This window comes from Drosophila subpulchrella, chromosome 3L (genome assembly GCF_014743375.2).
Source record: "Drosophila subpulchrella strain 33 F10 #4 breed RU33 chromosome 3L, RU_Dsub_v1.1 Primary Assembly, whole genome shotgun sequence".
Classification (NCBI taxonomy): Eukaryota; Metazoa; Arthropoda; class Insecta; order Diptera; family Drosophilidae; genus Drosophila; species Drosophila subpulchrella.
In genome coordinates, this window is record NC_050612.1 from 6693252 (window position 1) to 6754199 (window position 60948).

Genomic DNA, 60948 nt, shown 5'->3' on the forward strand with positions numbered 1-60948 from the left:
AAAATTACAAAATAAATAAATAAATAAATAAATAAATATATTTTAAATATTTTGAAAAACGCTTTTGTTTTAAAGTAGCTTAAGGAACCACAAATTTTTTTTTTAATTTTGAAAATAGCTTTTGCTTTAAGCTTAGATAAAAAATATTGCATCTGTTTTATTTTAAAAAACATTGTAAATATAAAACGATTACATAAAATAGTTGGAAAACTTTTATCTATAAATCCTACTCTACGATCTATAATAAATTTTGAAATAAAATATATCATTTTCGAAGTTAGGGATCCGTTTGTTTCTTCTTTCGAAACACACATTTAAAGAATATTTACAGCTCCAAAGAAAGAATCATAAATGGAATCTTTTTACTAAGAAGACAAGCCCTTGCTCATTTATGACTTTGCAAAACGTTTGCCAACATTTTTTCGCATCCGACCTTTAGAATTGGCTCCGCTGACAAGTTACATGTGCCCAACTACTTATTTTTAAATGAATTGTTATAGGTGGGCCCCTCGTCGCGAAGTGCCACTTCCGCGTTCCGCCGGCTCCATTATCGATAAATGTTCATTACTTTCAATTAACGCTTCTTAATTGAACATGACGTATTTATGAGTTGGACATCGACCAATCGCAGTGGCGCAGGACGATTGGCCGGGCGACAATTGCAGTGCTCTTAATTGGCGGCCAAACAGATACATTGCGGCCCAAATGGGGGCGATACAGGCCCGAGAATTGGGCGATATCGGGGCAGAGATAACTCACTGCATCGCCGCATCGTTAATTGTTTATAGGCGACAAACTGGCAATCTGAAAAACTGCAGTGCCGGCAACAAAGCGACGAAAGTGCAAAACGCCATGAATCATATTTTGCCAATTAAGCATGATCCGATGTAACCCCGCAAGGGCCATATAGTAAGCATAAGCAAAAGCCGACTCCGACCAGAATCAGAATCAGACTCAGAATGAGAATACGAATCGGAATGAGGAGGGAAAGAAAATGCTGAAGAAAAAGCAAAATCAAAAGCCATTGAAGGCATTCTTACACCACGCCGGAAATCCAATGTAGACAGCATTGGCGACTGGGGCGTCGACAACGCCGTGGAAGCATCGGCTTGGCCGTCCGTCCGCCGTTCACCGTCCGCCGTCCGCCGTCCATCTGTCCGTCCGAATCGCTGTCCGTCCGTCATCCGTCCGACCGGATGGGCTATTGGGACCAGACCACCAAAGAACAACAAAATGTGCACACTTTCGACTGCAGAATGCGAAAATGCAAACGCTGCACTTACATTCGCGTTTGTAAATGCGATCGCCGATCATATTTCACTGCGCTCTCCCGCAATTTGCGGCCCCTGTTTTTTTTTCTTTTTGCCTTTCATGTGGGGTCCGACCCCCCAGAGTGTGTGTGCAAATCACAAAACTTTCGTTTAATTACAATTTGCATTTGATTTGCATAAAACAAACCGCTGTAATAGTACCGGGGAAATTAGCTCGCGCCTTTGAAGGTCGTGATCGCGGAATGACGTGGGCTAAAACAACAAAAGACAATGTACTTATAAAATAGTTAGTGAAACAACAGCTCATACTTAATTAGGGAATATGAATTGGTAGTGCTATTGAATACGCACTTCTGCAGTGGAAAAAATTCCATGTCAGTCTTAAAAAGTAACAGCATCTTTATACAGCTTGAAAGAAATATTTATGTTGTAATAAAAAAATATTTAGCTGATATAAGTAATTTATATTTTCTGTAAAGTCTTCAACACAAAATAACAATGTTCACAATGTGAAATAATGACCTAATCTGTGGGACCACATCTATTTTAGAAAAATTCAATAAAATGTGGTCAAAATGAGTCAAGGCAATATGTGGTGATATCTCTATTTTCGGCACATTTTCTTTCCATATATGTGTAGCATGTTCATGTTTTCGCCTATAATTGTTAGGTATTTTTCCGCAATATCTGAGTAATTGTAAAGTAAGTAATCAGGTGCGGATTTACGGGGGGATATATGGGAAACAAACCCCCTTTCGAGTTAAAAAGTAAAAACAAAAAAAATATCAATAGGGTATAACAATTAAAATATGTATTGTATTGCAAACGTTAGATTTGTGCTCAAACATTTTTTGTATATCCCCCCTTACAACCAAATCCTAGATTGCTGGTTTTATTTAGTTCTAAATATTTAATATATATTTAATATTAAGTTTGTTATAAATTTTAAATTGTAAATATTAAACCAAACAAAATAATTAAAGTTCATGTAAAATAAATGCCTGAAAAAGTATTTAGTAATAATTTGGTAGTGCAAAGGAAGTTTAAAATATAAGGAGGGTATTTACTGCTGGAAAATATTATTTCAGGCTGATTCGATTTTTCCGCTAATGAAAAAAGGTAAATATAAATTGGAAAAATGTTCTACCCTGTAAGAAAACGCTCTCGGAACAGCTGAAACGTTTCCATTACTTTTGGCACATCCACATGCCAACCCCCATTTCATCTGCGTCATCGGAATTAATTCACAGCCGCGCAGCCAACACACTCATTTAATAACCGAGAACTGCACTTCTTTCTGAATGAAACCTCAGCGCTGAACTTTCCGCAGTGTCGATGTCAGCAAAGTTAATTGATCAAGTCCCCGACGAGGAACACACATGCAAAAGTACATAAACACCGGGGCCCGAAAACGCTGAGATCGGGCTTTGGCAGTGAGGCCAGTAAAAAAGCCAAAAAATAATTCAAAGTGGCAATCTGAACGAGAAACGGAAATTGACTATGCGTTATGCGACCTACCGAAGAAGTATAAATATAGTTGGGGTAATCAAATTAATTCAATTAAGGCATGCATTTATCGAATTTGATAAGGGTTTATTGGGTATATTTTGGAGACAACTTGAAACATTCGCCGCGCTTTTCTGCAATTTTCAATTAATCAAGCTGATATAATCGGGCGGGTTAAGGAAATTAAATTTATCTGCTTATGCATTCATATTTGCCGCGTTATTATTATATTCAATTTGGTTAACAAGGGGCCGGGGACGGGGCGCCGGCTTATCGCTGTCAAAGAAAGCCGCTGTTCAGCGCCAGACGGCGTCCAAAGTGCAGAAAGTTACGGATTTGTGGTTCTAACTCTGCTCGAAAAGTGACAGAAACTCTCGCCAGCTGGAAATTAATTGCCGACCGTATGGACATGACACCGGAGATCACGAGACCGAATAAAATCGAACTATTAATCGGCGCACAAGAGTGACAAACATCTATTAGGCGTTTAATTAAAAGTTTCGCATGGACGGAGGCGGACGGCTTTTGTTCCATCGATAGCGACCACGGAGGCTCCACTCCTGTTGTCCGATGGCCGATGTCCGATACTCGGACAGAGTGTCAAATTCGAGCATTTCAAGTTACCGCTTCAGATAGCGGCGAAGAGCAAACACAAATATTTGCCTACAATTACTTACTGCCCGGATAGATATAGATAGATAGTCCGTGGTCAGTTGGCCGGATGAGACAATGGCAGTGGTCTCGGCCGTGGAGCTCTGTTCGGCTCTGTGTGTCCATGTGTAGGTACATAATTGGGCTATCAGCTCGATGGCCGCCGGCAGAGGCGCTCGGAATAAATACGGCAATTAAAATTCGATGGACAGATAGGCCCTCCGATCGAGCATGAAGTGGCTATGGCGACAGCCCGCCGATCAAACCTTCCATCCACCCACTGGCATATCCCCAGCCATCGCATTCTTGGGTTAGAATACACTCAAAAAGGCATTTGCTTCTATTTAGTAAATGTTCATTAATTGAAACAAATTTGTTTGGGATTAGATGATTTTTTCTAAATTATACAAAAATACTAACATTGCCTCCTATATTATAAAATTCATGACAAAAACTTTAAAATATTAGTAGTTTGATATGATCAATACATATATTTGGTATAAAGAAAGCTTATAAATTACTAAATACATTTAGTAGTTTATTTATGTCATTTGTAGAAGAACATCAAAATTTAGAAATTTTACCTGTTATAGACTAAGTCCTTTGATTTCTTTTTTGTATTTTCCTTACTTACTTGATTAGATTTTGTAGTGTATGTTACATGTAGTACTGAAGCGTTTCAAGCGATAAAATGTAGTTTTAAATACGTACTATACTACAATTAAAGTTTCATTTTATTCGGCATAAGTCTAAACTCTCAGAACTTTGGTAATTTATAAAACTAACTCATTTTCGTAACGTCTTTTTAATTATAATAATATTTCGTAACAACTTATAGTGTTTTTCCCCATATTTAAAGAACGTAGATTGTACCCAAAATTTCTCGACATCTTTTTTTAACATTATATATGCTTAAAATCTTAGGAACATTATCCCTTACCATCAAAGTAAAATTGATTATATAAAGGGGATATGGCCGACTCCTATTTTTTCAACAGAGAGGCCGTCCGGGCTTCCAGCCACCGAATCAACGCTAATTAGTGTTGAAGGATAGACGTTCCATCGCTCCTTCGCCCATGCCCAAAGCCTTCCCGAAATTGCAACACCTGTCCGATGGTCGAGCGGTCACCTGGCGGCGATGCGGAAAGTCAGTGACTATGTAATACACTGTGTTTTGGTCAGCCTAACCGCACGGACTACACTCATCCGATTAAACTTTTAAATAGATGTCAAACAAACTACATTCTGCTAACTACAAGGACTTTCGATGTCATCGTCCAGGTTCGCTCCACGTCGATGTCTTAGGCCTGCCAGCAGATACGTGTCCGTATGTCCGCATGTCCGTATATCTATATCCATATCCCCCGGACGTCGGCGGGTGTGTCCAGTGTCCTTGTGTGTTATCCTGAGTCCGAGCGAGTGTTTTCCATTCAACCACCGTTGCTGCCGGTCGCTCGGGGTCGTGACGGACAAATGTCCGAAATTTGAAACTTTAAATAGCAGTCCTTGAAGCATGTTTTTGGGGGGAGCTGCGGAGGTGAGGAGGTGTTGCAAGGTGGGAGGTCAGAGGTCAGAGGTGTCCATTCCGTTGGTCGTGCATCCCCGGCTGGGCGGAGATCTGATGAGCTGGGCTTCGAAATTAGTTCTGATTTACCACTGTTCCAACAGAATGTCAGGCGGTGTGACAAGGATTGGCTTTTCGGGCACATGTCGCAGTTTGTGTGCGTGTCGTGTAAACATTGCCGAGGACCACACCTGCTGTAACACGTGTACATAATTATACGTGCAGGAAAGTTCATACAGCCTATTAACTAAGTTTCAAAATTTGGGATTATAATTTCAATATGGTGATTAAGCCAAGGAAGCGTTAGAGAGCTAGGAATCCAGTCATGGCTTCGTTTGATTCATCAGATACACACATAAAGGTCACTTGAATAAAATAATTTGAAAGGTAGCCCCATAACCTAAAATAAATTGTTTAGTACTTAGTTTTTCTTAAATTATTTTCCTAAAAACTCGAGAATTTTTTAAACATAAGAAATATTCCTTAGTACAACATTTTTTTCTGAATCCAATTTTATTTTTCTTCGCTTTCCAATTGACAAAGCACATTATTCTAAAAGTAAAAAAAGTCCGCCGAGCAAGCTGTCGTTCACAATATTCACAACAAATTTATCTTCCCCTACTGGAATATCAATGCATTTGGATAAGACTGCCCTCTTTAAGTGACAGCTCCTCTTAATAAAAATGAATTATCCAACATCCAACGGCGCGACACAAACAATTTGTATCGCTTTAAAATGAAACAATTAGATTCTAATTTTAGAGTGTGCTTCGAACAAGTCAATTTTGTCTTCCGAAATATTTTGGGGCGTAAGAAATAAGATGTGTGTTGGCTGAAAAATAAATTGGTTGATTTAAAGCATGGATTCATCCCTTATTACGAGGTACGTTACTCAAAGTTCTAATATGAAAATCGATTTCAGCCCTACACTTATTCTCTTTAAATAATTTGGATCGGTTAATAATAAGGTTACTTAAATGTTTGATTCCTATTTTGTAAATTTCAAAAGATATAACATATCATTCAAATTATCAGTAGTATATTAAAATGTAAGATGGTTTTCTTATAAACTTGACGTTACCTTGCTAGCACTTTCGTTTTCCTAACTTTTGTTTTTACAATATTATTCTAGTGTTAAACAATTCTAAAGTCCCATTCAACCAATGTTTAAATTAAATTTTTTTCATATTAAAGTGATGACTAAGAAAATCACCACTATTATAATAATTTTTAAAATATAATTTGACAACAACTAAGTAAAAAAAAAAAGCAAAACAAGTTCAAAACACTTGTCGAACAATCGCAAAATAAAGTCAATAGCACACAGTTTCATTCCTACTATGTACAAATTAAAATTAGTTCATATTAAAGTGGTTACTAAGAAAACCATTTCCTTAATTATGTCGCAAAAGAGATGTTTAGCCTTAGACCAGCTTTTTCTTTTTTAGAAAATAAGGTATATAATACATGTGTATGTTTTTCAATAACAGCACTGGTTATTTATAAAGTTAATGGCTTTCTGTGAGTTTTATCATTACGCTATGAAAAGTGCAAAATCAGTCGAAAACACTTGGCGAACAGCGAGTCAAATAAAGTCAAACACATTTCATTTGACGGATTCGTTTCGCTTGACAATTCCAAATATCGCCGCTTTGGGCTCATAAATCTGCGACGTAAAGTGACACATATCGCAGATCAATATTATCGTTGGGCTTTGAGCACTTAACCCCCGGTTACGTGCACACACATTTACATGTGTTTCGAGCGATTTCGAGTGTATACAAATGTCTCTTTCTGTTACGACTCGGGTCTAATACACTCCCAGGATCCATTAGAAGTGCAAAACACCAATTAAAGTTTTGCACGGATTACCAGAGGAGTAAAAAAGGAAAAATAAACCAGTATCGAGGTATTACTGCTCTATAGTGTTTGTATTCGTTGAGGGGAACGGAAGAGCGGGTGCGAGCGGGATAGCTGCCATCCTATAGCCATCTCGCTCGCTCCCGTGCTGCGCAGGCCGCAGATAAATGCGCAGCCATTTTTTAACGGGCGGAGCCAAAATAACGGAAGCGCTTGGGACATTTACGGTGGGGGGAAATACTGGGAAATTTTCGGTTGTAAGGAAATTTTCTGCTTATTAGCCAGCTGTGCAAAGGCGTTGGGAGTTTTCCGTGAAAAGTCGAAGAGACTGCGCGCTTTTCGAGGCGGTTTTCCCGACCCAATGCAGTTGGAAAAGTCGAACTATCGGGACCGTGCTTACACAAAAGCTCCCGCCGTCCCCGAAAAAGCTCGGGAATGAACTTTCGATGCAACTGTAAGCTGCACCTACATGCTCATCCAAAATGGCGGCGCTGTCGGCGGAATGCCGATAAATCAAAGTTCCCCATTTGAAAATGCCAAGAGCCCACCGCGACATGGTACAGCAGCGGCCATGATAATAGTGGTAGAACATCAAATTAACTTTAAAGGTAATTTAAGGCAATTACATATATAACTTTTAAAGGAAAATAAATCTTGAACTGTTTGCCGCTTATAAGAAAATGTACAAAATTGAAATATTGATTTAACTTATTTAAATTACCCTGTAGTTTTAGCATTGGCTTATAAACTGGAAATATAATTTCCCTTAACCTAAAACATTTTGTAATATTCGCTTTTTTTAATAGAATGTGTAATACAGCGCCTGTTTAGATACACTTTAATACAGAAATGCCTCGTTTATGTTGTTTATTTTCTTAAATATAATTTAGAAAGTAATTTGGCATTTAATCTTAATCTGTTTTTAAAGTATCTCCAACTATTTCCATCTTGGCCGCAACTGTACGGCCTTCCGCGGCATCAAGTGGCTGGTGACTGGTGACTGGGGAGCGGCATTTCATCAGAGGGAATTAATCAGAGCAGATGAAGTGACAACCGAAAAATAACGACGCGGCATCTCCCAAAGAGCCCGCCGCGCCTTATCTCCTCAATCTGAATCGCCGCAGCCGGCTTTTTAGTGCGTGTCCACCGTTCGCGGGCCTGGGATCCCGAGTCCAGCATCCAGATGCATCCCATTTACAGAGTATCTGTATCTGTATCCGTATCCGAAGGTGTGTGTTGCGAGAGACTGGCGCTTGGAGGCGACAGCAGCGGAATGTCACCGCGGCAAGTATCCAGAGGGGGATCCAGAGACCCTCTTCTCACAGTTTCAGTTTTTTTTAGTGGCCGTTCCTATCCCAGGGCATCCATCAAACGCGCGCCCGTTCATGTCAAATTATAAAATCCGAAAAAATTTAAATCTAATTTCGCCACAGCGACCCAGCATCATATTCAAATACCTAATGGATTTTACTTTGTCCTGACAAGTACAAGCCCATTTAATCAATAATTAACGTAATCCATCAAGTACAAAGTGTCAAATGCACTCGCGAACGGAACGGCGGGCCCATCAGGCCTAAAAGGATTTCCCCGAAAAGCGCATCGCGTTGACAAAAAATCAAGTTGTCGCAAAGATACACGAAACAAATCCGCGCCCGTCACATCTGCATGTCGAAAAACCAGCAGACCCATTCAGATAGAACCCGAGTGGCAGGGAGTACGGAAAGCAACCCCTAACTTTAACCCCTGCTCGCCGTCTGTCATTGTCGAGATACCGGGGGGAAAGACACGGCATAAAGCAGCGACAGCAGGAGCAGGAGCAGCTTATCTAAGCCGAAAAGTCGACCCTGATCAACCACTTGCAGCGCCGGCCCAAAAGACCAGATAGCCCTTGTTCTACTCCAAATGGGTATCAAACTACAAATGTCCATTTTTCAATTTACCTGGCCCTTACGCACTCCACTCCGAACCACTCCCCCGCCGTAAATTGAATCTGAAATGGTATAATATATGGACAGGGGTCCGGGGACGGGAAGTGGACAAACAAACGGACAAACACCCACCGAATCGCCCTATAAATTAGCCAGCGACCGTTGACCAGTTGGTTTGGCTGGCGGGCAAAAGACCGTGAAATTTTCCCAATATGCTGCGTTTTATTTGCGTTTCCCTCCACTCATCCTCATTTCTCTCGTTTGACATTGCACTGGCACCGGCCATATAGCATACCCCATATCCCATATACCATACACCATACACCACATCCCATATGAACTGGGGACTGGGACTGGGAATAATGCTCGCATTTAAATGGACAGTCTGTTTGACGTATGAATAAATTATGTTCTGCCCCTCGAGCCCGCACGATCGATTCTTCGGCTAGTTAACATAATTCTAAAGACAAAGGCTACGCTCTACATTTTATCCACGGCCAGAAGACAGGGGACAGTTGACATCTCTCCGCTTCGGTGGGGGAAATTTATATGCCGCAATTTGTCAATTGTTGCAATTTCTCTTTGTGCGCTGCATCTATTTATTTCGTTTGTTTCACAAAGAATAGCCCCTCATAAATAATTGAAATGTGTGTTTTATCCGGTGTGGGTAAGCATCAGGTATATTGATAGAAATTAATATATGCATTCACAATATGTCATACTTAAAATTGCTTCCAAGAAGATTAATGAACTTACCTTGAAAAATATTTGTTATTATGTTGGTTAAATAAAAAATCTAAATAGATACCTTATAATACATTGTAACGTTATCATCAAAATATTTATAATTATTTTAAGTTTGGGAAAGGAAAGGACTTTCTCTGGCTATTTTAATGATTTAGTTAATTTGTTTTAAGATCGAATTTTTACCACATTTGGTTCTTATTATGGTTTCGGCTATTATAAAAATTCATATACACAAGTTTATATTAATCTAAGGTCTTCAAGGGCTTAAACATCCTTATGTATTTGTTATTAATAAATCTTTCTTTTACAGTAATAGGACGGCATATAACCCACTCAGTCATCAACAAGTGAATCCTAATTGAAAAATCCTTAATTCCCTGAAATGGTCTGCATTATAAGGACGCTACCCGATCCTCTCAACCATCGAAAAGTTATTGTAACCCGATCCCGAGTCGCTGGATGTACATAAGTAAATGAGCTTTAAAATAATTTAGCTATCTCTTAAGCACATGTGTTTGTTTTCCACTCCCAGATACCAGTTTCCGCCGATGCGGCCCATGTTTATACGAGTGTGGACTCGGAGATGTCCGGCCTGACGTTTATGAAAAGCCATCGCAGCATCAAAGCCAATTAAGATACCGGCCACATACAAGCTCTAAAGGAATACGCGGCTAATTTCTGCGACAAAGCCGACAAACGATCGAGTCCAGTGTCCAGTGTCCAGAGTCCAGTATCCGAAGGCAAGAAGCGGCACTTTTGTCGCAAACACAGGCCGTAAAATTAAGAACTCTGATTGGTAACAAATGTTTTTGTTCATTCGAGTGATAAAAACGTAGCGAACCGAAAAGATATAAAGTTCTCTTTAGTGTCTTGCCAGCGCGGCGATGATAAAATATTTAAATGAGCGCCGAAATGGGAAGGTTCTCGGCTTGGTTTTTGGATCGGATCGGTTAGGATCGAATCGAAATGGACATATGGGATATCAGAGGGGGGAGAGATGGGCCCAAAACCTTAATGGCCGCGCACACGAATCTCCGCAACAAGCCGAAACAGTGGGCTTAAACAAGAATCAGGCCAAAAGTGTGAAACACCGAGCGGCGTAACGCCAATAGCATTCGTCGATAACCACTGTGTCGCCGAGTAAGTCGGTCGGCTGTCATGATTAAACTAAAGTCCAATGCCAGCTAGGATATTAAATTACGGCCATAACAGGGACAGAGGTAAGGACCCATTCGAGGGCTTGCCTGGCCGGCTTGGAAGTCTCTTTGGGACTGGCCGACGACCAAGCCCAAAAGTCTTGGAACAGAAACGAAACGGCCACGACAAAATCATAAAAGGCATAAACAGTTGTAAAGACCCAAACCACAAAGGGCGTAGAATCAAAATTGAGCACTAAAACGTTATCGAGGTCGGCACAGATTAACTAGCCTTTTTGCTGTTGACTCGACGATGGACGAGGGACATTGGACACTGGACAACGGACAGCGGACAGCGGATACGACATCCAGATCCAGGCAGGTAGTTCATTCTGAAATATCGAATGCATCTTAAAGATACTTGTGCGACATTACGATCATTACTCTGTGTAACAGATACGCTGCGATGGAAGGAGATGGTCCTGGGCAGTGGCTGCAGACAGGTCGACCTGTCGTGTAATCCCGACCTGCCCGGCAATTATAACCATATATAGCCCCCGCTGGCGACGGTGCCGCGTTGACGACCCACAGCCGAGCTATTGTCGAAAAATTGTCATTCACAACTGTCTCGCCGATAAGAAGCAATTATCAGAGGCAAAAGGACTGCGAGGAGAAATCACATTGAATGGCGCCAGTTTCACAATGAATCTTCACGGAAAGGATAACTCTTACGTTAAGATTTCGTCATGGGTTTTAAAATGTAGGTTACATAAAAATATTTAGGGGCAATGGCTACCATCGAGAGATCTTACAACGTGGGAATGAGATAAGGGCATCAGTACATTTACTTTATAAGTATTATGGCGTTCCTGAATTAATTGTTTTTCCAATCATTTATTAAGTTGATTAATTCATTTACTTAAGTTGGTGTTAATGTAAAATGAGTACCCCAAAAGTATGCAAGTTTTCTTGATGAGCTCCTAACTATTATAATATTGTACTTAAGATGTAAGGTGTTAGTTAGTAAAGATCATTGTTTGAATACTGACTAACATACAAAGTGTAATAAAAGTAGGTAGGTAGTTTCCACCCCAATTTTATTTTATGGTGCATCACCATTGATTGTGGGGAGTGTCCAAGACGCACTCTTCCTAATGGCAGCCCTTCAAGGAACATAATTTACTCCACGTGTCGGGGATTACATATTAACTACGCCACTGTTCTCATTTGGGGGGCGTGTCGCTACAAACGTCTGCTGTTAATCTTTAGCTTCCTGGATTGACATTTATATAGCCATTTAAGGATGTGTGTACGCACGTTTGTATATATTACAATCTTTGTTGTAGCTGTTTTTGTTTGACCGAAATAAGTATTAAATTTCACATTGAGGGATGACTCTTAAAATAAATTTACATATGGGAAAGAGTTTAGAACTCTTTTAGCTAAATTACAAATTAAACCACTTCCATCATATTTTTTTTGATTAGTAATAATGAGGGTAATAATAAGCGAAATAAAACATTTATTGAGCTGATGGATTTCATATGTAAAATTAGAGATTAAGGTTTGATATAATTTGTATTCAGTTTACTGATTGGAAAATAAATGCTCATAGTCATACAATTGACCAAGTCTACAGCTCTATCAAAATTAGCACAAGCTGGTTAAGTCAACATTTAAGGAGCTGAATTAATATGTTCTTCTTTTTAAATTATAATGTATACTAGTCGTTACCAATTTGAATTTTTATAATAATTGTGTTATAAAGTTTGGATGATTTAAAAGTCTTCATAAATTATTTGAAATATACAGTCCTGATGACTGCTTGTCCAAAATATTTCGAAGGGAACAGTATTCAAACCTTCTGCTCTGGCTGGTCACAATACAAAATTGCAGTCCCTGGGTCCGACTCTCTTTTCATATTCAAATTCAATTCGGCGCCGGCGCCACCTGCCATCCCGTCGCTGTACTTTTGCACGATCCACTGCCGTCGTGTAGTTGTTACCCCTCATCTGGTTCGGATCCTCCCGGTACTCCCGATCCTCGCCAGATCTCCCCAGGAACTGCGAATAAAGGCGATCGCCAACGAAGCCACTGCGGTGTGGCCAAGGCTTGCAGGACTGCAAGAACATTGTTCTCGTTAAACAGAATCATGTACTTGGACCTTGGAGGTCGGTCGTGGGCAAAATGTACGATCCGATTGCGCATGCGGGCCACACAGGAATCCCCCGACCAGATAATAAAGACAAGCTGCACTGAGGCCAGTTCATTGAGGATCGTATCGGTTGGAAATGGGATCGGTGCCCGGTTTCTAATGACATCTATGCAGTCTAGTCTCCCCGTTATCTCGTCCTGCAGATTCGGGGAGACGGTCCCGTAACCGCAACGACCCCGATCGCCGCAGGAGGATTGTGCGATCGTCTAGCACTGAAGCACTGAAGAACCGAAGAGAACTCAGGGGAGGAGGGCCCAGATATGGAGGAGTGGCTAATGCGCCGACACCCCGCTGCGAGGTGAGCACACAGCCGCCTATAATTGAGTTATACTGGCCAACTGACCCCTCGAAATGGGTTCCCGAGTCCCTATCTTGCTGCCTTGCCAAAAGGTTCGCAGCAGCTAAGCGGACAATGTTTTGACATAAATAAATGCTTGAATGACTTTAAGTGATGGCAGTTTACTCTGACTTTCTATACCCGAACTCAGTTTGGCATGATTTATGGGGCACGATCCGGGGACTGCTCAAGACATTACTTTCGTATATACCCATACAGATATGCTGGCAGGGGTGGTCGGGATGGTTCCGATGCTAATTCGTATTCAGGTAGTAAGCGGAAAACAATAAATATATTCGCAGCCGTCCTTTATCGGCCAGAGCTTGGGTTGCGGTATTATGACTTATAACAATGCACAATAACTGGATCAAATTTATTGTGGATATTAAGGTGATTGAGCATTGTTCTTTTACAAATTAGTTGTCTTTTTAATATTCAAGCTTTATCTCTGTGCTTTTAAATTGATTTACTTTTAAAATTGAAGGGCTTGACATCCTTTCTTTAAATATAAAGATTAACTTTATTTTCGAACCTAAAACTGACAAATTTTATAATGAATTTTGTTTTTTTTTAGTTTAAATTGCAAGCTGTCATCTTTTATTTCAATTTATGTCTTCAGAAATAAATCTGAAATTAAACATTTTAAAAGATAGACTTTAAGTCATGATATTCAAAAATTATTCTAAAAGTGTTTTACAGCTTTTCAAATGGTAATATTTGTTATGGAAAATGATTCAGTTTTTTTTTTGGGCTATGTAAGCAATTTATTATTTAAGACACATATTAAAGGAGATTAAATTAATTTTGCTATGCACAAAGTACCAAAATGTACAAGAGCATTTGTCCCTTTTAATACGGATCAACCTGGAGTGCCCTTCTGAATAAAATTGTAATGTTTTTTTTTTTAAATAAGTTTTTATTACATTTAATTAAGTACAGAAACTGGTTCCCCACAAACATACATACATATGTTCAACAAAAACAGCTGCAAGGGAGAAATATGTACCGGCAATAATTAAAGTATTTGTAAGTATGCTTTAGAGAATTCATTAAACAAATCGTAGCATACTTTCGGGCTCAAACAAAATTTTATGTGTCGGCGGTTGCGTATGCGTGATCGGCTTTTTTTTAGTGGATCTTAACAAACCAATAGGGGAACAATTATATTTATGTATATTTTAAGCTCCAGGTGATCTTGTTATCTTTATATAAAGTACGTTTAACATTATTTTTGAAGATCACTAAAATCTTATAAGATATTTTAAATTTTTGAAACGTTTGCAGGTTCTTTTGAGAAATTAAATAAAATCTATTTCAAAAACCTTTTTCAAAACGTTTTTAAGATCGTTATAAAAACCTATTTAAGCCCCCACTCTAAAAAAAATTTTAATGACATTATTTTTTTTTTATTGCATTCTTTTTAATTTTTAGAATTATTAATAGCATTTCTAAGGCAAGAGGAAATCCTTTGTTAAATTATCCAATCGTTTTTAATGAATAAACATAATTTTCTCTTTTGTATTTGCTTAAATCATCACACTAAATATCTTTTATTCAAATTAAAATAGTTTTTGGCTCTTTAATAACATATCTTGTTTGTATTACTTATTTCATTGAATCTTTAAACTTATTCGTATCAGCTCACATGCGACTTTAGCCCACTGCGTACCTCTTACAGACCACAAAACAATTCAGACCAATAATTTACATTATTTTGAAATTAGATTATATTTTGGGTAGCCAAAAAAAAAAGTTTATGACAGCCCTTTGAAAACAAAAAACAGTTTTAATGTATATTTTTGACTCTACGGTTAAAAAATTGATTTCATTTGACCTCCTGATCGAATACTTTGAAGTTTTGGCATGTATTTAGATATGCAAAACTTAAATTCAAGAAAAACGCATTTAATCTTTTATTTTGCAGTAACGCACTTACATTTCTTCGTCTATAATACCTACAGCAATCAAAGTAATTTTTCTTGTACGCATTCCTTAATGTTTAAAAATCATTTTATCTCCCTTAATCGACGGAACTTGTCCATGCTTAGCAAGCCTCGGGCTACATGACTCAATCAATTGGCATAAGCACTTTGTAAGTTGAATCTAAAAAAATATTCTAAAAAATTGAAATATATAAATAAAGTTTGAACTCTGATCATAATTTTTCTTTTTTGGAATTGACAGAATATCAAAACCTAAACTGGCCAAACTGGCGGACTACATGACCCCTCTTTATTTACATCATAATAATAACAAGGAAGAACGCTATATTCGAAAACCTCGACTATTAGATACCCGTTACTCAGCTTAAGGGACCAAAAGGAAATGGAGATATGCAAGCAGCAAAGCGAAATTGAAATGCGCCACCTACCGGCGGTAGACAGATTTAAGTTAGAGTGGGCGTGGCCAATTTTTTTTGGATCAATCGATAGGTGTTGACGAGACCAATACAATTCAGTTAAAATTTTTATCTAGCATGCAAATTGTGGGCGCCACAGGCTTGGGCGGTTTGTGGGCGTTAGAGTTGGCGTGGCATATTTGCGTAAAAACTTGCGCTGCGTACAAGGCTACGGAATCCAAATCTGAGATCCCAATTCTCTATCTTTGATAGTTACCAAGATATCCACGTTCATATTTACGATTTTTTGAAGTTTGTGGGCGGTTTGTGGGCGTTAATGTGGGCGTGGCAGTCTACTGAAATAAACTTTCGCTGCGTAAGAAGCTCAGGAATCTGCACGCCAAATCTCAATAGCCTAGCTCTTATAGTTTCCGAGATCTCAGCGTTCATCCGGACAGACGGACAGACGGACATGGCTAGATCGACTCGGCTAGTGATCCTGACCAAGAATATATATACTTTATGGGGTCGGAAACGCTTCCTTCTGTCTGTTACATACTTTCCGACGAATCTAGTATACCCTTTTACTCTACGAGTAACGGGTATAAATATAAGTTTACAAAAAATGGTCCGTTTGCTTTAATTTGGCATATTCTGTAAAAACAACATTCATTAACTGAGTTCATAAATATTAAGTTACATAACAGTGCTTAAATATATACTTCTTGCCAACAAAGGTATTGATTACATTCCGGTTTTATTGTTGATATTCAATTATTTTCCTTTCTCCATGCCATTGCAATTTTAAAGTACTTCGTGTGTTTCCTAATTAAACATTGTGATTCAAAGGTGTTAATATTATCTGTTTTCATTATTAAGAGTATGAACCCTTGGAGAAAACACCAAAACAAGAAACAAGTTTAAGTAACATGAAAATTTATTTAATCAAAAAATTAGCCAAGAAACGTTATTGAACTCATTTGAAATTATTTTTCCCAAGATACAAGAATTATATCTTGAACCATATTTTAGGTTTGGATTTCTCAAATGTGAGTCGTTGGTTTTTTAAGTTTTAATAATAATAATATAATTAACTTTTAATTTAATTGTTATACACATTTAGTTTTTCCTTATCAGAACACACATGTAACCAAGTGTAAGCAAAATGAGATTTTTAAAATGATTAAGGAAACTCATTTACATATATTATACCAATTTTACTTATGATAAAGTAATTAGATGTTTTTTTAATGAATATACAATTTTTAAATATAAACTTTGCCATAGATTTGTAATTAAATAATACTAAACATTCAATAAGTCCCTTTAAAACCTTTTTAAAAAATATATTTTACATTTTTTTTTGTAACAATCCAATTTGAAACATTTCCAATTGGGTAATATAAAACCAATTATTCTCTTATTAGTTCAGATTTAGTTATGTAGGTACGCATTAAAAACTATAAATATGTATGTATTGTAACCATTTCGCTTGCTTCCGGTCCCATTAAAATTCAGTAAGCCGAGGATTGGTGGGTGATCTGTAAAATAAAACTTTGTGAATAAACGCTTGCAATCAAAATATTAAAATTATACTCAAACCGTAGAGTTCGCTGCCCGCTAACAGCCTGGACAGCCAAGGGAAACTAAATAAATTACGAATTTTATTAATAAAGGTTAGTTAATTTAAAAGTTAATTAATATAGATACAAACATTTAAAATAATCCGAGCTTTTCCTATCCACAGACCAAGAGTTCATTTCCACAAACTGATTTGTTTTGGATGGTTTCTCAGCGTTCAGCATCATCATCTGTCTTAACATAAAATGCATTCATTAATTATGAAAATATATGTTTACCTCTATTGAAAAGACTTGTACTCTTACGATTTCAAAGAGCAGAGAAGAGGAAAAGACTCCGCCAAGTGGAGACAGTTTGTCTGGTTTGACTACCTGTTGGATGTGCGCACAGTTGGAAGTGCCGATGCTGGCCCGACTCATCCATCGGATAAGAATCTTACTCAATGGATTGAAAATGAATGAATCAATTTCATACCAAAATCAAGTTTATTTTTGTCTTAATGTCACGAATCAAGAATGCATCGGCATTTGGGCTTTCCACATCTGAAATATCAAGAAGATTAACCGTAAGATAAAGAGTTTCCGGTCAAACAAAATAAATGACACAACGGGTTGACTACAGTGATGTCTTGAAATGAAAGTCTTGATATTTCCTTGTTAAAAATGGCAATGCTTTAAAAAGTGTTAATAATTTTGATATTTTTTTAATATAAATAATATTTCTAAGGTTTAATAAGAAAAAGTAATGGATACAAATTTAAATGTATTCATTTAATTTATAAATTTGACAAAATAACTTATATTATGTATGTTTATATATATAGTATACATTTTTTATATATTATATAATATATAATTATATTATTTTGTATCTAATGATCTTCCCTTTCATAATGCTGCTATAAGAAACCAAATATGGATTCCCATATTTAAATTATTCATTAACCTATTCTAAACAAAGTACATTGTCTGTAACATATTCAGGGCCCACTGTACCGGGCGGCAAAAGATTTGAAAACAAAAGAACTCCTAAATGAAGGCCCAATACATTTGGGCTGTTGAACGGGCATACAAACCAAATAAACACGTCGGTTTCCATTCGTTCCCCACACTTCACGGCCAGCTAATTAATGACGTTGGTCAGTCGGTTCGCTTCGGTTCGGTTTGGTTTGGTTCTGTTCCCTCGATCCCGATCCCAGTCCCAATCCCGATCCGGGGCAATATAGAGTGCAGGCCCTATAGAGTGATGCCATTTTGGTTTTCGATTTCGTTTTCTTTTGGCCTCGGCTCTGGGCCCGGGGTCTCTCCTATATTCTTTGGTGACGGTGTCGTAAGTGAAGTGCCAATAAACACGTGATTTACTTAAGCTGTGATCGAGCGGCAGGGACGTGGGCTCTCTGGATCTCTGGGACAGTCAAAATCATGGGGCTTATCGCTGCCATCGGCCATCAAGATGCCGCTCATTAATTTTAAAATTAGGCGGGTTTTCAAGAAGAGAGCCCCAGAAATGATGTCCACCTTTGGCTGAAGACCGACTAAACTGGCCATCCCAGACCATCCCGTGCCCCGTTCCCATTCCCCAATCCCCGAGAGACCCCGATGCATTGCCGACCGACCATGAGTGCATAAATTAATTAAGTCGGTCGGAATGGGAACGTGTCGACCTTTTGTCTGGCATTGTGGCGAAGATGGCGGCTGTGGCCCAGGGCCCCACTCTGTGGACCCGGCTGCACGTATACGTATAGATACAGATACATGGACGTAGGACTTTGGACGTAGGACGTAGGACGTTGTAAATTAAAAGCCGCGAACGGGCTGGGCCAGGTCCTTTATATGCAGCTCCGCCGCAGACTGAGTCATTTGCATTTTGCCGGCCAGCCTGATTATGAAAGATGCTGCGTGGGTGATAAATGGTCGTTGTCAGTCGAAAGCCCTCTTTTACCCTGCGATTGTTGCACTTTCGAATCCGGGACGCGGCCCTTTCAACCCCATCGTTAACGCCAAACGCTAACCCCTTGCTGGGCGAAGATTAGCCGCCGTCCTGCCAAATTTATTTGTGTGTTCATCCCTCGACTGCTGACAAGGGCCGTGGCCGAAAGCCAATGCCAAAGGCTACACAAATCTAATAGATCCCGATTGAGATTTAATTATTTCACTTAATTTTCCGCCTGACTTCGTGCCTTCCCGCCCGACTTCGCTGAACAGGCTAATGAAGCGAATAAATTTCTTGGCAATTATTTTGCGGATTGTTTTAATTGACCGCAAGGGCTGCCTGCATAGATAAATGAGTGACTAGCCGAAGGAATCAAGAGGCTAAGACGTCCGAAGCCGCAGCAGGAGTGCGCTAATTAACTAATTGGCAAGTCGTTAACTCGTGAGCTAAAGGGATTTCCCCTTAAGACGAGAGAAACATCACCTGCAATTTGTGCCACTCCACATCTATCTCGCTATATATAGAAGTATATTTTTTAAGGATCTCCTTCTCACATAGAAACGGACTTTGTTTATGATGAGTGATTTTTATGAGTTGTCAAAAAGGCATGTGTGTAGGTCGTCGAGGAGGGGTTGTTGTGATGGCCACGGCCGTTAAGCAGGAAATCCACCAGGATCTGTGGAGTATGCCGTCAACATATGCAAATAGACTTGTCTGCGGAGTCAAGCCGAAGGTGGCCAAGAGGTACGGGGACTAGGACCAGGACCAAATACCACGGGTTTCCACCCTCGACGAGGTACACCGCTGTCGACACCGCCCCCTGATAACAATCAACCCCGAGCGGCGGCTTCGGCGGGAGTTCGCTTTAATGTTTTGACAGTAAAATAAACATATCCAAGTGCGGCCCTCATCACACGAGTGTGGGTGGATATCTGGGTGGTTCTTTGCTGCGCATGCACACATATTAGGTCCCATACCTTTGTGGCATGGTACACACATGTGTTAATACCGGAGCTCGAGGACAGGGGCCAAGCACATAGATGTCAAATATAATTCATCATCCTGGCGAAACATCAAAGCCAGCCCCTGCAAGGACCCAGGACCAAGGACTCTGGACCAAGGACTCTGGACCAGGGCACAAGGCACAAGGCTACCGGCATAAGCAAACACAAAGTCGCCAACAGCATCATTATCAGTTTTTGCCCGGTCAAGTGAGAGTGAGCCAAGCCGAAATCCTGAGTGCCGTCTGGCCAGGGTGTCCAAATAAATGGGGTGCACTGTGGGTTCTTAAAAGTATGTCCTTGCGACAGATTGGTATAAAAAAGGATGGCACATAAAACAAAAAGTATCTTTGAATTAAGTTCAAAATATCTGTTGAGTCTTTTTATTTGTTGTTTGTTTTTATCAGCAGTGCTTTTAATTTTTTTTTACTTCTGCATTAAAGAATTTAAAGAAACATCTAAATCTAAAACAGGAAACTATCTTAGAAAATCAATTTTTAAAATCACGTTCAACTTTTTTAATCCTATTTAAATCTATTTTAATTTTGTTGTGCTTTTTGTATATTTGCAACGTCGTCTCTAAATGTCTCAAAAAGCTAAAAAAAAACTTAGGTTTGGGCATTATTACTGATTAAAATAAAAATATAGTTAGACATTACAACAACAATATAATGATTGTTATAATATTATATTCTATATAATATTAAATTGTCTATGGAATAATAAACAAATTTTTGCTTAGTTTGAATTAACTAAGTTCAAATTTAAACGGTATAATCGATTTAGAAATTTTATTTGAAGGTGCCTAAGTTATTACACTTCTGAGTACCCTGATATAAAGGTACTCAGAACACAGACCATATGTTTATATAGTTATACAAAATTGCTGTGCATATTCCAAACGCTTTTTCTGTGTGCTAAATAGTTATACCCGTTACTCGTAGAGTAAAAGGGTATACTAGATTCGTCGGAAAGTATGTAACAAGCAGAAGGAAGCGTTTCCGACCCCATAAAGTATATATATTCTTGATCAGGATCACTAGCCGAGTCGATCTAGCCATGTCCGTCTGTCCGTCTGTCCGTCTGTCCGTCTGTCCGTCTGTCCGTCTGTCCGTCTGTCCGTCTGTCCGTCTGTCCGTATGAACGCTGAGATCTTGGAAACTATAAGAGTTACAATACTGGGATTAGGCATGCAGATTCCTGAGATTCCTGCGCAGCGCAAGTTTGTTTCAAAAGAGTGCCACGCCCACTCTAACGCCCACAAACCGCCCAAAACTGTGGCTCCTACAGTTTTGATGCTAGAACAAAAATTTTAACTGAAATGTATTGTTCTCATCAATACCTATCGACTGACCTAAAAAAAGTTTGCCACGCCCACTTTAACGCCCACAAACCGCCCACAAACTTCAAAAAATCGTAAATATGAACGCGGATATCTCGGAAAATATCAAAGATAGAGAAACGAGATTTCAGATTTAGATTCCGTAGGCTTGAGCGCAGCGCAAGTTTATTACGCGAATATGCCACGCCCACTCCAACGCCCACAAACCGCCCAAGTCTGTGGCGCCCACAATTTTCATGCTAGATAAAAAATTTAAACTGAAATGTATTGGTCTCGTCAATACCTATCGATTGATTTAAAAAAAACTTTGCCACGCCCACTCTAACGCCCACAACGCTTAAATCTGTCTACCGCCGGTAGGTGGCGCATTTGCTGCTTGTATATCTCCATTTTCCTTTGGTCCCTTTAGCTGAGTAACGGGTATCTGATAGTCGAGGTTCTCGACTATAGCGTTCTTCCTTGTTTTTGCTTTGAATTGCCACTGCAATAGCAAGTTTTTGTAGGTAGAACCCCAGACTTTTCCAATTGCTCAACTTATTTATCGCTGGCTTTTTTGAGCAGCTCTGAGGGCTCACCGTTCCACCGCAGGGCAAAGAGCGGCACTTAGGTCGAAGGATTCGCACGACGTCCTCTTAAATAATTAATGTCAATTAGAGCCAAATCTAACTTTGGCCATCAGTCCGCCTGAAGGACTCGGGGCTAAGGACGACTGTGCCACTTAAAAAGGTATGAACACCTCCTCTTCTACCTGTTCCGATCTGTTCTGCCAACGGAACTGCCTGATGTTGGGCTGTCTGTCATAAATATTTTATAACATCAATTACCAAGCACTTAACTTTCATGAATTTAATACGAAAGCTTCAGCTGCTGCCGAGGGTAGACACTCATTTATCTTATTTGCCAATGACGAACAATCAACACTCTCGGCACTCGATGTCACTTTCTTCGATGGCCGACAAGTGTAAGCCGGAAAAAGACGCACATCTGCACACATATGTTGGTAGTGTCGATATATCGAACCCTGGACCATCAGGATCGAACACCCCCCAAAAGGGCCGGGCGGCACTTTGCGATTTGGGTTTGGAAAAAATACCAAGACTGCCGTGATTTACTTCCCCTCGGCTGCGAGAAATCCCAAATAAAATAAAATTAAATACGCATCAGGAGCACAAGTGCTCAAGGCCCGCGGCCAGGTCTTCTGGTTCGGTTTCAGGTCCCTCGTCTGGCCGTGATAAAAACAATATCCATGAACCCTCCCCGAGCACCCGCCCACCCACAAGGACGACCGTTTGGGCCAAGATTGGAGGCGAGTGGCTAAGCCACCGCCGCAGTATCGGATGAAGCGGCGCGTGCCGATGACGCACAGTTCCCCCCATATTCCCATTGATATTCATGGCCGATTTTCGGGCCGATACACTCGTTCCCGTTCGCAGGGCAGGGAACTGAGCGGAAAACAAAACGGTGCACACATAAATAAATAAAATTTATGGCAGCTAGCATCGGTGAGCCGTCCCAATTGGATTTCGGGGCACTTGTAGTGGGCCTTTGATATGCCCGATTATTTCTGTTTGATTGTTTGATTAGATCGGAGGGCCGGAATCCGGTGAAATGTGGCCAAAGGAACAGCCCGTTTGGTGGCATATGTTGACTAAGTTAGTCCTGCGGTAGTGGGGGGTACTGTAGTGAGTACACTGATTGGGGGTACAGTGATAGGAAAATATATTGTTGAAATCAAACGAGGTTTTACTGTGCTATAATATAATATTTAAATAAGGTTACGTTCGTTAAACAAAATGTTCTCTCTGAATAACAACACGGTCATATTTTAGGATTTGTTTAAATTCATTTTATAAATACAAGGCAGGGTTATTGATATTGATAAGATGTATCTCCATAAAACCATATTTTAAAAAGTATAAAGAATCAAAAAACCTTGAACCATTCAAGTTTACCCTAATTGTGTTTTCCCATTTCCTACCCAATCGCGGCATCTATTAATTTCAATTAAATGAGCAAAGCAAACTCCCCCCGAAATACCATTTAACTAATCTGGCTACAAGGACGCACCCCGCGAAGAAGGATTGATTTCCACTCCCCAGCCTCCGGAGCTGCAAACTCCGGCATTTATTCCGGCCAAGTCGAAAGGGCTCTAAAGTCTCGGTTTATCTAAATGCTGCATTGTACTGCTAAAGTGTCCCCCGAGATTTTCCGAGGCGTTGAAGCGTGCCACCCCGGTTTTGGGCCAACAAAATGCAGTGGTTTCCGGTTCGCCAGCGACCCCAGGCCCAGGGCTACGGTGGGAGTTAATTCGCCAAAGTCAGTAACCTCATCAAAGAACGGCTAACCGTCTGTCTGAATCTGAAGTCGGGGCTCTGTAGCTTTTGCTCCAGCGTTAGCCTTGGCTTTTGCCGGCTGCTGGGGGTGTCGTCTACTCCACCGCCGCCACATTAAATTCACGCCGAACGACGTGAGGCGCATATGTTTATGAGTCTCGTCGAGATTGAAAGCCAGGAGTGGAGTGGATTGGATCGAGGGGAGTGGAGTGGCATGCCCATGGTTAACCGAAGGCGAAGCAGGACGCTCCGTGCATAAAAGCCTCATGGTCACCGCTTGCCGATGCTGCCGGCTCTTGGCTTTTTCTCCTCGCCGCACGCTGCCTGCTAATGGATTTTGTGGCACTGCCAATTGAAGGGTTAGGGTTACGGGAGAGGTCGGAGTGGCGGTGGCAGTGGCAGTGGAAGTCCTCTTTTGGCCGCGCAGCATGCTTTCAATTTACTTCCACTTCCTCCACCAAAGGCCCGGCTCTGTTATTGTTGTTGCTCTGACTTACGCACCGTGAATGAATGCCAAAGGTTGAGGGGGTGGGCCAGGGGGTGGTGCAGGGTTGCGATGCCACAGGACGATACACAGAGCACAATTATTAGATCTTTAATTAAGACACAGTTATAAGAACTATAGTTCTAACCATGTTCACTTGAGATAACTTTGAGTATTTTAAATGTGATTCAAAAATAAATGTAAGTATCTCCATAAAATTCTTTGGTTACCAAGCCACAAACTACGAAAAAGATAAAATTGTACTAAAACAAACTATTGATTGATAATATCAATTTGATATAGATTGTTTACATTTCTTTTAACATTTGCATAAACATTATGTATTTTAGTTCTTGTCAATTACCAATGGTTAAAGAAAAAGATGCAAGTTGTTTCACAGTTTTTAAAGATTTTTGAATGAACACAAGACTTAAAAGCCTACAACAATGGTTCCTTGAAAATTGTAACGCACTTATGTATCCAATATTGGTTATAAAAATGCTCAAAGTTTTTGATCACTTAAAAATAAAAGTTGTACATTATTATTATCACTAACATATTAAATATAAATATTTTTCGGTATGAATCTTAATAATTTTTAAACATATTTAATTTATGTATAAATTACAACATACTGACTATTTCATTTTTGAATTAGTGCTAGGATCCTAAAAGAACTCAAACAAACTAAATCTTGTATTACAGATAATACTTTAAATACTATTATATATTCAATTCAAAACTCAGTTAACTTTTCTCCCTGTGTACGCTTGGGCTTTTGGTGCACGCGACTTTCACACTAACGTAATAAAGAGCTCAACGACACTCAAATTGAATACGTCTCATGGTGCGAATGCCGTAATGATTTTCTATGTGGAACTCGATGCAGATAATGGGGCGACCTAGCAGCCCGCCCAACATCCCACCCCGTCCCACCGCCTCCCCCAACCACCCATCCACTCCCCCTTTTTCGAGGCCACCCCACACGTAGCGTCTGCGGACTGGGCGTTTTTGTTTTTGTTTTTGTTTTTGTTTGCCTGGTGATAGAAATTAACCCCTCAATTGAGGTTGAATTTAATTTGGCGCAAAATGGCAAGGGGTGTGTTCCATCCGGCGAGTGTGTGTGGTGTGCTGGGTGTTGTGTGTTGTGTGTGTGCTTTCCGGCGGCTGCTCACTTCGACGCTGAAAGTAATATCGCTGTTAACGCTAAAGGGCCATTGTCAAATTGTCTCTTATTAATTATGATGATGCGTGTGCCGCTTTTCCGAAGGGGTGGTGTGGTGCTAAATGTGGAATGCAAATTTCTGGGTCTGGTTTTCTCTGGGCCTGGCGTCTTTAACGTAATTTATTGCGTTCTGCTCACGGGCAGGCTTACGGCTTAGGGCCCCTGGCATAGTGAAAAGTTAAGGCCGGCAGGGTGTTGCGAGGTCTATATCTGGTGCCACTTTCGAAATCCTTCTGTTCTCCGGACGAGGGGGATGAGCGAGTGGAGCCCGGAGATAAGGTGGGAGTTCCCTGCTCCGGCTGAATTGATTTAGGACGAAACTATGCAGGGCACCCAAAACTCGCACCCATGCAAAGTTTGCTTAATTTAGCCCAGACAATGGGGCTCCGGTAGACAATGGTGCACAATGCCATCATCGGGGCACACACTCTTGTGGTGACCAAGCCCCCACAATCGGTTTTCGGGCTCCCTTCGAACGCAATTCGACAGCTTAAACTCCTGGGGGAATTTCAAATGAAGCCGGCTAAATATTTCTTATGCTAAGTTTTAATCAAAAGGGGTGATTCTCTGTCTATGTAGCTTTAAATTTGAAGTTCCTAAAGGTTGAGCTAAAAAAATGTCCTATCAAACAAATGAAGTTATTATCAAACCTAAAAAATAATCGCTCTGAATTTTAGAAACTTTTGTACCATTAAGTAAAGTTCCATTATTAGAAAAAATGTTTTAAGTATTTATTAATATTTCTTATATATTTAAGATCACCATTATTATTACAAAGGGGTAGCATACGTTAAAAACTGAATTTTATTGGGGGTGAAGCCAGAATCATTTAAGTTTCATTTAATGTGAAATGAGTTGGTGTAAAATTAACTTATAATTCTATTTTTGTATCTTTATATCCTTTTTTTTAACTAAATGAACACCAAATGGACAAAATCCTTAGGTATCTTTAAGTCTGAACTTTAATGTTTGGGACAACTCCTAATTAGCCATTCATATTCATGACAGGCATTTCAAAGGCGCAGCAACTATCTGTGACCAGTGTAAGCCAGCGGACACCTAAGGTGTTGCGGGATGCCACATCTCTCAGGCGCTCAGCCGGCTGACCCCCAAAGTGCCACAATTTATGGAGTCGCAGCAAGTCGCCTAGCGCCCGCTGATCGCCTCTTGCGAATCGCGAATCGCGTTCCATTCACTGGCGATATTTCACTGCTTTATTAAGTTAATTTCATATATCACAACTGCAGGCGCCAGTCGCTTGTAGGGCACTTGAGTGGCTGGGAATGGGATGGGAATGGTATGGTATGGTATGGTATGGGATGCGGATGAGGATGTTCCCGCACTCCTTTCGACCAGGACAAGCTGTGGTGCGCAGCTTGAGCTCGTTACTTTGATGCATTTGGGGCGCGCGTTTATTTGTGGACGTCACTTGAACAACAGCGGGGCTCTGCACTCGGGAAAATATAATGCGATTCTCATAATGACCTATAACTTTTTTTAATAAATTCCCCCGTGAATATGGGCTTGTAACAATATTTCCTAAATAAGCTCTATTTGGTGAATGAATTTAACAGAATATTTGAAATCGATTTTTTTACGAACGAATTTGAATAAATTAGTTGAGTCTATTTACGATGTGTTGGAGACTGTGTTTTTATAATTTAAAATAAAACCAATTTAAAACATTTTGAGCTATAATGTTCGATGAGTTAAGATTCATTTATAGTTAGGGATTTTACAATTACAATTACAAGATCTATCCCCTGTTCGCAAATAATATAAAATAATAGTTAAATTCAATTTTTTAACTGTTTTGTTTACTATGGATAATATTCGTTCGTTTTTTAAACTATAAGTTTACATGGGATAATCATATTTTGGTGTTTTACATTTATCTTTTCATAATAAGAACCTATTCTTTGCTCTCAAATATGTATATTTATAAAAAAATGTAAATTCACGCAAATCTCTTCCATTAAATTTATGATTGTAACCTTAGTTTGAAAATAAAAAATGGGTATGTATTTTTCAAGATATTAATATATATCTTACGAATATATAAATTGAATTTATAAATTTTCTCGTAGTGCACTTCTTCAAGCGGCCCAGACTAACTTGTTCTGGCGTTTGCAACTGCACTAAAACAAGCGACTTGGGCTCGATTAAGATAGCTCACCGAATCCGCGGCCCGAACCATGCCCAAATTGGCAACATCACTCAATTGATTTGCGACGACCCCGGGTCCGTCCCCTCCTGCCACCCGAAAAGTCGAATGTTTTTTATGCCGGCGACCGCCCATTAGCCACATGCGCGCCTGCGTGACACAACGGCATCAATCAAAGTTTCACCCGTTCCCATGACGTATGTGTTTGAGTGGGTGGTGGGTTTTGTTTCGGGTGGGAGGCATTCGGTTTTCGCGGTTCCCGGGGCGACTTTTACCATAGGCGTGTATTGGATTTGAGTGCCCGTGCCGGCTGCGCGTAAAAAGACATTTTGACAAATTCAAGTAGCGCCATCTACACTCGACTTTAATAGCTTTTATACTGCTTGTCACGATATTTCATCAGTCAAAGGGGCCGTGGCCCAAACCACGGCCAACACGAGAATAAATGGATTGACACACATGGCGGTGGCATTGGGGGCAGGGGCAGGAGTGCCTTGCCATGGACATAAAAAACCTAGAGGAAGCGCGAATTTTATTCGATGTTATTTCCATTTGAAAATGAGTTATTGACACATGTAGCCACCCCCGAAAAAAAGGGGACAACCCGCAACCGCAGGACGAGTTCCCGATCCCCAATCCCCCATCTGCAATCCCCAATTCTCGATCCCCGGAAAACTTGGAAACATTGCGTGGGAGCGGCTGGCCAAAGAGCGCGCATAAATTTGGGCTGCCAAAAAAAAATAAGGAAAAAAACAAAATCAGGGGACTCCCCTTTGTTTTCCCCCATTACACACTTGCGTTCAGATTGCGATTTGCCTGCTTTCTTTTCTCCGATTTGATTTATTTTATTTGCTTTGTGCGGCGCCGCAAGTGCTTCGCCCAATGGTTTATTAATATCGTAGGCGTTGCTAGTAACGTGCCGCTTTTGTTTGCCGATGTGATTCGCCACAGCCCCGGATACGTTATTATACTATGTGTGTTCCCACAACGGGAATGGCGGAGAGCGGTTAATCAAATATCCCTCATTATGGTCGTTATAACTTATAACACGGCCGGCTACACAAGTTATTCCCCTTGATGTGTGCTTTTGTGGGGATTTCTTGCCTAATTTGGAGATTTAGTTGTGGGCTGTAGTTGCCATCGGAAAATGATTGAGGTTAATATATAATGACCACTAAACGATAGAAAGTTCCTTTTAACAGGTCAATAAATGGCTTTTTTTTAAGGTAAGGAGCAAAGTTTATTGGGATATGCAATTTTAATTCTATTAATGTAAGCCCCATTGGAAATTTAATTGAAATCTAATAAGTTCTGCTTTATTTTTGGCAGGAAAATGAAACGAATGGTTTTTTGAGGTTGGTTCGTTTAGGTTTTTAATAAAGTTATCTGCTAATCGCATAATTTAATTCTTATTAAAGTCAAGACAATTCTAATTTAAATTATAATGCAAATGTAATTTAAAATCTTTATATTCTTTAAGTAGAAAATTAAGTCTAAGAACTCATTTGGCTCAAATACAAAATATTTTATATATTGAGTTGACGGAAATATCCTTGGTTATTGAAATGGTAGATAAAACGTAATTTAATTAACATCAAGTTACAACCCCTTTTAAAGGCCCTTAAGATTTAATGAATGACCCTGAAAACCTTTAAATGTTCAAGTACTTATCCAAGTACTGGCTCTTAAAGAGCGGCGTTGCATTCTGGTCCAGACTAAATCGAGCAGAATGCCAGAACTAGTTAGATGACTGATTGATGAAGTAGCCAAGTGATGAAGCGGATTGCGTGTGTAGTACGTGTGTGCCACATTAGATATTCATACGCACCGTGGTCGGGACATGGATATGGCCATCCAATGGATGTGTAGGATGGCTGCTTTGGGGCGATGAGACGAATGTCCTGGGGCCGCCCAGCCGCTGTTGCTGTCTGATAAATCACATATTTTCGCTGATCAAATCAATCTAATTGACATCACTCAAAATGATGGCGGAAAAGTTTCCACATTCATTTTCGCATTGGCAAGGAAAAAATGCGAATAAATGAGTTCCACCCCCACGAAAACGCCCCGGGCTCTGTTTTGGTTTAATGGTGGCTCTGTTTTGCTCTTGTGGTGCGTTCCCATTCCGCAGGATTCGGCAGCCATCTCCGCACATATCCCACCACCCCGATCCCCAGTTGCCTATGCGGTAAGGCAGCGTGATTTATTTTCATTCCGATGGCAACGCCACCCAAATTCGACGCTCCGTCATCCTGACATTCGAATTGAAATGCAAATTCTGACGAATGTGCGCTGGTTTGGCGCACATGCCCCGGCGGAGTGGAGCGGTACGAGGATATGGATGGTAAGGTATGGTATGGTATGGTATGGGGACTCTGGGAGGACGACGGATTGACTGACGAATGACTCCCGGCAGCCAGCGGCGACAGTAGGCGGTAAATGAGCGAGCTATCCATGTGTGTTACATTCTGGAATCAGGAATACCACACTCGTATATACACCATGCATCAATGTACTCCGCGCACACATGTGCCGAACCCATCCACATAGACATGGCCTCGGATTTGGATTTGGAGGAGGTTGTGGAATGGCATATGGGTATACCTTCGCATGTGCGTATCATTTCACATGCATCCCACGCCATTTGAATTGAATAGCATCTCATTTACTCTCGCATCATTATTTTTTACTCGAGTACCTAAGATGCTCGAGGACGGAATCCGGCTGCCAGGCCGTGTCCAATCGATTACTGGGGTGTGGTGGCGCCCCAATCGGAATATATCGGATTTATATCGGTTAATACTTAAGGGGGATTCAAATGATCAATGTAAGGTAGAGATTTCTTCCTAATAACCCAAAAGGATTATTAAAAGCTCATAATGAAATGTAAATATTTAGCCTAAAGTTAAACCAAAACTATTATATATCAAACAAAAATATCTCTGAGCAATGTAATAAAGTCGTGACGATAACTCCTTCACCGTAAATACATTTCTGATATCAAATTTTGTGACTATCAAATTCAACATTTTCTGAAATGTTTAAAAGGTCTAAAACATTTCCAAGCATATAGGAATATTTTTTTGGTACTTATACTGGAATTTCTCCTGAACCAATCCACTTCTGTAAAGTCCTAGTAACAATTTAATTTATATTTTTAATAATTTTTGTCAGATCTTAAATGTTTCTAGTTGTTAAATAAAGTTTAAAACCCTAGTGTGGGCAAAATTAACCCAAACTGGCCCTTAAAATTCCATTCCATATTACTTGCCCAAAAGACTTCAAATCTAGGACCCAATCCTATCTACTACCCCCTTCCTTTGACACCACTTATTAATGTATGAAAGCTGGGCTATGTACTGGAAACTAAGTTACATACATGGCAAGTACTATACTCACCCCGAAACTCCTGCACTGGGTCCATCCTCCTCTAATGAAAGCTGCCGGTTTCGTCGGTTAATTCAACATCTGCAAAATGCAAGGATGTACATATTTTTAAAACAATGTCTGTTTCACCGGGGGCGGGGAGCAGGGCCTACTTAAAGCCGGCATCATCCGCTCGGAAAGGAGCCCGTCCATCAGCCAGGACGTATGTAGTACGTGGTGTCGGCCAGCATGTAAATGCTGCTTACAGGCCCAGACAATATTAACAATTCCCCGCAACTTGGCCGACACTGTACTCGAAGGGTCCTGGTCCTGGGTGTTTGGGCTTGGGCTTGGGTGTGGGAGCGGACATTATATGCACATAAAGTGCTCTGCTCCTTCGGCTGCAAGCGTCCTGCGGCCCTCGTCCTTCACGACACTCGTGGCAACCATGTTTGTGTTTTTGTCCCCGCCATAGTCGCTGCTCCTTGGCCACGTTAACAACTGTATCCCTTGTGGGCGCTCTCGTTTGATGTAGACGAGGATGTCCTTCGTGCCCGTGCCCTGTAGGAAATGCCGGCAGGCCGTGTCCTGGCGTCGTCCTAAAAGTATGCTGCAATGTTTTTCAGTTTTAGGGTAACTCTGCATAGATCGTAGGGGTAGAAATTTATGACCATTCAGGGCTGAAATTTTTATTGAAGTTTTCATAATTTCTATAAGCTTTTTTGCAATAAAATTGAGTTTTTCCAATAGAACAGAAATCATTTTAGTTTAAGACATTGGATACAATTTGGTTATGTACTAGGATTCCTTGAATTTGTTATTAGCTTTTTAAAAAGATGTAGTTGCTTATTGAGAAAATGTATAAAAATTGGACTTACAATATTATAAAACCAAATTATTGGTTTATAAAGAGTACTTAAAAGAATTATACGTTTTAAAAAAAAAAATGTTGAACTCTGTTAGAAGATTTTGTAAAATATAATATACTTAAAAAAAAGAGTACTTTGTATTTATAATTATATTGTTCTATTCTTGTATAAGTAACCTTATGCTGTAAAGTAATTTTACACATCGATAATGTAGTTTCAACTTACGGCTTTGTCAATTTGAATACTTCTAATGTAATAATACACTTTTTTTAATTTTTCCTTTGTGATTTTAAATGCTTTTGTTATCTAAATAGACTACTTTCCATGATGATAAATTGATGATGATTTTAAATGCTTTTGTTATCTAAATAGACTACTTTCCATAATGATAAATTCCAGCTGATATATGTTAAAAATTTACAATTCGTCAGTTAAAATACACTATATTCGTTGAAATTCCAGTAAAATCTGGACTACCCCAGTATATACACCATCCACATATGAACCATGTGAGTCATGTGTACCTAACACTCATGTGGATGTGCCCCGTATGTGTTGTTCTTGGACTGTCAGTGACGTAGTCGTCGTCGTTGTCGTTGGCGTTGTTGTTGTCAGTGTCGGTCTCGGTCTCTCGGCGGTCCAGTCCACTCACTCGTGGAGGCAAAGTTGTTCAAGTGGCAGCTTAATTCGCATAAAATGAAAACACGCTGTCTACATTGTTCCTACAACTTTTGGAGTTTTTTATGGCACTTAAAATGGCTGCTAGACAAAGGCTTAACAAACGGCTACTGCAGGATCTACGGCTCCTGCTCTCTTTATTACGTCTGTGCCATCGTGTGTGCTGCCTTCATTTTGGCCAACTTGAAGACAATAATGGCGTATCTAAAAGGCTTATTAAAGGTGGTCTATTCACACTGAAAATGCAATCTCGGTGGCCAAGAAAAAAGAAGTGGCAAACCAGAGGGACTTTGGCTGATTCGCTACGTGGATATGGATGTGACCTCTTTTAAAAGTGTCGCCCCCACAACAATGCTCCGGCCCGAAAATCAATAAATGCAAATTCATTTTTATTGTTAACATTTAAATAAAAGGTTGGACTTCATGGGCAGTATACAATGTAAAAAGCCGGGGAATGCCACCTCCGATAAACCAACCGACATCAATGAAAGCACTCACATTTTTTTATAAACTCACTCTTCTTCATCCGCAAGCGCCAGACCTTTGCGGGCCCAGAGCTCCGGAGCTCCATTTCGCCCAACCCAGTCCACCTGGCCCACAGACATCAGACATCAGAGTGTTAAACGAAAAGTCCGCAAATAATCGACTACGGTTATTCCGATTTTAAAGCAGGAAATTTAAGGAATTTAAGGGCTCATTTTCCGGTAATACGAGCCGTGATAAATGTTTGAAAGTATTCATTTAATTTTAAAATGTAAGGTGGCAGATATCTGGCATTCAATATTTTTCTTTTGGCTTTTTTAAGCAAACAAATGTGCCATTTTAAAAATAAAGTATAATTTAGAAATGGTTTGAATTTTTATGATTGGCATTTTTTAAATGTAATGTGTTATCGCTATTTTTGGGTTTTAAAAAACCCAACTGAACTGACTGAACTGATTTAAATACGATACAAATGCAAAAAACTTAAAATGTTCATTAAATGGATTTTCATAAGTGTGTCTATTATGCTAATTGATTAAATATTTTCTTGATGCATTTTTCCAGCCAATTGTCATAGTTCAAAAATTATAATAAATAAGTTGCATCAAAATAAATAAGAAAAACATTTAAAATATTTTTAAAAATAGTAAGATAGTGAACTTAAAAAAAAATTGTAAGATAAGTTTTCTACTTGGTTATGTTCGATTTCAAGCAGCTTTTCAAATTGAAACATCCTTTCAACTTGTGAAGTTCAATGTCACATAAATTATCACCCCTATGAGGAGCCAGGGATGATGATAAAGACATTATACAAGAATTTTGTAGAAAACATTTCATTTGCTTCCTGCAATTGGAGGCTGGTATTTTTTAATAACAGCCAAGGGGTTGCCACACAAAGCGTGCCAAGCGAATGAACAGCTTAATCGCCAGCACGAACGCTAAACACTCATTGTGGCAGTGGCTCCCGCTAAAAGCGACCCCTAAAAGCCATAAACTAAACCTGTTCCCCCAACCGAAAGTTGGTCTTTTCATAGCTGGACGGTTTTAGCAAGAGTCTCTGCTGGAAACTCAACAATTGTCCTAAATTCTAGACTTGTAATGGTAAAAATTGGATAAAAATGGAAATAAAGGGAGCACATCGTTTCCACCTATTTAAATAATGGTTATTATAATACTTTTTTCGAATTTTTAGATAAATAAATAATAAACTGTATTTATTAAAAGGAAAGCCTGGAAAAGCAGGCAGCTATCATATTACTCTATTTAAATAAAAACCAGTGAAGGCGTTCCTCAAGAATGGAACACATTAATCATATAAATAAGTATGGCCAACAATAACCATACCCAGTGATTTTGCATCGCCTCACTCAAAACAAATTCCACTTTTTATGGTGAGAATGGGTTGAAAGCATTAATAAGTTATGTTTGTTTAGAAAAAAATTAGCAATCTTTCGCAATAATTTACACACTTAACAAGGTTTCCCGAAGAAATGTGCGTGCAGTGGCGCTCTTCATTAAAATAAAAATTCATTTCGCTGAAAAGTATTCATATCGCCTAGAAGGCAGACGTTGGATTCAGTCTACCATCAAGTGAAACAAATTCTATTTTAGTCGAACGCGAGAAATAGTTGCATGCCAACAAACTAGACTCGTTACTAGACGGAATTATGAATATTCAAGACGCAGCCTTATTTTCGCCCCGAAATGTGGAAACTGACCCAAAACCCGAGAGCGTGTCAAGTGGGTGTTTAGAAAATACGGGTGTTTCGTAGGCCTCAATATATATTTGCCAGTTTGGAAACAATCAATCGAGTTCGGAGGGCATTGCGGTTCCCACAGCCGAAAGCAGGCAACGACCCTTCGCGCAGGTCCAACTTCTTGCTCCACTGCACCCAAGTGCAATCCGGTTGCATGTGGCAGACTCTGGCAAACTCTGGCAACTGGCAACTGGCCGTCGCCGATCTGCGGTGTTGCAGTTGCAGTTTAGCGGTTATATTCTGCATAAATGAATATGTAATGCATTTTATTATGGTGCAAATTGCGAATTGAATTGTTTTTAATTATTCCATACTTATACTGCGCTGGCAACCGGCAGGTTTTCCTAACCGCACACAAAGTCTAGCCAGTCGGTTAGTTACGAGCGTATGGGCACGGACAATTCGTACTTATTCGCGATCGGAAACAAAATACTTTTGGACACAAAGACTAAACAAAACTGTTAATTAACTTGGCTTTAATATGGCCGGGCTTAAGCAGGAAAGAGTGGGAGATTTAAATAAAGTTGTTGCATGTTGGCTTTTTGACTTTAATTATGGTGCTTAAGACGAAACTAATGCAAATACGGCGATTCATATTAAATTCTTTGATTTATTTATTCCAATTAAAATTAATGAGCCAAAAATAAAAAAAATCTGATACATAATTAAACCGTATATGTTATAAGCCTTTTGCAATTATATTTGGAAAGTTAAAATTAATTACGTTATGAATTGATTATTGTAATTAAAAGTAAAGACCCAAATTAAAAGCATGAAAAGCAAACAGGAGGAAATTATAAAAAACTCATGGATTAAGCTATACGTTTATAATATTTATTATGTTTAGTGAATAATCAATTTCCTTCTGATTAAATACCATCCCCTATCTATTTAACTATTCATGTAAAGACCCAAATTAAAAGTATGAAAGGCAAGAAGGAGTAAATCATGTAAGTAACATGGATGAAGCTCAAATAAGTTTAAAATTGTATTTTAATTTGGAGAATAATCAAATATAAAAAGTACATCGTATTTGTTGTTATCCCCTGATTAAATACCATTCCCAATCTATCCATCTATTCACGTGTAAGCCCCCACAAAACTAATAAAGCAGATAAATCATAACACTTGGGAATTCGACCTGTGACATGTGCACTTAACACATACTTTAGTTTAGTGCATTTTATGACCGTACTCGGACCTTGAAAGTAGCACAGCAGTATGCAAATTCGCTTGCGTTTCGTGTGCGCCTCAGAGGATATTACTTCGTTCCCGACTGGTTCCGTACCTTTTGGCCATAACAAGAGTGAGTGAGTGTGCTACCTGGCCAAGAGCCGGCTGCGGCTTTCTTGAACTAATTAAAAATTCCAGCGCCGCAATTGCGAAATTGGTCTCTTATCGGTTTGTATCATCGACGCCACGAACGCTTAAACATGATGCGCTGATGAATAGCTGCCTAGGCTAAGGGTGTACCATATAGGAATATATATGCTAGCATATTTTTTTAAGGAGGATGGGGGGAAAATGGAAAAGCATATTTATGAATACGATTATTTTGCCCATGATAATTTTTTGTTTCTCTCGCTGTGCAGGTTTATTTTGCAATGTCGATGGTGCCCGCAAAGCGACGGAGGCGTTTTGCGAAACAATTTCTGTTTATGGCTCTAGACACGCGACGAACATTGTTGCGTGGCTTTTCATCATACGAATAAAAAGTATAAATAACAAGCGCTGGAGAAAACTCTTAGGCGCTGCGCCAGGTATTTTTTAAACGCATTGCATGGCATTTCCTCGCTGGCTAGGGAAAATTAATGGAAAAATATGAAACATAGTCCGATGGTCCAGCGCCTTTGATATGAAGACTGCCTGTTTTTGGGCTATATTTCAGTTAAGTTACATTGTTAAGGAGCTAGTTAAACCCTAGTTTAATTTGGAAAATATTTAAATACATATTTCAAAAATATATACCTAAACAAATAAACGATCTTTTAAATAAAATAGGTATAATTTTATGGAATACAGATTTTTTAAAATATTCATTATAAAGGTATGATATTTGATATTGATTTAAAAAATTCGAAATATAATGGTACATATGCAACATCCACTTTTACTGACTCGCCAATAAATTGATAAGTGTATTTATATTAATGTCAGCACTTAAAATGTATTAATTGTGGTATTTTTCTGTTTTATCTAAGTTTACTTTGGATAGATAGCTGATTTTGTCTAGTCACGACTAGTCGAGTGTTATTTTATCTCACTGACTAAAAAAAGTTCATAAGTTCTGCAGAGTTTAAATCTAAGATTTCTAAGCTTTTAGTAAACTGTGAGTCTTAATTCTGAGCGCTTTGCCAACTTATTTATAAGGAACTTTGTTTAAGAGAATGAAAGAGAATGAAAACTATTTGTTGTCCTAAAACTTATAAATTATTATTATTAGTATTATATGCATTTGCTACCTTTATTATATTAATAAAACCGTATAGTACCGAATCAGCCACCACTTTGTGGACCTAATTTCCCTGGGTTTATTTGCTCAAACACAATATCACGCAATCGTAGTAAACAATACTTACATGAAAGCGCTGTGGGGACTTTAGGGCAGGTAGAAAGGTAGTGGCTGCCGTTGGCCGGGTGCAAAGTCCACGCGGCCGGGGTCACTTGTAAAGCTTCATCGTGTCCGGGGTCAGGGCGTTATAAAACGGCAAGACGTTGTTGACAAGCACGTGACAGCAAACTTTGGCACTCTTGTGTTTGTTTACGCCGTGCGGAATTGTTGATCTGGCTGGCGGTGCTCCCACCTTGGCCCAATCAGGGGCACACACATTTTTGGGTTATTCACGAGATTCGGGGTATGCAGCCCACCCCCTCCCACCGCCCACCGCCCAGCACCACCCACTTGCGGTTCGGCCTTGCGCGCCCACTCTCGCCCATGCGAGCATTACCGAGTTCGAGCGCATACTAGTTGTGTTGCATGTTCGCTTTTGGCCAAAAGCACTCGTTGCAAAGAGAGTGAGCGAAAGAGAGAGCGCGCACAGAGAGCGGGGGTTCGAAAGTTGCGCATGTGCAGTGGAAAACGGGTTTTCTCCTTCGGTGCGAAAGAGACGGGTGACGTATTCGCGGGCGGTGCTGCTCTTTCCAGGTGGGCGGCGGGCGGAAGGACGGTGGGCGGTGGTTGCAACTGGAACGTGGAAACGTGGAAAACGCTCCGCCTCCTCGACAGCCGCGAAATATGGCCAAAATGCTCGGGCAGCCTTGGTATTTTTAGGTTACGAATTTGCCAGGTTTTTAATTAGTACACATGGCCGGAAAAACGGGTGGTGTTCATATGGCCAGTGGGCGGTGGTGGGTGGGTGGTGTGTGTGCATGCCCCTCCATCATACCTTTGATCCAATTTGGCAATACCATGCAGCCTGCCAAATAGCCAATTAACTCACTTCTGATCAAAGGCAGAGCACTTCCCTTTCAAGGACTCCGAAATCGCCACAAGCGATCCGAAAACTAGACAGCTATCCGTGGATTTTCATGCACTGGAAAAAATTGGTTTATCATTTTGAAAGCATAGATTACGTCACTGGATCAGAGGGTCCTAAAAACACTTTGTTTTTTATTGATTTACCAGTTTGACCCGCTTAAATCTTTCAATTAAATTTCAGCTTAATATCATACAATTTTATAATATAATTTTATTTATTAAAATTAAAATAATTACAAATTAAACGCTGACTTGTTAAATTAAATACAATTCATTCTAAATAAATTTAGAACAATGTTTTGTAATATATATATTTACTTACTATTATTTATTATTTCATAAATATAATGTACAGATAAACTTATAAATTTGATTTACTTGAAAATTGTTAATTTTCAGTATAGTTAAATATTGGAAATTAACCATTTTCAAAAAAATAAATAACGGCAAATAAAACTATTTGAAAATAATAAACCTAATATTGGTTTATTGAAACTTCTATTGCCACCTTTAAGTTCTTCTTCATTGTAATTTATTCTTTACCAACTAGTTAAGATTGTTAGTTTTAGCTGAAGACTTCCCGACTTGATTTTATCCGTGTACGAAAACCCCCTACATATATTAGCCAGGCGGGGTGGGACTTTTGGGCCTGGGATATGGCTGCGCAGAACACGAGATAATCAGGGGAGCCCAGAACAGAAAGGGGCCTAGCCTGCTCTTTGTCGAAAATTGCATCCATGTCATGCATGCGCATCCATTCATTACCTAGTGGCTGAGTGGTTGGAAGACAGCGTTTGGCGTTTTGTAGCCCAGCAAATATGCCGTGTTCGCATGTTATCCCAAATGTCCCTGGGAGCTCAACAGCCCCCACAGCACCCTAAGCCCCCTTTTTCGAGCCCCTGGCCACCCCTTCCGACCAGACAGTGTGTACTTTATTTTGCCGAACGAACAAACATCTTGTCGGACGAGCAAGCAAATGACTTTTCCCGTCCCAACTCTCGGCCTTTCAGCTGTCCTTTCTGCGTGCCGTGCTTTTTTGCTTTTTGTTACCTCTATCGGTACTAGTTTAGTCTCGGCAGTTTGTGAGGGTAACGCCACCGAAATCCTTTCAGGTGATCCGAGTAATGCCAAAATATTGCATGCAGGTTGGACGGCATTACAGGACCCAACATGGTGTAGAAGCGATTGCTTCACAAGGAATTTTTAGTAATTAAAGCTTTAATTAAATGTGTTATAAGAGATTGGGAACGTTACCGAATATCTTACATATCTTTCGTAAAAAGTGACTATCGCTATTTTTTGATCACGGGGTAAATCACACATCGGTTTACCTTCACAACATATTACAATGTGGGGCTAACGACTTTTATTGGGTTTTCAATCAAGATTTCATAGCTCGGACATCTACAAATTTATTTTATTGTAGTAATAAAGTCAAAACCTTATATTTCATAATAAAAAAAAATGAATAATTTAATAAAATATAATTTGATTGAATTTGAAAATATTTAAATAAAGGTAAAATATTTTACATCGCTCGTTAGTCATACTTATTTTAAATATTGTATGTTAAAATCGAAGTATAAAATTGCAAACTATCTAAAATGGGTCAATTTAATATGGACATTTCAAGTTAACAAAAATGGAAAACTTTTGTTCTATAGAAATGTATTGCATCATTCAAACGGCATTTAAATTACCTTTCCATTGATGCCAAAGTTAACAAGATGTAAGTTCAAATTATGAGTATATTTAACTTTTTTTTGTGATAATACTTTTGATTATATATTGATTGTATATTGATTAAAATGATTTTTCAATAGCTCATATGAGTATTACAGCAAAAGTGAATCTAACTCCCATTTTATAATTTATGTTTATAACAAAACTTTCTGATATCAAATAAACACACCTGTTAACGGGGTAAGGGGTCGCGACGATCCCCACTTCGACTTACAAACGATCTGATCTCAAGTTTGGTGATGAAAAATAAAAATAATTTCAAATTAACAATTTTAAAATCTTTTTAAATATTTTAATTATTAACGTAAATTTACTTGACTTTTTCTAAAACATTAGAAGCTTTTTAATGCTTATGAAAAGTTAAAAATCGCATGGTCAAATAAAATGTGCTGGACTTTTACTGGGTTTTGACCATAAAAGCTTGGTAATAATCAAATAAGCAAATAACACATATGTATACAGCCCACTCGGTCATGAAAAATGTAAATGCTAAAAGCGGCTAGCGTAGTAGCTATAAAATGATTTATTTATTTTACAGCGCATTTTAAAAGGCTACCCATCTCACAAATCAGCTTGAAAACGGTGGCAACATTTATATAGTATGGCAATTAGCTACTGATCTAACAAAGTGCATTCCGATTAGAATAATTATTTGAGCTGGCATTAAGCTCTAAAAAATAATGGCTTAAGATTGCTTATGAGAACCTCTTCACTACCGGCAGTATTTAGCATTTTATGAGGCGCTCGGCCACAATGGCGCAAATAAATTGAATCCCTGAAAAACTGAGCAGCATCTGTTCGGATGCAAGTGCTATCGGCATATTTATGGACATGGTACAAGCGAAAAACCTATGACTTGCCTATCATCAGTTGGCTGCCCCATGATCTCAACGATGGCGAATTTCCGCAACTGCTCATGTCAGCGTCCGAGTTTAAATGCGATCTGTGGCGCAGGTATCCGCCAGATACGTGCCAGCACATAAAGGCAGTGAGTATGCGTATTCTTCTGGAGACAGCCATCGCTGGAAGAAACATGAGCCAAATAAAAAGCCCATTTGCACACAAATTTACTTCCAAAATGCCCGAGATGCGCATCATTCAAACCGAGTGGAGTGGAGTGGAGTGTCCGTGGAATGGAAATGGGTTTTGGAATGGGAATGGGAATGGGAATGGGCACCGGTAACTGGACACCGGATGCAGATAAATCTTTGGGCTGCCGCCGGCTCTCCGCACCCGCGGGCCCAAGATCTCAGCATTTTAAAAGCAAGTTGCGTATGGCGAAGCCGGGAATGGGTATCCACTCGAGGTCTCCAGAAGTCCAGAAGTCCAGAAGTCCCGAAGTCCCCGGCTCGAAGCTCGATCGGAATCACGAGATAAGCTTGCAACAATCCCTGCTCGCAGCGAGCGGCGACAAACTTAATTGCGCCTATTCCTGCATTAATTGCACACACACGCGCGAGGATGGCGTCGCTGGGCCGCCGGAATGTGTTAATTAAATATTTAAATTATTCGCATTCGAACTCGTACATCGTGGCCAATGGATCCTTCATTACTCGAATATCGGTCGCCAAATGCGAAAATTAAAGATGCGGCACGCACGGTTCACGGTCCACGGTCCCAGTGCCGTCCCATCCTGGGCTGTCCTTCCATTTTTCCCGCCCCGCAGTCCTTCCTCGCAGGACATTACAGAATACACTTTTTGGTCTAGACTTTCTGCGGTCATCGGCAAAATAACATCAACCGCAGCGGCAGCATCTGCATAGGCATCTGCATCTGCTGCCCAGGGAACCGACAATCGCGTTCGATCAGCGGGCATTTTTATTTCGCCATTCAACATTTTTGATGCACAGGAAAAAGCCAGGCACCAGGTGCCCATTAGTAAATATATGTATCAAATTAAAGTAATACAAAATTCATTAGGGGTGGAATAATATATTAAAAGGCAGTAGAAATCTTACCAACATTTAAAATTCAAGTAGATATTATATATTTACAATTTATACTCGAAATTTAATGGCGGTCATTGTAGTAAACCCTTTTTTGAGATCCACCAAGGTCTGTTTTTTGAATGTAAGTGTTATATATATTTTACATAATCTACACATCTTTAACAATTTTGTACTAACATTTAACATTGAAATAAATATAAAATATTTAATATTTTATACTCGAAATTCTTTGGAGGTTACAGGGTTTTAACAGGTTTGAGATCAACTTACATGTGATTATACCCGTTACTCGTAGAGTAAAAGGGTATACTAGATTCGTCGGAAAGTATGTAACAGGCAGAAGGAAGCGTTTCCGACACCATAAAGTATATATATTCTTGATCAGGATCACTAGCCGAGTCGATCTAGCCATGTCCGTCTGTCCGTCTGTCCGTCTGTCTGTCCGGATGAACGCTGAGATCTTGGAAACTATGAGAGCTAGGCTATTGAGATTTGGCGAGCAGATTCCTGAGCTTCTTACGCAGCGCAAGTTTGTTTCAGTAGAGTGCCACGCCCACTCTAACGCCCACAAACCGCCCAAAACTGTGGCTTCTACAGTTTTGATGCTAGAGTAAAAATTTAAACTGAAATGAATTGTTCTCATCAATACCTATCGATTGACCCAAAAAAAAAACTTCAAAAAACCGTAAATATGAACGCGGATATCTCGGAAACTATCAAAGATAGAGTATTGGGATTTCAGATTTAGATTCCGTAGCCTTGTACGCAGCGCAGGTTTGTTATGCGAATATGCCACGCCCACTCTAACGCCCACAAACCGCCCAAGCCTGTGGCGCCCACAATTTTTATGCTAGATAACAAATTTTAACTGAAATGTATTGGTCTCGTCAATACCTATCGATTGATCCAAAAAAAAATTTTCCACGCCTACCCTAACGCCCACAATGCTTAAATCTGTCTTCCGCCGGTAGGTGGCGCACTTAAATCTCGCTTTGCTGCTTGCATATCTCCATTTCCCTTTGGTCCCTTTAGCTGAGTAACGGGTATCTGATAGTCGAGGTACTCGACTATAGCGTTCTTCCTTGTTTTTAATTGGAATTATTTTCATGTATCTTACATAATTTATACTATTTTAATAATTTTATACTAACATTTTACATCCAAATAAATATTAAATATTTAAAAAAAATTAGTTTCACATGTAATCACTGGCATAATGATAGTGAATTTTTAAAGCTAAAAAGAAGTATCCAAAAAAAAGATAAAAGTGGAGATCGGACTTAAACCAGGCATTCAAATTTTCAATTTGAAGAGATCACTGATTGCAGGACTAACCCTGTTCAAATTAAAGGAACACATACTTACCGATTTTATTAAGTACCTAATTTTTTAGGGTCTTATGCACATCAGCCATTTAAATTTGAAACAAAATTTAAATACTTTCCACATTTTTCCCCGTGTGCCTTTATTGAAAAGTGGAAAAATGATGCCACGCGTCCTTTGGGCGAAAGCCACAAAACATTTTCATTTTATTTTTACACGAGCCAAATAGAAGCAATCGAGGCGGGCAATGTCCTTGCGGTGATGCAGCCCAATTGGAATATATATTAATTAAATGTAGTGCCCCACGGCAGCGGGGCTCATTGCCAATTGTCCAGTTTGCTTGCCAATTTTGTGAGTTTTTTATTTGCGTTTTTTGGACCGGGAACGGGAACTGCAAATGCAAAACGACGACAGGCGGGCAATAAACATGCAGGCCATCAATGCACGTTTCGGCATAGATAAATTTGAAAATAGCAGCGCAGGGGGTGGGAGTTGCAGGGGAGCTACAAATTAGAGCTGCTGGCCCAAAGCCCGGCTATATATATATGGCCATATATAGCCAAATGGTAGTTCCATCAGCGGGCGCATTGAGCCGTTTAAAAGCCAACCGCATGCAAGTGGAGTGCAGTGTGTATGTTGCATTTTGTGGGTTGTGCAACCGCGGAAGTTTTCGGGGCCACAGGGGGGGAGAGGGGAGGGGGGCAGAAGGGGGTCCGGAACAGAGGCGTCCCGTGTAACCGGCGGCGGGGGCAACTTCCAACTACCAACTACCGCCGCCCTGCAGCGCCAGCGCTCTAGAATGAGTTATTGGCCTTGTTGGCGATTTTATTGCCACGGCGCAGCCATAAAATATGGTAAATTATAGCGGTTTGTTGTTTTGGCCATTTTGTAGCCGAATAATGTTCTACGTGTGCGTCCTCAAGCCCCAATAGACCTGTTCATGTTTCAGCCCCGGATTCGCTGCACACGCCCACAACACAAATGTGGTCTTGTCAAATGGAAACGCGACAAGTTTCTTTGTTTAACAAAAAGGCCCGAACACGCGCCGTTATAATATATCAATAGCCCGAGTGCAGGCCATATTTTATTATTTCGATTTTAAATTAATTGTGATATTGGCAGCGCGAAAGCCAATTATCCGGAAACCCCTATTGTTTTGTTATCTTCAGGAAGCCTTTTCTATAAATCTAATCTTTAAAAATTGTAGCATAATAATATAAATGCAAGAGCATTGCAAAGCACAATTTGTATGACCTGAATAAAATCAACGTGTAGCTTGTAAGCTGTATTTTCGTACAAAAAACATTAAGGTAAATTAACATTGCTGGTAATTATTTTCTATTAACGTTACATTTTCACATGTAAAGGTTCAATTTTACCAGATACATAATTCTAAATTTGAAATTAAGAGTAGCTACTTCAAACTTGTAAAGTGGATATGGTCGAACGAATAATACAATATGTTGGTAATTATTTTAACTGAAGTTGCATTTTTATTTGTACAATCACCACTTTACCAAATTAATAATTCTACATGTAATATTATGGCTAATTGCTGCTAAAAACTTTAAGTTAAAAAAGGTTTCAAAGTTTTCCCATAAATCATGTTGAGTAATCAACTTTTTTAAAATGGTTTTGAAATTTTAGTAACTAAACAAATTTAGTACAATAACTATTTTCTTCTTATTTATAAGCTTACTAATCTGTATTCACAAAAATGCTATTAAAGGCAATCCTTTTATCTAGTATTTCCCTAAAACAATAAAATGTATTTTCCACAAGCGTTGCACAATTAAAAAGATGCATGTCTGATTATATGCACTGCCTGCTTTGCATGTGCTAAAGCCATTTCATTGTTCCTGACTTTTCAATTACAACCACCCCGAAAGCGAAATGGGCATCAGATGCTGCAATCCTTTATGCAGCCGGAGCGAAATCCTTTTTGCCACATTGCACCGAAGAGGCAATTGTGCGGAAAACCCCTAAACATGTTTTGGGTTAATTTAAAATGTGGCCCAGCCCGATTCGCACAGAACAAAGCGCTAAATTAATGTTGTCATTTTCCACTCGGCGGATAAAATGGCCAAAGCCAGCCTCCAACAAAAGCCAACTGGTCTCATTATGATCTGGACTCTGGGCTCTGGACTTTGTTGCTGGCGGCAGTTGGCAGTCGGCAGTTGCATCCCATGCATTTGCGAAAAAGTGCAATTGACTGCAGATGCTGCCATGATTCAGGCGGCTAATTTGAAAATTCCAAAATTTATCTAATTGTCCTCTCGGCCCACTGAAGGTTTAATTGAATTGCATTGAAGTTGCATTCGTTGAAGTCGCTCTGGATTTGTTGCACTGAAATCTTTTAAAAGGTTTTATATAAGCCTCATTTTAAAAATTCAGTTTTTACAGCATACCCATTTTAAGGTATAGCAAGAAATATTTATTCAAATCAAATGATTCTAATACCGCGTTTATATTTATAATTTAAATAAAAATTTGACTTAAAACTCAAAGTATAATAGTATCTGGTTTTCAAAAAATTAATAAATTAAAACAGTTGGCTTAAGACGGTTATTTGTATTTTTCTGTTGCTCTAAAAAACCTTTGTTCATACTTACATCAAAAATACATGAACAACGTTTATAGACCGATTAGATAAAGCCAGAAATGTGGCACTAATTTAATTTTAAATAATGTTATAAGATTCTTAAAATTTTAAAAATAAGATGGAAATAATATGTTATCTGATTAACTCTTTTTTTATGTGGCATTCAAAAAATGTATTCTATTCTAAGACCGCTCAGTCTTTATAAAAGGCGTTAGGCGAGTCCCTCTAATTAGAAACGTGTTTCTAGCGAAGTATATCGATCTGATAAAATGAAGTTGTTGCCTCCCAGTTGGTTACGCACAGGTAGCTGCTTACCCAATTTTTTGTTCAATATATTGCGATCATTATAAGGCGATCAACTGTCAATCTGAATTACAGAGTTTGGTATTGTCCGAGTCCGTGGAATTCCATTGCTGAGCTGTTATGGGTAGGTCGATAATTATAATGCGACACCGACGATTTATTACTTTCATTTATAGATGTGACACACGACACACACATGAGGCCCGTGATTGAATGTATATCTATATCTACATATTTCTTCGAAAAATGCGACCGCTCCCTTGTTCGCTGCGATTAATTAAGTTCATTGGGTCGGTGCGCTCACTCTTATTAATATGTGATCATTTTTAAAAACATTTTTAATTTAAAGGGGACTGCAATAAATAACAATAATATAAGGATACCCCAAAAATATGAAATTTTAAATAAGTATTCAACATCAAGTAAGATTAATTAGTATACTTTTAAATGTTCTGTAAATAGTGAGAATTATGTTTAAGTAGGGTATAGGCTATTTTGATATTTAAAGTAAATAGAAAACTCTAAGGAGACTATGGCTATGGATATTTATTAAGTTTGCTTTGAGATTTATGTTAAACTTTTTTATATACTTTAAAATATTATTTAAAAATTTGCAATTAAATGTAAAAAAATAATTTATGGTAATACAAATAATTAGGAAATAAACTATTTCTTCGAAGTTTTAGGATTCATTTTATCTAAACACATTTCTGATGAGTAATCCTTTTCCTAATATTTGATGTTTTAATCAAACCTTTTCCAAATTGTATCTTAACATAAATTTTTTTCTTAATCTGAAACATTCAAAAATGCTGACTAACGGAGGAGCCACTTCCACATTAGTATACCTAATCAGTAAATCCCCTGAAAAAATAATTGAAACTCCAACAAACAAGCCCATAAATTCTTACTCTACTCCTTCCGGTAATCCATTAAATAAGAAGCAGAAAAATGAATTATTTTATTCAACTTTATTATCATTAAATTTGCAAATTTACATAAATACTATTTACAATTACTAAATGTATGCCATTAGAAATGTCTTGAACCAGTTGCTGAACGTAAGTGCATTTGTGTACGAAGAAGTATGTGTGAATTAACTAAATTACCGCAGCTAATTGCTCGTATAGTACGTACGTACGTATGTGTTTATATGCATATATCACAGATACTTAAATTTCTCTACAAATTTATCAAACGAATAAGGTAACTAATTACATGATTACGGTTAAGTAACTATTTATGTTTGCACGGATTAATTATTTGGCCGAGTATAAGTCTAATGCATAAAGTCGAAGGGTTAGGCGAAAATCTTAACTACTTCTTAAGACTAGGATTTGGATTCGGGGGAAGCCAATGTTCCGTTCCTCCAATTTAGGATATTAGCACTAATACAACGTGAAATTTCTTAAGGTCTAGTGCGGTAGCTATTTAAAATTATTAAGTTGTGTGGATTAAGCACTTAAGGTAGGAAATGTTAAGACAAAAAGTTCGGTTGATTTATAGTACGGGCTGGCATTATTATTGGTATGCCACCGGGACTCCACTCGACTCGACTCGACTCGTCTCGGCTCGAAAGATGAATGAGTTCGTGTGGTGTGCGTTTATTTCGAGTCATTAAACCCGGAGCCGAGTGACTCAACCCCGGGCGAAAAACATGACAAGCACACGGCTCCGTCTCTCTCTCAAGCACCCAAAAGTGGGCGGTTCGGCGGTTTCGGGGGTCTGGAGGTCTGGTACTGGGACCCCATAGCCAACCCACCGATCCACCGTTTCACCGCCCCACCGAGACGTGTGCGTCTCGCAAATTTTCAGCGGTTGAGTGTAAATATGCTAATTAAAGTTATAAAGCGAAATAATTTATGATATGGTAGGAAATAAAGTTTTATTGCCGTACTTAGGCTACATTTATTGCAAAATAATTAGTGTAGTTATCGCTATCTGGTAATCGTAATCGTAGTCGCACTCGTTCTCGCAATCGTAATCCTAAACTTGCACTTGTCCCGCCGTCGAAATGTGTAAGTAGTTTCTATTTGGTATCTGGTAACGGTAACTGGTACTGGTCTGGTTCTGCTTCTGGTAACTGGTAACTGGTTCAAGGTCGACTTACGACCCGGAACGGCCCTCCGTCAGGTAGGTGGCGCCACCCATGTGGCAAGTGGACCCCAGTCCGTGTCCCAGCCCATTCCCGTGACCATGGCCCTGGTTATGGCCATAGCCCTCGTTACTGTACAAAATGTTGACCATGGAAGCCACCGTCACCGGAGCGGAATGCATCGAGGAACTGTGGCTGCTCCCGCTCCCGCTGCTGCTGCTCCCGCTGCTGTTGAGCTTCATAGTGGGCGGCGTTTGGGGCGGCGTATCGGGCTGGATCTCGGGAAACCCCACCCGCTGCGGCGCCGGGTGGATATGATTGAGGGTGGGGTGGTGGCCGTGGGTGGTGCTGGTGGGGTGCGGCACCTTGCCGGAGGAGGAACTGCTGCTGGGCAGGTGCATGCCCATGGCCTCGGTGTACGCCGTAGGTATCCGCGAATATGGCGATCCGCCGGCGTAGCTGCTCATCATACTCAGCGGCGAACCGAGCTCCATCGAGTGGTGCGGATGGGGATGTGGGTGATGTGGATTGGGATGCTGCTGCTGCTGCTGCGGCTGCGGCTGCGGCTGCGGATGGTGGTGGTGCAGCTGCTCCGCCGAGGCGGACGGGGGGTAGAAGTTCTGGCCGAGGTACGCCGCGGTGGGCGGCGGTGTCTTGCAGGCGGCTGTGTCGGCCACGCTCCAGATCTTGGGCTTGCTCGCCGGAACTGGGATGCCACAGTCTCTGCTCAGCGGGTTTTTTTGGGCCGCAAAGTCCCCCGAGGAAACGGACTCCTCCTGGCCGTAGCCGTAGTAGGGCTGGTCCATCTGCTGGTGGTGCTGCAGCTGCTGGCTCTGCTGGTGGTGCTGCAGCTGGGGATGCGGGTGCGTATGCGTGTTGTGGGATTGCGCATACGAGCTGTAGGCCGCGTGCATGGGATGGGCGCCGGGGGGCGTGGCATAGGGCGCCAGTCCGCGCATCGCCACCAGATTGTGCGGCTCCCGGTCGAGATCCAGCTTCTGGTCACTGTCCACCTCCTTCTCCGCCTTTCCCAGCTCGGATTTGATAAGTTGATTGCCGGGATCTGTGGATTAGATGGGCCATAGAGAGAGGGGGGGGGGGGGGGGGGGGAGACCATGTGGAGACACAAAATAAATTTAATTAATTTCAAGTCGCAGGCAGGAAGCAGACAAGTTCTTAGAGGACTGCAAAACTTGGCACTTCCAGGAGGTGGAACTTGGAACTTGGCAGCTGGCAGCTGGCAGTGGCAAAAACCCTTGAAATTGTTGGTGGGCGTTGATGCGTGCAACCCTCGCAGCCAGCGGAGAAAGCTTTCAGCAGCAAAATACTCGAGTTTCCGCCGACTACCGCCCAAGTTCCCCCTCCTCTTTTTCCCTCCTCACTGCACCATTTCTATGTGTCGCCAACTCGAACAAGGCCACTTTGGAGTCGAAATACACGAAGAAAATGGGAGGGAAAATCTTTGGAAATTACTCAGCCAAATAATCTTAACTTAGATACTCATATCTAATGAATATCTAAAAAATAAGAAAACTATTTTCTAAGCAACACAATATATTCCAAAAAATATGTTGATCTATTTAAAGAAATCTTAACACTTTTAGGTTTTTAAATATTTGTAATAAAATAATACTTATGATTTGTCGTTACGTACTTTTAAAAATTTCTTTGGAATCTACGTTCTTCATTCAGCCATCTTTTGTTCAAATATAATTGAATTTTATTTTCTAAGCATAATCATGTTTACCAGCTCAAGATTTAGAGTGATTAGATATTTAAAACACTCAAATAATGTGCATAATTTAATCTTTTTTGTAAGTAAACGACGAAAGAAAGTCTACATGATAACTAAACTAGGTCTACCATGTGGATAAAAAAATAGGAATCAAAAATGTACCTTTAAAGAAGATTAATGTATGAGGTTTGACAAAAACATATCTGATTTAATTTCCTTAAAAATTTAAGGTAGAAGACGTAAGCCAATAATATTTATCTGCATTTTAATTAAAGTTTTTATGAAATAACTTAGATACTTTCTCCCAGTGTACTTGTGAATAGGAGTGCGGGCGCAAGGCCACTTTGCCAACAATGTGCTGTCAACTTCCGGGGAGGATGTCGCCTAAGCAGTCAGACAAATAAACGGACGACGGACGGACGGACAAACGGACTGACTTCGGACGGCGGACAGACGAATGTTGCATAACATTCGCTTCGCCACATAAATTGTGCTTAAAAGCCCAGTGCCACAAATCTGCTGAAGAGGCGGGTCAGCCAGCCGAAAGGCGTAGGAATCAATGGGGCAGGCGTTTGGAAAGCAATATTCCGGGGCTCAAGAAATTACAAAGAGAGATCGTCGAGGAGTACTAATTGAGGTCAGGGACAGAAGGGTAAGAACAGTAGACTTACCAAAGGCTTCGGTTGAGAGTTTTCCACCGTCCCCAGAGTCCTTTTCCTTCTCGTCGTCCGACATCATGCCATCGTCATCGTCCTCGGTCTTATTCTTGGGCTCCCAGGTCATCTTGTTCTCCTTTTTCAGCCTGCGCCGCGCATTGGCGAACCAGGTGGACACCTGGGTGAGGGTCATCTTGGTGATGATGGCCAACATGATCTTCTCCCCCTTCGTCGGATACGGATTCTTCTTGTGCTCACTCAGCCAGGCCTTCAGAGTGGCCGTGGACTCCCGCGTGGCGTTCTTTCTTCTGGCGGCGAGATCATAGTTGGGTCCGTATCTGCAGGTTGAAAATCAAATACCCCGAATCAATAAGGCCCATTGTGGTGTGTCCTATCATGGCCGCTAATGAGTTTGCTTAGGGCAACACTGATTTCTGATTTTTCCCCTTCCGGCCTGCTATCAGCTTTTAGATAAATAAAGCACACACACGCACCTCAAAGACAATAATCAGTTATTGGTGGCCGATAAGGATCGCTCCCGCAACCGGATTGCATTTGCAACTTCCTCTCGTCTAGGTCAACAGCAAATGGCAGAAGTGGTATTCTATTTCAGCCAGAACCGCGCCTCGGGGCTCAAACTCTAAGCCAGACATACCCTTTTAAGCGATAAATAAAAAGAAACCCGGCAGACGACACGACGAGAAAGTTTTTGTCCCATGGCAACATTTTAAGCCCACTTAAGATTTCCATTTGTATATTTGCACAGTGGAACTTATTGAACTATATCGTGGTTTGTGTAACTTTCAAAGTGCATTTCATATAAACGTTTAATTAACTGTTTATATAAGTTTGTCAATAACCAGATTATTTTTTAGGGTATTTATGTTATAAAGCCCCAATTTCCTAATGTTAATATGTTTTAGAATTAAGGTTATCTAATTTACATACCTAATTATAAAGAGTGGATATCTCAAAAGCTACATATTTTAAACCCCCTTAATTAGAAAATTTCTAGCACACACTGACTAATTTTTGGAAATTTGTTTAAGTAAAATTATAAGTATATGGTAAGTAAGTATAAAGTAAGTATACAATTTTCTATTTTTAGTTAGTTAAATATATTAAACCGTTTTTTAAAACGGTGAAGTGTTAGTCATGTAAAATATGTTCTTCTATTGAATTTAAATTCTCTTTTTTCAAGAAAACCACTAAAAAAATATACAAAATCTACGTTCAGAGAAGTTCCACTGTATTTCCCAAAGTCTTCTTCTAAGCCAAACGTCTTAATTTTAAAATGCTCACCCGTAGGCCGCCAGCGTGGGGTCGTAGGAGTAGTACCCGGTGGTGGACTGCAGACTCGCCGATGTCCAGGCGCTCATCTCGGTGCTGGGACTGGTGTCCTTGATGCCGTAGGGATTGCTCTGCAATTGGGTTGGGAAAGCTACAGATTAGTCAAATCTTGTGGCAGGCGGAGGCAGTGAGCCCCGTGTAAGCTGGACGCTCTGATAGCCTGTGAATTCGTCAGCCCCAGGTAGTCGAGTAATCGCTGAAGTTACAAGTTACCGGGCCTAACGAGCTGACGGCCAACATGGCGATATCTGCCCGGCCTGTCGCCTCGCATTTGCGCGGACTTCCGCCGACTGTACAAAGCCAATTAGCCAGGCACCTGAGCCAGTCAGCCCCGATCCTTACCAGCGGTGCGTAGAAGGCCGAGTTGTCCACTCCGATGCTGGGGTAGGGGTTCTGCTCGTTGGAGGGATAGGGACCGCCGTAGACGCCCACTCCGCCGGAGGGCAGGGCCATCCGGGAGTAGCCACCGATGGCCAGTCTGGCGGGATCGTACTGGCAGGAGCACACCGTCTGGCCGGACACGGGATCCGTGATGATGGGTCGTCCGTTCTCGCAGCAGGATCCCCGGGCGGGCAGGTCTTGGGCAGCGGATGAAATGCCTCCGGGGCCATCGGCTCCACCCACAACATCCTCCGTCGGCGATGTGGAGAGGCCCTTGTGGCCCGCATGGTGAGATGACTGGGAAACTGCACCTGGACTCAGCGGACCGGCGGTCATCCCTGTGGCCGTTGAACCGCCCGAGGGACTCAGGGAAGCCTCATTCGTGCCGGACAGCGGCGATCCTCCGCCATGGCCGCTCTGGCTGTCGGTATTGGCGGTAGTCAGCTGCAAAGATTCCAAGGCAAAAAAAGAGCACATTTTAGCAATGCCGAAAAAACTCCTGAGCCCAAAAATGTCTGCGGTAAGGGAATCTTACACTGGGAATCTTTAACACATAAATGATATATTTCTTTGCATTTGTATACTGTATATGTAGCGGCAGAGAGTGGAGAGAGCTGTCTACTATGCTGACAGCTGATATAAATGACAAACTGTCTTACTTCCATAATTACCTTTATTGTTTATTTTATGTTAGATCGTTAGATCTACCACAAAACTTAAATTGCATGCTGATTGCCTGAGGTAATATTGTAATATTTTATAAAATACTCAATATAGAAAATTTAGCATCCATAAAAAACTCTATAAATGACTTTTAAATGTAATTTGATGTATCTAAAAGTATGCAGTGAATAAAGGATATTAATTGTTATTAAATAATTTCGGGGTACCCAATTTTAAAAAATATATTGTTGCCTACTTTTAGACACCTGTTAGGTAAAAATATATATCAGTGGGAATTACTTTATTATTTATTATTTTATTTATATATTATTAATTTATATTATATATTTTATTAGCCCCGTTTCTCGCAGTGCACGAACAGGTGAAGTTGGCAGGACCCGAATGAGCGAAGAGGAGAGGATCGAAAAGAGGGCCGAAGGAGAGGTAAGCGCAAAGGCATGTCCCTGCCGACCGGGTCGAAATCAACAAAGCAGATTAAGATGATAACTCCAAATGTCAAAATATTTTATTGGCCTGGCGCATTTTGCGATCCGTTCCATCTATTTTCACTTCATTAATTTTCAATTTATCACAGTCAGATTTCAGATACCGCTTCGTCCGAAGCACATCGCACATCGGGCACCGAGAATCGGGGATCGGGGACCTTTGAAGAGGGTTCTGTTCTCGGGTCGGTTTTGGAGTATCAGTGGACCGATCGATCGACCGAGAATGGGCACGGCCCGGCCAAAAGGGCAATCAAATGATGAGGGACGCAGGTAGGCTCCTCACTCCCCGATATACCCGTCCATAGCCCATATCCTCTGGAGCGATAACCGCAGCGAATCGGAGACATCTGAGCCGTCGGTTAGGAACCCCTTGATTCGGATCGAACGCAGCCCGAAAAACCCAAATCCAAAGAAGTGTAAATAGAAGGTCGCCCTATATGATGACTGGCTGTCAAGTCGCACTTCACGCGCCTCAAAATCGGGCTTACATCTTGTGACACCCGGTCCTAATAACCATCTCCTTCTCATGTTCGATTAGCTACCGTTCTCTACCATTTCTCCGCCTATCGCAGCTACCTCGCAGTCACTCCCCATGTGATTTAAATAATAATGGTAATTCAAGGCTAAACGAGCTGATTCGCCAACACCTCCTGCAGGCTATCTAATCGAGGGGCAATTTCGCGCCGACGCCAAAAACCACCGGGACATTATTGCATAATGAAGGTGTTTCATGAATGAAATCTAATGAATTCTGAATGAATGGAACCAGTGGATGGCCAGTGGAAGTGGATCGTCGGGTGGACGACTGTCTCCGCTAATGTACAAAACGCTGGGCGCGCTCATTTCTTATTATTCTTTATTTTTTATGCGATTCGAACATCAATTTCAGTTTTTGTGGCCGCCCATAAAAAACACATATCGGCGACGACGACGACAGCGGACTGGGGACCTGGACTTCAGTGGACTGGCTGGTCAAGTCGGGTCCGAGTTTGAGTTCGGGTTGGGAACAGTGCTTATTATCGGCACGCAAGTCAGTTTATTTTTAATGGTTCCCACTCACCCACTCTGCTGAAAAATCGCAGGAAGTGCAGCGAAGAGCGCCCAGTCGCTGGGTTTATCGCAAGGTGACTGCAGATAGGATAAGCCTCACTCTGGAGAACCAACTCGGGTTCGGATTGGGGGATTGGGATTGGGATTGGGACTGGGCTTGGGTTTCTATTCTGCGGAAACGCTGAAACTTGTTGGCAGCTCCTAAATGCCGTCTTAAAGTTGTGCGCTCTTTTATGACTTTTTCGGTCGGTGTCAAATTGCGGCAAGCTTAATAAAGAATATTTCCTGGAGTTGCCACAAAGAATATTTTATATTCACACTTGGCACTATCTTCTTTCTATCTCAATTATTTTGTGGCTTGACAGGAAACTGTTGCTAAAAAGTAAAGTTCTTAAAGTAAGATAAAGTCCCGAAAAAAATGGGCAATATTAAACTAGCGTAAATTAATACTTTGGTTCATCTAATTTTTGATATTACTAGGAAATGTAAGCTTTTAAAAACATATTGCCTACATTTCAGTTTAATTTGAACTAATAAACAATAAAAGAAAGGAAGAGCAGAGGTTAAGATACATTTTAAAAGTTATCATCTTTTAGTGGGGGTAAATCTTTTATGTCGGTAATAAACCCTTTTTGAAGTATGTTTATCTTTAATAAATAAATTAAAGGCTATAAATATTTTATAGACTGAGAAGTATTTTATATAAGAGCAACAGTTTTTTGATAAAATAAGAAAATCCAGCGATAAAAAACCTTTCAATATGTTGCCACCTTAGACCTTTGCTGTTTTGCAATGGAATTAAATTACTTTTTCACAGCAGTGTCGGGGAGCTACAGCCAATTCCCATCCACACATCGACAGCAAATCCATTGATGCTAGAAAATGTTCCTCTCTAATTGCGAATAAGAAACTATCTGAAGGGCAGGCAGCTCAAACGAGGAATACGAGTCCGATTTTTATGCGCCATGACCAAAGTTCAAAGTGGCAATTCAACCTTGCATCTTTAACCGCAAAGCAAACATGAAGTCTGCAAAACAGCTGGACAGGCGAAAGTCTCAACGAGCCGAAAAGCAAAACAAAAAGCCTAAACAAGAAGAAATAAAAAAGCAGGCGAATATTCATCGACCGTAATTCGGTTGAACCGGCATGGACATCGTGTAAATCTCTATCTCGGCCTTTGAAGTGCCCATATCCACGTATCCCCTTGGCCGCATCCATATCCAGATGCAGATGCAGATGCAGATACATACGCACAGATACGGCTACAGATGGCCACCCGCACCCATTGGGGCCAAGATGTTGGGAGAGGAGAACTGGGGCCGTCACTTTACGGTTATTAATTTTATGATTTATGTTAAAGCTCACGAGTCCGCCTACCAAATGCCCATGCTCATTTCACGAACGCACGAGTACCGTACGAGGTATGATATGGTGTAGCATGGTATGGTATGGTTCGGTATGGTTTGGTATAGGATAGTACCTATATGCCAGCCAAGACAAAGGAGATCGGCATTGTTGTGGTTATTGGGTGCTGCTGCCGTTTCGCTGTTGTTGCTGCTACCGCTGGGGATGCGTTTATGGATTTTGTTTTTGCACTCCTAACAACGACTGCGAAACAAAAGCTATCGGTTGGAGTGGGGGGTTTTTTGGGATGGTCGGGGGGCCTTGACGCCAGGCCCGAACAATAAGCGAAAATATGAGGATCCCAGGCTCCCAGCTCCGAAGGAAGCTGCCGGGCGAACGAGTCCCTACAAACGAACACATGTTCGCATTCACATTCGCAATCGCATCGCAGTCAACTTCTCCGGCGACTGCCTCTTGGATTTGGCATATTCTCACATTCATCCGCAGGATTGCGCTGCCAAACGAGTACGCCATATTCATACAGATACCCACTCTTCAAGGCACACACGAAAAATTAAAGGAAACTTATAATGCTTGCAATATTTAACATTTTAAAGGAATAATGGTTTCTACATTTCTTTGATTTTCATGTTAAATATTTTAAAGTCTAAATTACGTACTGACACATTTATTTATTTGGATTCCAACACGTAATTTCTTTAAGAAATTTACTGTGTAAAACAAGGTATTAGGCATTATTTAAAAAAGTCTTTAGAATAAAAGAAAACTGAGGTCAGTTTTCTCATTCTTATGGTAAGCAAACAGTAGGTTTCCAAATCTAGCCCTTTGCAGGAAAGCTATATTGTTTTCGTAAGATATGTCCAAAATATAAGACATATCCTTCCCTAAATCCTACTTTCGTCTATTTTTTAAGAAATTAGTGGTTGGTTATTTCCCTATTGTTCCTCATATGTCTGCAGAGTAAACATTTTTCAATATAGGGGTAAACTTTTACTTTTAGCTTAACCTGAGGATGAGAAAACGGTCATGGTAAATGTAGTTTCTATCAATATCAAAACTAACCAATAATTGTATGGGCTTGGAAAAGAGCTTAAACGAAAAATATAATAGGGATTTAGTAGAATGTGATAGATAAGCTCCACAAAAATGTATAGATTTTGTAATTTGTATAGGGTACAGAATACATCAAGCAGTGTGTTAAACAAATTTATTTGAAAGTTCTTAAAAATGTCTCCACTTTTTCTCCGTGTGCATGTGAATACCAAAAGGACAGCTCCGAAGTGCGTTTTTGCTAATGCGAATAAGTTGCTTTGTTTTTGTGCTGCGTGGCCGCATCGCTCCTCGCTTATTGAATTAAGTTCGGGCAGAAGTCGCGGCGGAGCAGAACAACTCTTTCCCCACTGCGGTCTCAATGTTTGCATTAAAAATTCATAAATCAATTATGGAATGCACACTGCGAAATATTAGTTTTTTCTCGCATCATTTACGGCCCTGTGCTGTCCTCTCCTTTTGCGTCCCGAAGGAGTTGGGGATGGGATGGGACTATGTAGCTTATAGGTCCAGGACTCTCGACATCGTCGCGCCGCTTTTTGCGGCCTTAGAATTTTAGTTATTTTGCCATGAAATGCGTGAACAGCTCGCATGGGAAGTTAAGAATTCGATGTGCGATTCGCTGCTACTGCCAACTGTCAGCCGTTGATTAAATTCATATATTGCATGCGTCGCCGTTTTTGCCTCATTTTTGGAATGCCGTCTTGGCGTTGAAATTAAAATTAAATTAAATTAATGAATGCGCCGGCGGGGCTGTGTGTGTGTGTGTGCACTGCATAAATTGTGAGGTTTATAAATTTGGCACCCAGTCGATAGGATCTCGGGGACCAGTCTTTAATTGGGCTTAGTGGCCGACTAAATGGCCTCCAGTTTCGGTGGCAAAAACCAAATGCAAATGAGGCAAAACGATGACAAAATCCTGGCGGCTTTTAATCGATCGCAGGAAGGCAGGAAGGCGGCTTTGCACATCTGCAGGCTGCAGCCATAATTATAGTCGATAATCTGAGCGTTCATTATTTTAATTATTGTAATTTACCAAGTTTGCATATTATAATAAATGGTCCACCACTCCGGCGGCTTCATTAGCATAAATTTATGCCAGCAGACATGGCCTGCTAAATATGTATATATGGGTACATACTATATATTGGCAGCAGGACACAGACCCCGGATAAACGCATAAGTCTAGCATTGACGCATTAGACCACATAGTAGTCGTCGAACAAGGCATTACACAGCCATTGAAAGGGCTTTGTAGTTGCAAGTGTTTCGGCCCTGCGGCCCCCCTTTTGGCCAACTAATTTGAATTACTGAGCTCGGAATACCGGGTAATTATGACCAGCCCTCGGACGATGCACCGCCACTCCCCGAAAGCCCCGAATGCATCCAAGGCGATGGCGATGGCGGTGACGGCTGTCCTAAATTGTGAAACATTTCTTGGCGGCGGGGCGGCCATTATATTATGGATATATGTGGATCCAGGAGCCCCAACCGGTGCCAAAGTGCTTGAATATTCATGTGCCGCCCCTGCCCGACGCAGCCCGCTTGCCCCGGCTCAAAATGCAAATTTAAAGTCATTTCCACCAAGCGTTATTAAAGATTTCCCTCGCACATGCCAAAATCTGTGGCCGAATTTCTCGACTGACTCACTAAGTTTCTGGTTTTGTGAAAAATATCCTTCCTGCCTCTGGGTGTGCCAAATATTATTTTAAACGCAGGCTAATTCAATAAATTGTGCTGTGAAGAGTATATTTAAATGATTAAGTTATGGCTGCATATTGAAATGACAGAGGTGTAAATCAAAATATAATATAAGCAAATTTAACGCCAGTAGCCATATAAATACCATTTTCTTTAAATAGAATTCGAAATCATTTAACTGGTTTTTTGTTTGCACTAAATTTAAACAAACGATTTCGATATTTTGGATGGCTTGTTTGGGATAAGATATTTATAATATGTAATATAATAAAAATTTACGATTCTAAAAGCGGTTCGGTCATTGTTCCCAACAGCTGCTTTTAATTCTTCTTATTTTTAAGAAGGAATAAAATCTTAAGTCTTTATAAAGTAAGAAATTTATTTGGAATTCAAGGTTAATTTAGGAATAAGGAGAACAGAATATTTAAAAAAAACTTAAAAAAAACTTCAACTTATATTATCATTCTATTATATGGAATTTTTATCGCAAAAATATTCTATTCATTTTATAAAAAAGATAATATATAATATATCTGAAAAATCCTATATTTACCCTAAATTTAAACATCATATAATATTACATTTTCAGTAACCATTTAGTTAAGTATCTTGATGAATCTGCTTTAATTCCAATACTAATCTTAACCAAAGCTCTCTATAAAAGGTACTTAGGGATATAAACTTAAGAGAAACAGTTGAGCTTATAAGGTGGCCCAAAAGACTTCCCCAGATATAAAGACCCACCTGATTTGCCGTCGGGTAGCCAGCGTATCCAAACTGCGCATATGCAGCCATTGTCTCGCTGGCTGAGTTGGCTTAAAACGCGGCGACAAGCGGGTTCACTGTGCCTGGCTTCACTGTGGGGCGTCCGTTGTTGTTTATTATTTTCCTTATTTTCTTTTTTTGGCTATCGAGGATGCGGATGTGGATGCGAATGCGGATGCTGGCGGAGCCCTCGGAAAGGGGTTGGGTGCGGGTGCCCAAGGTTGTGGGGGTGGTGGGTGGTTAAGGGAGGTTCGCGTGGGTGGTTGGGTGGTGGGTGGCTGGGTGGCTTTGGCGTGCGTGCTCGACGGCTAAGCACTCTGGGCGCTTTTGTTGTTTGCTGGCTTGTTGGGTGTTGCGCTATTGTTGTTGCTGCTGGCCTTGTTGAAAATTGATAAAACAAATTGTCGATGTCGAGCAGTTCTGTTAATGTCGCCGGAGCCGGAAAATGTTTTGTTTGTTTTGTGTGACTTTGCTCTTTTTCATCCGTTTTTACTTCATTTTTATTGACTCCGTTTGACTCTTTGGCGGCCGGTTTCAAAAATGTGAAAAAAACACACTCAGAGCCAGCAAACCAAATTGGCTTCAAGTGTTTGCCGCAAACAGATTTACAAATGTACGCGGCTCTTCAGTCTTTAGTCAAAGATGACAGCGGGTCTTAAATGTTTGGTTAGCGAGTTTACTAACTGATTTGGGATATGTTTCTTTTATGGTTTGTGGGTATTGGTTAATATTTTGAAAAATATAATTTTCTTGAGTACACTGATTATAGTTTTTAAATAAACGCCAGTTTTTGTTGATATTGATAGACAGTTTGTTTATAAGGTTCAAAATTTAAAATGTTATAGTGAGTTTTTGAATTTTTTTTCGAAAGTTGAGGTTGGTTTTTTATGTTTTTGACTGGGTCTTTCGCAGCTGTGATTCCTTTTTTGTATTTATTTTTAACTATTGCACGCACTTTATTTTTTACGGCGGTTGCATCTGCCGATCCGATCCGCTGGCGACGCTCCAGTAAAACGGGTTCCGCAACCTGTCAGCGGGATCTCAACGGTGACGGCAGTGACTGCGCCTCAATCCAGTGACCGTGGCTGCGACTTATCCAGTGACTGTAACTCGTTTTCGTCTCGGCTTTTTCGAGTTTTTGGTTTGGGCGACGCGGCGGAGATGCCAAGATGCGAAGATGCGCACCTATTCGCGTTTCGAAACAGACTGTTTTTCGGCCGCTCGGCGAGCAGCGCGGTTGTGTGTGACAGAGAGCGCAGCAGGCGTGCGAGCGGGATGCCTGCAGCTGGTTTCCGGTTGGCCAGCGTCAGTCGGGAACAGCAGCCATCTCGCCTGCTCCCGCAACGAGTGGTGCGGTTGCGAGAGAGACGGGAATCTCTCTGGGGCTGTTGTTGCCTCTGCCAGAGAACGCCCACCCCCAGGCACTGGAAAGTGAATCGCCGCTCTCTTTCTGCCTTCCCCTCTC

At 40.3% G+C, this 60948-nt stretch overlaps 1 protein-coding gene and 1 long non-coding RNA gene across 7 annotated transcripts; both read right to left on the bottom strand.

Annotated features, from left to right (window-relative positions):
• Nucleotides 1-16472: 16472 nt before the first annotated feature.
• LOC119555098 lies at nucleotides 16473-37638 on the bottom strand. 6 transcript variants are annotated; one of them, XR_005219858.1, is made up of 8 exons: nucleotides 37348-37638; nucleotides 31155-31591; nucleotides 31015-31083; nucleotides 29444-29543; nucleotides 17440-17676; nucleotides 17268-17368; nucleotides 17156-17199; nucleotides 16473-17094 (listed from the first exon to the last, which is right to left on the bottom strand). It is a non-coding gene; the product is annotated as an uncharacterized LOC119555098 (long non-coding RNA). The 6 variants fall into 6 exon arrangements; XR_005219856.1 differs by lacking the exon at nucleotides 29444-29543; XR_005219857.1 differs by having other exon boundaries at nucleotides 31015-31591.
• A 10387-nt stretch (nucleotides 37639-48025) lies between these two features.
• LOC119554674 (homeobox protein caupolican) lies at nucleotides 48026-60670 on the bottom strand. Its single transcript, XM_037865676.1, has 5 exons — nucleotides 59463-60670; nucleotides 52345-52827; nucleotides 51955-52073; nucleotides 50668-50990; nucleotides 48026-49324 (listed from the first exon to the last, which is right to left on the bottom strand). The coding sequence occupies exons 1-5, from the start codon at nucleotides 59511-59513 to the stop codon at nucleotides 48273-48275; spliced, it is 2028 nt and encodes a 675-aa protein (XP_037721604.1). The 5' UTR covers nucleotides 59514-60670; the 3' UTR covers nucleotides 48026-48272.
• Between the last annotated feature and the right edge of the window lie 278 nt (nucleotides 60671-60948).

Excerpts from the sequence above, each read along its gene's own strand:
- LOC119554674 (XM_037865676.1), bottom strand. The coding sequence starts at position 59,513 with ATGGCTGCATATGCGCAGTTTGGATACGCTGGCTACCCGACGGCAAAT. Across the intron at positions 52,074-52,344 it reads CGGCCTTCTACGCACCGCTG|AGCAATCCCTACGGCATCAA; the intron begins GTAAGGATCGGG and ends ACCCAATTGCAG. Across the intron at positions 49,325-50,667 it reads ACTCTCAACCGAAGCCTTTG|ATCCCGGCAATCAACTTATC; the intron begins GTAAGTCTACTG and ends TCTAATCCACAG.